Source organism: Haliotis rubra, unplaced genomic scaffold (assembly GCF_003918875.1).
Source record: "Haliotis rubra isolate DU_JTF1 unplaced genomic scaffold, ASM391887v1 Scf218, whole genome shotgun sequence".
Classification (NCBI taxonomy): domain Eukaryota; kingdom Metazoa; phylum Mollusca; class Gastropoda; order Lepetellida; family Haliotidae; genus Haliotis; species Haliotis rubra.
In genome coordinates, this window is record NW_025766203.1 from 626424 (window position 1) to 698512 (window position 72089).

Below are 72089 nucleotides of genomic sequence, written 5' to 3' on the forward strand. Positions count from 1 at the left end.
TAGCATAAATATTTTTTCTGCAACAGCACTTCAGCAAGAGTATCAAAAACTTCCTCAAGAATATTTTATCTCGTTACTTCGAGTGTTTTCTCGTTACTTCAATAAGTTTCTCGTTACTTCGAGTTCTTTTGGGGATCGTTACTTCAAGTTTCTATCAAAACTTGAATCTGATTTCAAATATTCGGGTTCGTTTCTTATGTACGAAAGCCTAATCTGCCACTTTTGTAGCATAAATACTTTTTCTAAATTGCTTCGAATATTTTCTCGTCGAGTATTTCAATAAGTTTCTCGTTACTTCGAGTTCTTTTCTCGTTACTTCAAGTTTCTATCAAAACTTGAAATTTCAAATATTTTCTCGTTACTTCAAGTTTCTCGTCAAAAAGTTTCTTGAAATTTCGAGTATTTTCTCGTTATTTCAATAAGTTTCTCGTTATTTCAATAAGTTTCTTACTTCGAGTTCTTTTCTCGTTACTTCAAGTTTCTATCAAAAACTTGAAATTTCAAATATTTTCTCGTTACTTCAAGTTTCTGTCAAAAACTTGAAATTTCGAGTATTTTCTCGTAATTTCAATAAGTTTCTCGTTACTTCGAGTTCTTTTCTCGTTACTTCAAGTTTCTGAAAGAAAGTTGAAGGAACGAGAAAAATACTCGAAACAACGAGAAGGGGACGTCCTAAAACTCGGGCCGGGCCGAGCCGGGTCAAAGTGGGCCAAGTATATAATTGGCTACAACATTGATTATCGAAAACCATGTCTACAATTAATTAATCCAGCTTACATCCATGGCAATATGGGCAGCAGGAAGCCACACACATGTGTCATGATAACCTTATTACGAGTAAATCGCCTAAAACTCAGGAAGACGAGTGGCCTGTGAAAGTGACCAAGCAAGGTTACGTCTAAAAGAGAAGTCGTTAAATGAAACAGGATTCAAAACGTATAAATACTTCAGTCAATCCCTATATACATTTCTGTCGGCCCGCAAAGGATTTTACAAATACTACCTCAGTTCACTGTTCATCGTATTTAAAGCATGCCCACAGGTAAATGATACGATCTTTTTCCCACACTTTGACAATTGTTCGGTTCTGTTTGGCCCGGGCCGTCAAAAGCTTCATAGATCTCACACACATGTATCTTGAATTTTGTTTAGATCCATAGATCAGTATTATATCTACCTTAATATAATTTTCAATGTTACAAAATGCCACATGTAAAGATAACTGGTCCGTTAAAGTGAAGCCCGTTTCCCCCCTCCATTCCAAACATATCCAGCCTCTATCAAAAGTGTTAAGTCTATGACTTGTCCCGGGCCATAATAAGAAACTTAAACATCACACATGGATCCTGAATTGTAGATATATCTAGTTATAGCTACCTAAACCCTCTTTATGAAGTCTCAGATTGAAGTAATTTGAACGATCACGTTGCTCAAGCGGGGCCCTTAGCCTCATTCTCCACATGTCACAAGTCATCGGACCACTGTCATATGAATCCCTGTTCTCATATTTGTTTGGTCTGTAGCGTTCCATGGCAAATATCAAACCGATACCCATCGAATGTTACCATTTAAAAAGTATGCCAGAAACACAGGCGAACAACCTGCCTAATATAAGGTAGTATTGTTGTGTTGTTGTTTTGTTAACCCCTTTCACGTACGAATCATAATACTATGTATCATTCACACTCCGATATGGTTGTCAACATATATATGTAGTATGGATGCACTCAGTTCGTCCGTTGCGTCAGTTTTTTAAAAGTAAAGAAAGAAAAGACATTGCCCACGCAAACAAACATGAAATAATAGCGACAAAGCGCCTTCCATATCCATAAGAAATCTCTTAGAAAAGCAGAGTCGATAGTAAACGTTCGGACTATATTATGAGTATTTGTAAATATCGAGTCTAGGCCAGACAATCCATTGGTGGACATAATGACAGAGCATATGTTTATGAATCACTAGATACCAGGTGTTCTCGAAAAGGTGTGGGTATCCTGTCCCACTATATGGACATCCTAGGGAATTGTTCACCTAGGAACGATTAGGGAACGTATGGTACAAGTCTAAATAGGGAACTGCAACGTGTACCATTTGTCACTGATGCAACACATTTTGAGAATGTTGCTACCTTCTGTGATGCAAGTATCTTACCTTCACCGACTGCTTAGTGGTGGCAGATAAAGCAGCTGTCAGTTGGGACAGGAAAGAAGAAGATATGGTTTTAAGAACAAATCAACATCTCGCAAGGGGAAATGGGCGTATTTCAGAGACTAGCCATTTTTGATTGACTCTGTTGGGAATGGAGAGGGAATAGGGCTTCATTTTAACGGACCAATCATCTTTACATGTGGTATTTTGTAACAATACAAATTGATATTTAGGCAGATGCAATACCATTCTATAGATATAAATACAATGCTGGATACATGTGTTAGGTTTAAGGTGCTTTTGGGAGCCCGGGCAAGACGGAACCGATATCATATAGCAACTATTTTGAGGATATAGAAAAGAGGGCATCACTTTACGCAACGTGTTTGCTTCAATCACTACGCAGTAACTCTAGAAAATTAACATAGCTGTAAGAGCTTTAACCTGTATTTAAACATGTCACATTTACCCGCTGACATTAGCCAATATCCACTTCGCATTAACATAAACGGCCTGTGCTGATTCTGCATGAGGTAATAAAGGTTAATTAGGGAACCTCAATATTTTAATTAAGTAAAGAAATGAAGTCAAAACACTGTCACTTCCTGCCCAGGGCGTCACACGCTAAGAGAAGTAAGTAACCTTCTCACATAGACATATCAAGGGAAACACATAACAACAAGACGGTGTCTTTTTTACGTGACTCTTAGTATGTAGTCATAGTTTTCTTTTTATTTCATCGTTAAACATACATTTTCAATCAAACTATACATTTGTGATGGCAGGAAGTGTTTCTCCCCAAATGTGTAGATTTCGTTTTAATATTCTGCAATCCATTTTTAGTAGTACCCGGTGACCCGACCGGGCCCGACTTTTCTTGGCCCGAGCTTTAGGTACTCCCAACGAGAAGTTAATCGAAGCAACGAAAAAATAATTGAAGTAACGAGTAAATACTCGAAATTTCAAGTTTTTGATAGAAATTTGAAATAACATGTAAATATTTGAAATTTCAAGTATTTGACAGAAACTTGAAGCAACGAGAAAATATTCGAAGCAACGAGAAACTAATCGAAGCAACAAGAAAATAATTGAAGTAACGAGAAAATACTCGAAGCAACGAGTAAATACTCGAAATTTCAAGTTTTTGAAAGAAACTTGAAGCAACGAGAAAATATTTGAAATTTCAAGTTTTTGAAAGAAATTTGAAGGAACGAGAAATTAATCGAAGCAACGAAAAAATAATTGAAATAACGAGAAAATATTCGAAGCAACGAGTAAATATTCGAAATTTCAAGTTTCTGACTGAAACTTGAAGTAATGAGAAAATATTTGAAATTTCGAGTTTTTGATAGAAACTTGAAGTAACGAGAAAATACTCGAAGTAACGAGTAAATACTTGAAATTTCAAGTTTTGAAAGATACTTGAAGTAACGAGAAAATACTCGAAGCAACGAGAAAAAAAATCGAAGTAACGAGAAAATTATTGAAATAACGAGAAAACTATTGAAAAATCGAGAAAATACTTGAAGTAACGAGCACATAATCGAAGCAACAAGAATTGTAGCAGAAAAAATATTTGTGCTACAAAAGTGGCAGCATTCTAACCCGGACCTTCACGGGTATTAACACATTTGGAATTCGGAACTTCAGCGTCCTTGTAACTATACTCTTTGCACCTTCATCTGTCAAACCTATCTATTTTCGACGTTGCCGTGCAGATAGTCAATGGTCCAGAAGCTCCTCCCTTCTTGCAGGCGTCAACCCTCGATCACGACCGAGCAAAGACGAACAAGGTCAATATTCATTATTTCATCCCCCTTCTAATGTACTAGGTGCTCGTTGTATACGTGGATAACTTAAAAAACATAAACAACCAAACTACAGTTTTCGATATTTAACCTCAAATCTGAGTTTTTTTAACATTCGGGTTTCGGGATTTGAATCCAGAATCTGAATATTTTTTTCAGATTCGGGATTCGAATCCTGAATCTGAATAAAAAAAAATTCATATTCGGGATTCGAATGGCGAATCTCGATATATTTTTCATATTCGGGATCGAATCCCGAATCTGAATATTTTTCATATTCGGGATTTTTCTTTAGCACATTCGGTACTCGGCATTCGGCATTCAGTATTCAGCATAACTCGAATTATGCCTTTCTTTTACATAGTTGGAATTCGGAACTTCAGTGTCCTTGTAACTATGGGGCTGTGGGTAGCCTAGTAGTTAAAACGTTCGCTCGTCGTGAAGCCCATTTCTGGTGTCCCCTGCCGTAGTATTGCTGGATTATTGCTACAAGCGGCGTAAAACCAAACTCACTCACTGACTCCTTGTAACTATACTCTTTGCACCTTCATCTGTCATCGTATCTGTCATCGTATCTGTCCTCGACGAAACCGTGCACCCTCGGAAATAGTGAACGGTCCTGAAGCTCTTCCCTGCTTGCCGGCGTCAACCCTCGATGACGATCGAAGAAAGACGAACAATGTCAATATTCATTATTATCACTTTTATCGGATTCGAATCCCGAATCCGATTTTTTTGTTCACATTCGGGATTCCGGAACCAATGAATGAAAGCACTATTGAATGAACGAAGGGATGAAGGTTGACATTTTTCCGACAAACCATAACTTCTTTAAATGCTGATTTGTGGTTTAATGGATATTCATGAAGCTTTGAAAAACTTGCATTTTATCACTAAAGTTAGGTGGACTCATGTGAAGCGACTGCACCACCAGTGAGGTTGTGTGATGCAATGAAACCTGCAAACTACAAATGGTTCTTGCGAACCAAGATAATGTACACTATCCAAAGAATGGTTAGCTACAACGAAAATGGATACTGAGGAACTATTCAGAACGAGGAACAATGCATCTCTTGTCTTAACCCACCTATGAATACCTTATATTGTAATCATGATGGAAAAAAAACTGTCCGTAAAAACATCTGACGTGTGCACCGTAAGATTTATTGAAATTTCATTTTTAAGAGATGTTTTATTCTAATTATATGAATGTCAAGCTGTGAACAATAACATATCACTGAAATGTGCAATTACATTAATGAAAACAACCGATTTGGGAAAAGTCAGCCATAGTATAAAGGGCGTAAATATGGTCAACATCTCCGCAAAGTCTGTGATTATTCTTAACGGTAGTAATTTTGCCACAACAAAATATTCAGTTTCCAAGCATCAGTCCCAACTAACTGTGAGCTTTGAGTAGTTTAGAAAGTTAAAATAAAAATTCATGAACACAAGGACATACAAATTCTTGAAAATCAACGTGCTGTACCTTGTTCCTAAAAATGAAGACATATCTATGAAAAACATGACTGACATTAAAAGCAATATCAATCTTTCAGTAATTCAAATGATTTCTGCAAATTTGTATAATTTAGTATCTTAAATTTCAGGAATTATGTGTAATTACAGAAAATTTTATTAAATATACATAATTCCTAAGTGAATCAGACATTATACATAATTACTGAAATTATCAGGAATTATACATATTTCCTGTTTATACATATTTCCTGTAACATATATATGTTACAGTGAATGTGTAATAACAGGGATTATGTATAATACCTGAAATGTTCAGTGATTATGTATAATGTTGGACTCACTCAGTGATTATATACTCAGCAGCAAAAAAAGCGTCAGTACGAATTCAAAATTAGATAGGCACTGTAATCAGATCATTACAGAATTGGACATAATAAGCGGATCAAAAACGTTTTTTGGTACAATACCGTGACACAACAATGAATAACTCAGCACAATTTCAAGACATGACGTGAACGTTTGCAGTCCATTCAGACCCTTGACTTGACACCACGAGCGGCAATAACTGCAGCACAGCGTCTATGCATTCACTATGCATGGAGTGCACCAATCGATTGATGAAGGCCATTGGCACCTGGAGCCACATTCTTAGAAAGGCCTGTGTTCGGTCTTGGTATGACATTATTCAGTCTCCTTCTTAATTCCATCCCAAAGATGTTCAGTTGGGTTTAAATCAGGACTAAGGGCTGGCCACTGCATAATGTTGACACCGTTCCGCTGTAAGAAGTCCTGTGTAGCTCTGGCAGTAAGGGTCCGGGCGTTTTCATGCTGGAAAACGTTGTTCCAGTGACGGTGACGTTCCGGCCACACAAGATATACACATGAATACCTATTGAAAGGTGAGGATCATCCGTTTTGTATCCCTTGTGATGAGAGAGCTACAGTCAAGCACTGCTTGACTGCGTTGAATTCTCCATCATAAGGGATAAATATTTCAACATCAAAACAGTAAAGGATCTTTCTAATAAAGTTAATTATCATTTAATCATTGATTTTTTAAAAGAGATAGATTTGTTAAGTGAATTTTGATATATGTTTTGTAAATAGATAAAGTTTTATAATTGGTAGTTCAGATTATCAACTTAGATTGTTAATGGCTGTATCCTCAAAGGGGGTTGAAGTAGCGTAAAATTAGTGTCCTCCTGAGAGGGTACGTAAGTCCCCAAAACTTTCAAAGTAAAGTTTTCACGTACCAAGTTTTTAAACGTACTATTTTTGTTCTTTTGAAGGGATGGTGTAAATCCAGCTAGGCTCCATGCAGGTAGCAAAAGCAATGTAAGTCCCCGTGGTTCCTAGTATGGTGATATAACTTCAGTTGTTGGCGATATATAGCCCGTGTTTTATGTTGTATTGTCTTCTTTAATTGGAATGTTTTAGCTTTGTTCGCTGGTTTTATATTATATCTGTGATTATCTAGTATTTTTATTGTCCATCGTCGACAGGTTTTAATCTTCAAAATATTTTCACATTTTATTGTATAAATTGTTTTCGTCACAATATGGCTGAGATATTGCCGATGTGACGTTAAATATTAACTCACTCCCTCACTCCTCCACCGACACAGGGGCGCAACCCACGGCAAACAGGCTGGTGGACCAAATATGAGGAAACATATTGGAAATATGAAAACAAGCCCCGTGTGGACCCGGTGGCTTCAAAAGCTCTTAGCGTTACCCAGCACCCACCACGAGGAGGTGCCTGTTCACGGGTGCCACCCGGACATGGGGGGCAACTCTTGGACGATCTTGGACGGAATTGGTCACCCAAAGGCGAGATATGGTGCTCTGATGTACGTTGAAATGTCGGGTAACTGCAGACTGCGACTCCCCACCTTCAAGGCGGCCTATGGCGATGTTTCGATTGGCAGTACTCAGTCGTGGCATGATGATTTCCTCTTTTCCAGTCTTCAAAATGTTTTCACTTTTGTATAAATTGTTTTCGTCACGATATGGCTGATATATTGCCGATGTGACGTTAAAATTAACTAATTCTCACTCTCTTTTCCAGGCAAAAACGAATGACAAAATTAAACACAACGTTTGCCTTTTGATAGTGATCGATACCGCATGCTTTTCCGCTTTCTTGATATGCAAGTTTCTTTGCATGTTTTCTTGGTTACATTTTGGCGAATATTTCTTCAAATGCCTCTAAAGCAAGGGGAAAAGTTTGGCGTGGAGACGCTGGTTTTCTGTAAGTCGTGGCATGACGTACACGCAGTTTAGGTTGAAATTAACGTGTTTTCAACCAAATTCAAAGGTCAGACAATAATCACTCGTTCTTCAGTTTTCAATATATTTTACTTTAATTTTCTTCAATTTACTTTAACAGTTACTTTTTTCCGTTAGTATAGATCTGAGCAAGCAGAAGATTTCCTTCGTTTAACACACGCTCTGTTGATAACAGAAGGTGACTTCACAATGTCTGTTCGAACAATGCAGTTTTCGACAGCAGAATTGGTAGTGTTCATCTAGGCGAGGTATGTCAATATTTTAGGACTGACCTTGTATTATCGACGTTCACAACCTTCTGCCTTGCTGACAATGTTGTCATACAATATTGAGAACTGAGTGACAGCTTGGTAGTTTCAGTTTAGTCGAGGTCACCCAATACTATCAATATGAGTATTGACCAGTACCCATATTTATTTCACTCCAATTTTGCACGCAAAGACTTTTAACAAATACAACGTTTAATCACGTTCCCGTTGAATATTATCCTTTGTGCTAATCTGACAAATATGGATGCACAACTTTTGATAGGGAACTAAATTTAATCCAGTTATTGATGTGAGGGGTAAGAATTCTCTTACTGATAACCCGAGTGTACTCACTAAATGTGAGTGAGTGAGTTAATATTTATCGTCATACCGGCATGAGAACAATTAATAATAATATTAAAGATCGGTAAATCCGGAAATTGAAAACTTGTTGACGATGAACAGTAAGACTAATAGTCTATCACACCTCTCACTGTAAAACTAACATGTTATCATAAAACGACATTATTAATACGATCAATTCAATGTAAAAACAAGCTATGAATCGCCAGCAACTAAAGGAAGATCATTATACTAGGATCCATTTGGACTTACAGTGCTTTTGCTACTTGCATGGACCCAAGCTGGATTTACACCATCCCTTCAGCCGTTGGTAATTGTACTCCGAATTGGCCAAAGAATAGAAGAGCGCATGTTCTGCAATTAAAAACACGTAGTACGAAAAATACCTTATATACCCTCACAGGGGACACTAATTTTACACTACTTGAACCCCATCTATTCAAACAAATTAAAATTCATTTACAAATTACAATTCAAAATTTATCAATTAACTCAATTTCTTTTAAAAAACGAATAATTACATGAAGATGAACTGAAAGGTCACATGCAACGTAAAACACAACTTTGCAGATTCTGATACCTTGTACCAACTATTCAACTTATAAAGTTGAAAAATAACGCTATGAAAAAAACCGCGCGAAATCGGAGTTCAAACGTTTCACTAATTTTCCCCCGACTTTTCGGGGGAAAACTGGTTTCAACAGCTGGGCTGCGCTTATAGCACGTGCGCAGTGAAATAGGTTCGCGCAGCTTGGAAGCGGGTTGTCCGGTGAAGGCTTTGGTGTGAGCTATTTTTCTAATGTTTTGTTGATATCTCACAGGCATATGTTTTTTCATAACCAGCAATGTATATTATATGTCATGAATAAGTGATAATTGTGTTTTAATTATGTTTGATTTTTTGGTTGCATGTGACCTTTAATTAAAACGACCACTTACCGTTTTGACACTGAAATATTTATCTCTTGTGAGGGAAACATCAATACAGTCAAGCAGGACACGCTTGACCGTGATTCTGTCATCACAAGGGATGCAAAACGGAGGATAGGCCCCTAAGTACTCATGAATATATCTGCTGGGGCCAATGCGACATCGTCCCACCCAAAATGACCTCTGCAAAACTGGACTGTGGGTGTAACCAATTGTTGGTTTTATTGATGTAATTTATTGATACCTACTTGGGTGTCCTACTTCTTCAGCACCAGATCATGGATATAAGATCTATCCATGGATTTGTAATCGTAGTATGGGATCAGAAGTTGTGTCTCAGATTTGTTGAGTGCTGCCTTAGCAGCAGATCGGCCATTGTGTTACCAGAAATACCAACATGGCTGGGTAACCAACAGAGGACGATGTCGTACTGGCCAGCAGCAGGATCATAATATAATTCAATTATTTAAATTCATATGCCGTTTATATTAAGGCTGTATGTGGCGGCGCGTGTACCTGTGCACAGAGCTCAGGTCACGAATCAGTTGAAGTTAAGTTAAGTTTCTAGGACTTCAGTCCTGCTCCACAACGAAGCACATGTGATACATGTGGTCTCACCTTAGGCAAGTGAATTTGTTCAAAGTTGCCTCTGTTCACCCAGCAGAAAATAGATACCCGGTTGGATAAAGTCATGTGACTATAACCTTCTAGCGCCTAACAGGTACCTTGGGTTATCCGGGGTAATAAGAATCAGATTTTGATTAAGCGCCGCGAGCAAACACTTGGTGTTTCGAGACTGTGCGCTATAGAAGATGACTTATTATTATTCATGAGACCAAGAAAAAAATCGAGTTATCCGAACAACGAGACATCCGACCAGGGCATATCATCACATATCACTATGAAAGAAAACAAAACGCTTCTCAGTATGTTTTGAGTCGAAACTATAAACCGGTATCAGCAATCTTTAGTCGTAACAGTAAGTACTTCATAATTAATTCCTTCTTAAATAATCCTAATTAAATAACAAACAAGTGACACCTTCAACTCAATTAGCCCTAATTAGTTTACACTACTGCATCCCTTTGATTCATGCCGCACCGTGTGTAAACGTGAGGAAACAACCTGAGTTCAGAGGGATACACATGAAAGGTAGGTAAATATCGAGTTTCTTTGCAAATATCGAGTTAAAAGAGCAATTTTGCTTGTTTGGACCATGAAATTATATCCAGATATCTGAAATATCGAGATATCCGTATCGAGTTAAAAGAGCTTGAATAATGATAAATTATGAAGGATTTTGCCGGGACCGAGATGTTATATCGAGACAATCGATATATCGAGTCAGAGTTCGACACAACGGTGCTCGACTGTATATTTACTTATTAATTGATTAACTTCTTGTTTATATTTTGGATTTTTTAATGTTGTCAGTGTTAGGTCAACCTTTGGACTCACAAATTGCCAAGGAGGAGAAGAAAGAAGACGGGAAGGAGATATTTTTTGTTACTCAATGCCAGCAGCAGAAAGGAAAGGTTTGACTCGTAGTCCCAGAGACGGAATAAGAGACGACTTGTTGTACAGATCCCCATAAAGAGGATTAAAAACAGTTCAATGCAGGGTTAGACTCGATAGAATATAGCTTTGTTATATACTCTTAAAAAAAGAAAGAAATTTGACAAAGTTTGTACGTAGAGGCTGACGAGCCTTCCCTAAAACAACGCTGTTTGAAATTGCCCCGTCAGTATATAACTAAATTACATTAAAATCCAGCTTACAATTGTGTCTTCAATCCTCTTTACGAGGACTTGTTTCAAAATAAACCGAAGCTTTACCCCCACTTGGAACAAGTGTTTGCCACTAATATGGCAATGTCCCCCGCCGCTAAAGAAGAATGAAATATTTATATCATATTTACTACGTTTTACTTTTGGGTCACATACAAGAAATGACTGGTGCCTGCAAAATCATCCAATGAAGGCTGTTGACATAACTGAAGACCACTGGGTGCAATATTTTATGAGATGTCGCGTTTACATAAGTTTGAACAGTGTCGTGGTGACTTTGACGATGAGGTCAAGGGCACCAACATGGTCTGGTGGCTGCGGAATCCCCCAAGGTAGGCTGTCACGAAATGTGAAGACAATGGGTACAACAGTTCATGAGATATCGCGTTAGCAAGAATCGGGACGTACGTACGTACGGACGCTGCTGAATACATAGTCCCCCGTTCCGCGTTGCGACAGGGGACAATTAGTATCAAGCCCCAGATTACGGATGCCAAGCCGACTTCTGTCTACTCCCCTTCTGGCAATTAGCCGGGGCTAACGTTGATCTTTCTCTAACTAAATCTATAACAATCCGGCACAAATCAGTTTATTTATGAACAGGAATGTGTACAATTACGTGCTAAATATGACACTCATCGTTTAATAATCACAGGTGGTTCCAAGGATAGTGGCAAGGCTTCATGTGCCACGGTCCCTGGGACTGCAATCATATCATCCAGTATTTCTGATAACAGTTTTATCTTTACAGCTAAAGCCAAAACTATTCACACGGCCTTGGAATATATTCAGCGTCAATGGAAATACAAGCAGTTTATCATCTTCTCTCTCTCCTGTCTTCAAGCACTTAATGACTCATCTTCAAAACATTCTTTCATGCTTGATATTATGGAATTGTTCAACGAACTCTCCACTGGCTAGTCGACATCGTCTTTTGTTGGCTACCAAGTCATGTTGGCATTGCTGGGACCATAAAAACTGAAGCGGCAGCGGAAGCAGCTCTTGAGAAATCTACCAATCCAGTTCAAATTCCGTGAAGTCACGTTAAACCCTCTATTTGACGGTACATTATTTAGCTGAAGCAAACAAAGTGGGACACCCAAGTAGATATAAACAGACTTCATGAAAATTAAAAAGTCTTTAGGTTATACTAGGGTTGTACATCAAGGCACGATGAAGTCGTATTAAGACGATGGTGAATTGGCTACACGCGTTTTACTTAGCGTAAAATTATAGCCCCCTGACAGTAGCACGTAATCCGAACCTAATTGCAGTATATAATATCTACTAGTATTTTAATCGCTAAATTACGGTGAAGTTTTTAAATATTGGTTAGCACTGGACAAAGCCACTAGTGGCCAAAGTGATAACGTAAATCCTTCTGTGAATCATGTAGGGAACAGAAGTACCTGAAGTCCACTTTATCCCTTGGTAAACTAAAACCTGTCTACAAAGGAAAGTACAATAACTAAATGATCGCAGATGTAGATATAAAACTAGTATGTAAGTATTAAATTGTGACTGTTTATAACTACTGAAACTAAATCTGGGTCTTGATCACCAGGAGCCAAAGTTAGGCCACCACACCAAGGACCATGGCGGGTTGGAGTACATATGAAACCTGCACGGTACCCAGCTGGAACTGTATAACTTGATTTAAACTCACTCATAAATAGGTGCTTTTTATATGCTATGTTTGTTGTTGGTTGTTCAACGCCGAAGTGATCAATGTTACATACATTTTACGGGACCTGTGAATAATCAAGAACAAATGAACAAACGTCAAGGATACATATACGCACTAACCAGTGTCGATATAAAAATCATTGCGACATGTGATGGGATGGATATTGATAACCCATGCTGTTGCATATATATGATGTGCTCCACGGAAACTATAAATATGACAACGTTTTCAACTCACAATTTAACTCCACTTTAAACATCAGAAGATGACAACTGGAATAGCAAAGGTAATATTCTTGAATATGGTTTTTTTGGTTCATTCGCATTTAATTTTTGCAATTTAAAAAAGAAAAATGAACTGTTGGATAAATGTTGATGGAATTAATAGTTTGTAAATAGATAAATGATTATAACTGGTAGTTTAAATTAGCAAATGAAATTGTTTGTGGCAGTATCCTCCCAGGGGTTAGAATATTTTAAAGATATTTACCGCCTGTTCGGGTGCTCAATCTCTACGCATTCAAAATAACTTTAAGCTTACCAGATTCTGTAAACGTAGTTTATTTGTGATTTTAGATTGGGACTATATTTTGGCACAATCCCCTCGCCTGAAGGGATGATGTAAATCAAGCTAGGGTCCGTGCAGGTAGCAAAAGTCCCCATAGTCCTCAGTATGGTGGTCAACATGCTTTATATTTTAATGATATTAAATGATATATGTAATCTTTGTGTTAACTAAAAGATTTTAATATGTGTAATGTTTCATTTTTTGGCATAAAATTTGATATCTTTTAGTATTTTACTGTCTTTTATGATCGATTTATTTAACACAGGTCACTATATGGCTAAAATATGCCGAGGTGGCGATAAATTGTAACTCATTCGCTTGAATAACTTTCTTGAACACTCGTTAAATGTAAAAAGTAATGATGATGATAACTAAATATATGTATTTATCAATAAAAAAACTATTACTGGTCTTTACTGGCATGTCAATCGAAGAAGGGCTCTGAAGACATGGATACATGGAATTATATAATCTTGATCTGCATAAAGTCCATTGTTTTGGACACCGAACAAATAATGTTTCCTTTATTTACGGGAAAACAGTGGGACAAATTAAAAGTTTCAGATATTCCGGAATACAAGAGACATCAAGTCATGCGTAGATTATGTGCACAAAGTCTGACTATGAGTGAGTGAGTTAAGATTTTGCTTCACATCGGCAATATTTCAGCCATATAGTAACGAAAACAATTACTGCATTAAATTGACGTATAGATTATGACGTATTAATTTAAAACTAGCACGTTGTCATAAAAGGATATGATTAAAAAGAACAATACAATATAGAAACGGGCTATAAATCGTCAGTAACTACAAGGAGCTCACCATGATAGGGACCGTGGAGACTTATAGTACCTTTGGTACCTGCATGATCCATAGTTGGATTTACATCATACCTTCAGGTAATGGCAATTTTGAAGCATATTTGCCATACTTTAAATTACAAGAACTCTACGATTAAAATTCGGAGAATGGAAAATACTATGAATGAATTTAGAATTACCCTCTCATGGGGACAATTGTATCACACTACTTCAACCACCTTTGAAGGTACAGTCACTAACAATCACAGTTATTTATTCATTTTTCCATATTAAAAAGGTTACTTACAATTCGAAATATTTAATTATGTTTATCAGAATTTATCAAGCAATTCAATATCCTTTAAAAATCTAATTACTGAATGCAAACTGATATTGAAAAGAACCTAAGGTTGGAACCTTGAAATATTTATTCTCTTTGATGGAAAAATCAATACAGTCAAGCAGGACATGCTTGACCGTGATTCTTCCATCACATTGGATACAGAAAATAGTATCGTCACCTCTAAGCAAATATTCATGTGTATATATTGTGAATGGCTAAATCGACAAAGTCGTATAATGGCCTCATAATGATAACTCAAGTAGGTATAACCAATGGTTGGTTCAATTTCACGTAGTTTATTGACACCTACTTTGGTGTCCCTCTTCTTGCATTTGTATGTAACATCTAATGACACGTTTATCATTACTGTATGGGATAAGTGTCACAGATTTGTTGAGTGCTGTTTTAGCTGCAACATCAGCCATCGCGTTAACAACGATTCCAACAGGGCTGGGTAACCAACAAAAGACGATGTCGTTATTGGTCAGTAGCAAGAATATTTAATAATTCAAAACGTTCCATGAAAAGTGGATGGTAAGCTGATGTGAGGTGAAATTGGGCTTAACGTCGTGCTTGAGAATATTTCACTCATATGACGACGTGCATGCGTGTGCATGTGCATGTGCGGCTGCTTGTACTAGCCCAGACTTAGGCTGGTTTTATAGTGCTAGCCCGCTGAGATAACAAGCCGCAGCGAAGCATGAATACCCCACTCAGACACATTATACTGACTCCGAGCCAACAAGTCCTTTTTGTACCCATTAATGCCGAGCACCAGGCAGGGACCAACAAGTACCATATTTTTACGTCGTTTGGTATGACGCGGTCAGGGATTGAACCCGCGACCTTCCGCTCTCCGGGCGGATGCTCTAACCACTACACCACGGAGGCGGTCTGGATGGTAAGGAGACATGTTATTAATAGCATGAAGGCAAATCTGAATATATTACATATTGTTCATATTTTTAAGTTTTGAGCCACTAGAGAGGCAAAATCTCGTGTCCTTGTAAAGGCAGCGAACGGTGGCCAGTTTCATATAGTGAGGCTTCTTCCAATAGTTTTACTCGGCACCTCCACTCTTCACTGGAATGATCATGTCTGACACAGAGCCCACCACCCACGTTCCTCTCTTAATCGTTTACATATGCCAATAAATTCTGGAGCTCAGGGTTTGATTAATGGGAAGGCTCATGCATCATCTGGTGATGTATATCATGTCTCGTGATGAAAGTAAGAAATTCCACAGCTATTTTCAGCGTGCCAAGGGTGATGAACAGAATCTCAATATTGAGGTTGATTTTCTTGATGGCGATGTATTTTGGGGAGTAAACCAGGTGAAGTCATTTGCCAAGTTGACCAGAGTCAGTCATTTGTGGAAAAAGCGTTCGTCATTTGTGGAAAAGCTTCCTGAGAAACTTCGGTATCATGTATATATGTTTTGTGTATAGCAATCCAATCGACCCCTTCACGTAGATGAAGTCGGCTGATCATAAGAGTGAAAAAGTGAGTTTCTTCTTTTGCTGCACAATACCAGTCACTCCCCACTCTCATTCGCTAAAAAAATATTAACATGAAATGTTCACTGTGCAATGAATTCACAGGGATTGTTTACCCTCTTGACAGTTGGAACAAAGAGCATATCTTAAAAGACATGCTGCCATGGCTTGTGGCTTTTATTACCGTCCTCGCCATGCATCTGGATTCGATACCGAGGTCCATCCATGGTACGACCATGAATATGTTCAGACCGTCTTGGAAAATGATGCTTTTAAACTTCTTTGCAATAGGCCAATATGCAACCTAAGACAAAATCCTGCTAGCATTCCTGATCTTGTGCTTTTTATTTATCATTTAAATAATTGAATTCTCTATTCTTTTTGTCAGCAATGAAATATTCAGTAAAAGCATGACAAATATGTGGACCTTGCTTCTAAAATATATCATTTACACTCCAAATACACACTTGGTGCAGATCAGGAGAGTGCCCTGGTTCTCCATCTGGAGCACAGCTCTTCTGACGCTCAGGGTAATGGAGAAGGCTGCCGTGATGGGGAACTATGCAAGGACCACACAGACGCCCTATTGGAAACTGTTTCCTTGTCTCTAAGACCATTATTTCACTTTTGAAATTTTCTCGTGGACACAGGGGATGGTCACCTTGGTTCTGCCAATACTTCTCCCAAAGAAAGTTGATTTGACAGATTCCCAATACTTCCTCCATATCACGTGTTTGAATCAACACTAGATCAATTATTCAGGGGGTGTATTACAAATCTTGTGATATCTGCATCTCTAAGGATATTATTTACACGGAGCAGATAGGTGAGTACATATTTAAAGTCACATCAGCAGTACTTCAGCTATACATCCCAGTAAGAATTTACAAAATCCATCTGGCTATTTGCCATTATCAAAGATGGGCAACCATCATCTTTATCTTTATCTTTATATCCCCTGTCGACACATATGATTTTGATAAGTGGAAAAACGTTTACAACATACCAAGAAAAAAAATGGTAAGGTAAAAATAAAACTTCTTGCAAAACAAGATATCTGATTCAATTTAAATATCACTTAAAGTAAGGCAAAGGGGCGGTGGGGTAGCCTAGTGGTTAAAGCGTTGGCCCAGGCTTCGATTCCCCAGATTGGTACAATGTGTGAAGCCCATTTCTGGTGTACCCCGCCGTGGTATTGCTGGAATATGAAGGCGTTGTCAAACCATACTCACTCACTCAAGTAAGGGGTCCACAAACACTCATGTAGTCTGCCTCACAGTCCCTGAACCACATTATTTACCTTTATGCTCAGCCCTTTATGCAATGCCTAAGCCCTAAATGAAGCAAGTCTAGATTCCTGGCGAATAGGTGCCTGACTCTGAGGGTGTGGGTTCGAATCCCGGATGGGACTCAACCCCCCAAAAAGTACTAGAATCTGTACTTTACAAAGAAAGTGTAATCCCAAATAAAACACGTTACATTTGACCACTTTCGAAACTGGCATTGTGTATTTCATAGCTTTCGGCCGTGGGAGCCGTGCCAATTAACACTTATCAGAGGGGTACACAAAGTCCGTAGTCTAGACTACCAGTTGTCCGACTTCCATTTTTGCGGAAGCCGCGGTGGCTGAGCGGTCTAGGCGTCTGACTTTGTGTGCTGGCGAATAGGTGCCTGACTCTGAGGGTGTGGGTTCGAATCCCGGATGGGACTCAACTCCCCCCAAAAGTACTAGAATCTGTACTTTACAAAGAAAGTGTAATCCCAAATATACATTTGACCACTTTCTAAACTGGCATTGTGTATTTGACAACATTTTTAGTTAAACTCCATGGAGTGAGACCTGACCTTGACAAGAGAGCTAGTGAATAAACCAGTCATTTAACCTTTTATCTCTTGGTTGTAATGTATAATTGATAATAACCCAAGAACAAGTAGCCACAATGCAGCTGTTTCGAGTTTCGAAATCTCCTATCTCACTGGAACTTCTTTTCAATTTAAAAGAAATTACATGTACGTGTATTTGTTTTTGTGAAAATTATACATATATTAAGAGTGAGTGAGTGAGTGAGTTAATATTTAACGTCACATCGGCAATATTTCAGCCATATCGACATATATTAAGAGACATTCATTCGTCCAACATTCATATGGTGTGCATTGTATCTGCTAATAATCAGTTCTCTTTATTAATTGCTCTCAGTCATTACAAATACCTCCAAGTAGATACTGTGTAATGTCTCTTCATCTGTAGTGCTTAAAGTCAGTCTGATATCTAGAATAAAGCGGTCTGTAACTGATGAGAAGACAGATAATAGCTGTAACAGTCTCTTAAGTGGTTGCTCAGAGTATTAATGTTAAATAGTTAAACAAGAGTCATCAGAAGAGACAAATCCCCCCGGCCCCCACAAATATGAAAGAGCAAATTATCTGACAGTTACTTAAAGTTGAACTTGACTAAGTCCAAAACGTGTCCATGGAAACCAATAAAAATAAAAATCACAACAATCTGTAAATAGCGAAAGGCACCACTTTAGGTTCTATTTGATATATCTGCCATGTTTTGTGGAAAGTTAATATACGGTTTCGAGTTGTCCTCCGGAAACAAAGCCCACCCTTCTTTTTTGAAACGTTTCCAAGGAAAAATGACAAAAATCTGCAAATAGCAAACGGCACCACTTCAAGATCTCTCTCATATATCTGTCCGGCCGTCCGTAATCCGGAGCATAACTCAAAAAACCGTTTAATATTTTTCAACCAAACTTGATAGATATATCAAACAGAACCTAAAGTGGTGCCTTTTGCTATTTACAGATTTTGGGCATTTATATCTTTCTTGGTTTCCATGGAAACGATTTGAACTTAGTCTTAAAAGGAGGGGTGACCTCCGTTTCCAGATCACAACTCGAAAACCCGTCAATATCTTTCTTCAAGTCTTGGTACATATATCAAACATAAGCTAAAGTGGTGCCTTTTGCTATTTACATATTTTTGGCATTTTTATTTTTCTGCGTTTCCATGGAAACGTTTCGGACTTAGTCTAAAAAAGGATGGATTGGTTTCATGTCCGAGCACAACTCACAAACCGTTCAATATCTTTCAACAAAACTTTGTAGATATATCCAGCAGAAAGTATACTGGTGCCTTTTGCTATTTATAGATTTTTGTGAGTTATTATTTTCTCGGTTTCCACGGAAACGATTCGGACTTAATCTCAAAATGGAGGGGTGGACTTCGTTTCCGGAGCACAACTCGAAAACTTCTTAATATTTTTGAGCAAAACTTGGCAGATATGTGGGGCAGATCCCAAAGTGGTGCCTTTTGCTATATGCAGATTTTTGGCATTTTTATTTTCCCGGTTTCCATGAAACAATTCGGATTTAGTCTCAAAAGGGACAGATGGCCTTCGTTTCCGGAGCACAACTCGAAAACCGATCAATATCTTTCGTCAAGACTTGGTTGATATATCAGACATAAGCTAAAGTGGTTCCTTTTTGCTATTTACAGATTTTTGGCATTTTATTTTTCTTGGTTTCCATGGAAACGATTCGGACTTAGTCTCAAAATGGAGGGGTGGGCTTCGTTTCCGGAGCACAACTCGAAAACCGTTAAATATCTTTCTGCAAGACTTTGTAGATATATCAAACAGAACCTGAAGTGGTGCCTTTTGCTATTTGCAGATATTTGTCATTTTCATTTTTCCCGGTTTCCATGGAAACGATTCGGACTTAGTAACAAAAGGGATGGGTGGGTTTCGTTCCGGATCACAACTCGAAAACCGTTCAATATCTTTCTACAAGACTTGATATATATAGCAAACAGATCTTGAACTATTGCATTTTGCTATTTGCAGACTTTTGGCTTTTTATCATTCATGATTTCCATGGACTTGAAGTAACTGTCAGTTGCTTCGTCACAATAAGTAACCCAAATCCAAGGGTTGGATCAAAATATCAGGGATCTTTGCGACTTAAGAGTGCGCAGTATTTGATTTTCCCTTAAAATTTATGTTAGGCTAAACTTATTCAAGGGCTTTGTATCGTATTGTTTCTATAACCTTCCCTTTCTTTTTGTTGTTGTACAGAATGTGGCCGCCACGGTCTTTATCGTCATTGCAATACTGCCGAACTTCAGTTTGGGTGAGATATTATCCTCATATACAATGTATTTTTCGCAAACTTGCAGACGTCATACTTTCATTATTAATGACAGTAATACCTAATCAAAACATAATCTGTCCCACATTGACAAAAGGCTGATTGTATATTGCACTTGTAATTGATTTCTTTACATTGTGTGAGACCTTTTTATATTCCACGAATTATACATATACACTTAATATAATGCACACACACACACACACACACACACACACACACACACACACACACTCTCTCTCTCTCTCTCTCACACACACACTGAGGTCTCACTTTCGGGCAATACAAAATTTCGCACTCGTTTCGTATAAGTCGTATGACACACTTGTTCGTGCAACAATCTCTATTATTCATCATTTTTCGTTTGTGTGGAACCTGGGATAAGTGCGAGCCTCCGCAGAGTCCGTCAACTTCGGAACATCGATTTATGGCTATACATGATGTGACGATCTTCATATATTGTTTCTGTGTGGCGTTATCGATATGAAAACAAAACAATGTGTAAAGCGATTTCTCGCAACAAAGTAAGCAATTTCATTTCAAGCAGACCATACAGCTGTGACTTATGATAAGTCGTGCAGCTGTTTGTAGTATACATTGTTAGACGCACAGCAACAGCAGAAGATTGGTATTTAGAGAAACATAGCTGTGCATGATTCCTTGGTTAACCAAATGGAATTTCCTCCTGGAGTTGGAAATTTCTTAATCGCTGTACTTTCTTAAATTAAAGATATCTGTATTTTTAAGAGATGTTTCTTGAAGACACCGCAATGAACTTTTATTTCGTTGAATGCCTTGTTCTTTATGGTTGAGCTATTTCTCAGTCCTGCGCCCAAGGAAGGAAAAAATATAAAGTAGATACAAAATACGTTAATCTGTTGTTTAAACTTTCTGTATCTAATATTTTAGCCTCACAAATATGCCTCAGCACACCATGTCTAAATGGAGGGATCTGTCATCCTTCCGGTGCAACCGGCTTCAGATGTGTATGTACGGTTGGATTTAGTGGAGCAACATGTGATCGTGAGTAAAGAATTCTTTCCGTGTACAGTGATAAAGCAGCTCAGCTGGATAGTATTTGTTGTACAACATTACACCAAAAGCTTTCAAATGGCACCATGAGGCTATTTGTCAAACACAATACCCTGATACCGATACATCAGTATGACAAACTGTAACGCAAATGTAGTAAATATTAGTCTCTGTAGAATCACCTTACAATGACCTGAAAGTGCTGTGAGATAATATTATATCAGAAACAACTTCTCCAAGAAGAACCCCGTCGCCCCTGCCGACTGTAAACATCTACTCACCAAAACACAATAATGTGTGAACATAATATTTCTCACATATGATATAAATGTTCTTATTTTTCTCGTGCATTTACACGGTTTTGCATAACAATATACTCAAAAAGATAAAACATGGGAGTTTGACTAAAGTTTATTCAAGTAACCTCTATTACAATTAATGACGGAAGTTTACTTTGTTAACGTGCAATATACAGTGAACTCCTCCGTATTGATTGGAATAGTACTTATCCAATTTTCCATCTGTCACCACATGGACATGACGTTGTTACATTCCCAATATATATAAATGTTATATTTGGTAGCACACTTTCTCAGTGAACTACATATTTGTAGTAGCGATTTGGCTGAGTTGGTTAGATTGATTTTGAGTGCGGGACTCAACCCAAAACAATATTGGAAATGTGGAAACACTAGTATGTCAATTTAACCGCTTTCTAAATGGCATTGTATATTTTTCACAGTTTACTCCTGTCAATGACGAAGCCTGAATATGTTAAACACGGTCTACTACAACTTAGCACACGGGCAGAATGGCTTTATATCAAACAGCAGTTCAGTGCAGGTGTGACACAAAAATAGTAGTATTTAATCCTTTTCTCACATTTCCAAGCTGCAACTCAGTGCTGATTTCGCTCATGTTCTTTTTTTTCTCACAACATGCTTCCTGTGATTAGATGATGTAAATGAGTGTGAAGAAGATGCAAAATCATGTCATTCCAAAGCTGTGTGTATCAACACCGACGGATCATACACCTGCACTTGTTCTGATGGATTTGAAGGAAATGGAACCACCTGTGCAGGTAAGGTATAGAAGCAGCATGCTGCAACACCTCCTAATGTAGTTCTTGAAAGACATTCAGAAGTTGGACGAACAGGAATACATGCCAGCTTTTTGGATAACAACTTCTTTTTATTCTTTATACGACATTACATCTGACGAAGGGGCAAGAGTTAACTCTGAAACGTGGCATAAATATAACATTACATACATATGTATTTAGTTAATGTCGCACACATTGTTCCGATCACTATACACCAGATGGCAATATCTCACCAGCAGGTGAAAGACCACCACACTGCGGCTCCACTCACTACAAGTTCAGTGGACCTTAATGAAGTTACATCATGATAGGTTACCGATTAAACAAACTGTTCAGTTGATTATTAGAAATCAAACCTAACGATTGAAATATATTATGTTATATGTTTGATGTTGTTAATTCTTCGGTCGAAAGATGGCAAGACAAAATGCGCCACTGTGTCGAGCTTTAGGAACTCTCAGTTGAAGTAAAAAAGTCCCTTACTTTTGCTCTCTTTATTCATCATTTTCGGTCGAAAACTACAGACAAACGCCACTGTGTGGAACCTTAAAACGGCCCTTATTATGAGCTTTGTGGGTGTGTGGCAGGGAGCTCAGTCATCTTTGGCAAATCGTTTTTTTAGCTGTACATGACGTGACGATCTTTATATGTTGTTTCTGTGTGGTGTTATTGATATGTAAACAAAACAATGTGAAAAGCGATTTCACGCAACGAAGTAAGCAATTTCCTTTTAAGCAGTATATCAGCTGGTACTTATGATAAGTCGTGCCACTGTTTGCAATATACAGTGTTAGACGTACGGCAACAGCAGAAGATTCGTATTTTGAGAAACAGGGCTATGCATCATTCCCTGTCGAACCAAATGGACGCTCCTCCTAGAGTTGGAAAATTCTTGATAATTGCTGTACTTTCTTAAATGAAAGATATCTGTATTTTTAAGATAAGAATGAGTGCGATGAAACGAAAAGTCCATGTGATGCCAACGCTGTGTGTACCAACACTGAAGGATCATACACCTGCACTTGTTCTGATGGATTTGAAGGAAATGGAACCACCTGTGCAGGTAAGGTATAGAAGCGGTATGCTGCAACACCTCATAATGTAGTTCTTGAAAGTCATTCAGAAGTTGGACGAACATGAATACATGCCAGGTTTTTTGGATAACAACTTCTTTCAATTCCTTATACGACATTTCACCTGACGAAGGAGCAAGAGTTAGCTCTGACACGTCGTATAAATATTAAAAGAAATTGTTATCCATAAAACGTATCATGTATTTAGTTAATGTCGCACTGGTGAATCATTGTTTCAATCACTATACAGAACGATACAAAATAGGGCATATCTCAGCAGCAGGTGAAGGTAGACCACCAAATCAGGGACCATGAGAACTCACTCACTGAAGGCAAGTTCCGTGGACCTTAGATGAAGTTACATCATTGCTCCAGGTGTTGGCGATTAACAAACAATCTTATGAATTCAGACATAATTACAGCTGATTAGTTTCAGGCGTGGTAAATACCTCAACGTATGAAACTACATCCTGATTTCTCAAGGCATATATTTCCCGTGATATTCAGATGTTGCACACGTTCACTTGATAATAGAAATCAAAGGCATGATTCAAATATATATTGTTAATGTTTATGTTGTTAATTCGGTCGACAAATGCAACCAAACACCATTGTGTCGAACTTTTGGAACTCTCGAAGTAAAAACGTCCCTTACTTATACTCTCTTTACTATCCATATGGTGAAACATAACCAGTGTCATAAATATCATATGTGCACATGTGTACATATTACTTTTGCCTAGCAACCATTGTTTCTGTGTTTCATCGTCTGTGACGTCATAAAACAACATGAACATGAATAAAATGAATGATAAAGAAATTATTACAATTGCAAGTGTGCAACACGACTTATACGAAACTTGTGCCAAATTTTGTATTGCCCTCGCCCTCGCCCCCCCCCTCGGGCAATACAAAATTTCGCACTCGTTTCGTATAAGTCGTATGATACACTTGCTCGTGTAATAATCTCTATTTATTCATCATTTTTCGTTTGTGTGAAACCTGGGATAAGTGCGAGCTTCCGCAGAGTCCGTCAACTTCGGCACATCGATTTTTGGCTATACATGATGTGACGATCTCCAGATATTGTTTCTGTGTGGCGTTATCGATATGAAAACAAAACAATGTGTAAAGCGATTTCTCGCAACAAAGTAAGCAATTTCACTTCAAGCAGACCATACAGCTGTGACTTATGATAAGTCGTGCAGCTGTTTGTAGTATACATTGTTAGACGCACAGCAACAGCAGAAGATTGGTATTTAAAGAAACATAGCTGTGCATGATTCCTTGGTTAACCAAATGGAATTTCCTCCTGGAGTTGGAAATTTCTTAATCGCTGTACTTTCTTAAATTAAAGATATCTGTATTTTTAAGAGATGTTTCTTGAAGACACCGCAATGACTTTTTATTTCGTTGAATGCCTTGTTCTTTATGGTTGAGCTATTTCTCAGTCCTGCGCCCAAGGAAGGAAAAAATATAAAGTAGATACAAAATACGTTAATCTGTTTGTTTAAACTTTCTGTATCTAATATTTTAGCCTCACAAATATGCCTCAGCACACCATGTCTAAATGGAGGGATCTGTCATCCTTCCGGTGCAACCGGCTTCAGATGTGTATGTACGGTTGGATTTAGTGGAGCAACATGTGATCGTGAGTAAAGAATTCTTTCCGTGTACAGTGATAAAGCAGCTCAGCTGGATAGTATTTGTTGTACAACATTACACCAAAAGCTTTCAAATGGCACCATGAGGCTATTTGTCAAACACAATACCCTGATACCGATACATCAGTATGACAAACTGTAACGCAAATGTAGTAAATATTAGTCTCTGTAGAATCACCTTACAATGACCTGAAAGTGCTGTGAGATAATATTATATCAGAAACAACTTCTCCAAGAAGAACCCCGTCGCCCCTGCCGACTGTAAACATCTACTCACCAAAACACAATAATGTGTGAACATCATATTTCTCACATATGATATAAATGTTCTTATTTTTCTCGTGCATTTACACGGTTTTATTCAAGTAACCTCTATTACAATTAATGACTGAAGTTTACTTTGTTAAAGTGTAATATACAGTGAACAGTGTATTGATTGGAATAGTACTTATCCAATTTTCCATCTGTCGCCACATGGACATCACATTGTTACATTCCCAATATATATAAATGTTATATTTGGTAGCACACTTTCTCAGTGAACTACATATTTGTAGTAGCGATTTGGCTGAGTTGGTTAGATTGAATTTGAGTGCGGGACTCAACCCAAAACAATATTGGAAATGTGGAAACACTAGTATGTCAATTTAACCGCTTTCTAAATGGCATTGTATATTTTTCACAGTTTACTCCTGTCAATGACGAAGCCTGAATATGTTAAACACGGTCTACTACAACTTAGCAAACGGGCAGAATGGCTTTATATCAAACAGCAGTTCAGTGCAGGTGTGACACAAAAATAGTAGTATTTAATCCTTTTCTCACATTTCCAAGCTGCAACTCAGTGCTGATTTCGCTCATGTTCTTTTTTTTCTCACAACATGCTTCCTGTGATTAGATGATGTAAATGAGTGTGAAGAAGATGCAAAATCATGTCATTCCAAAGCTGTGTGTATCAACACCGACGGATCATACACCTGCACTTGTTCTGATGGATTTGAAGGAAATGGAACCACCTGTGCAGGTAAGGTATAGAAGCAGCATGCTGCAACACCTCCTAATGTAGTTCTTGAAAGACATTCAGAAGTTGGACGAACAGGAATACATGCCAGCTTTTTGGATAACAACTTCTTTTTATTCTTTATACGACATTTCATCTGACGAAGGAGCAAGAGTTAGCTCTGAAACGTGGTATAAATATTAAAAGATATTGTTATCCATAAAACGAATCATGTATTTAGTTAATGTCGCACTGGTGAATCATTGTTTCAATCACTATACAAAACCATACAAAATAGGGCATATCTCACCAGCAGGTGAAGGTAGACCACCACACTTGGGACCATAGGAACTCACTCACTCACTGAGGGCAAGTTCAGTGGACCTTAGATGAAGTTACATCATTGCTCCAGGTGTTGGCGATTAACAAACAAACTTATGACTTCAGACACATAGCTGATTAGTGTCAGGCGCGGCAAATACCTCAACGTATGAAACTACTTCTGATTTCTCAAGGCATATATTTCCCGTGATATTCATATACTATAACATTACACACATATGACACACAAAGATGGCAAGCTAAAATGCGGCTCCAGCATACACAATTAAATCCTGATATTACCTAACATGTTCAGTTGATATTAGAAATCAAAGGTACGATTGAAATATATTATGTTAATGTTTATGTTGTTCATTATTCGGTCGAAAACTACAGACAAACGCCACTGTGTCGAGCTTTAGGGACTCTCGAAGTAAAAAACGGCCCTTACTTTTGCTCTCCTTTTTCATCATTTGTGGGGTGTGTGTGGAACCTGGGATAATTACGAGCTTCCGCAGGGTCAGTCATCTTTGGCAAATCGTCTTTTTTAGCTGTACATGAGGTGCCGATCTTTATATGTTGTTTCTGTGTGGTGTTATTGATATGTAAACAAAACAATGTGAAAAGCGATTTCACGCAACAAAGTAAGCAATTTCCTTTTAAGCAGTATATCAGCTGGCACTTATGATAAGTCGTGCCACTGTTTGCAATATACAGTGTTAGACGTACGGCAACAGCAGAAGATTCGTATTTAGAGAAACAGGGCTTTGCATCAATCCCTGTCGAACCAAATGGATGCTCCTCCTAGAGTTGGAAAATTCTTGATAATCGCTGTACTTTCTTAAATGAAAGATATCTGTATTTTTAAGATAAGAATGAGTGCGATGAAAAGAAAAGTCCATGTGATGCCAACGCTGTGTGTACCAACACTGAAGGATCATACACCTGCACTTGTTCTGATGGATTTGAAGGAGATGGAACCACCTGTGCAGGTAAGGTATAGAAGCGGCATGCTGCAACACCTCATACTGTAGTTCTTGAAAGTCATTCAGAAGTTGGACGAACATGAATATATGCCAGGGTTTTGGATAACAAATTCTTTATATTCTTTATACGACATTTCACCTGACGAAGGAGCAAGAGTTAGCTCTGAAACGTCGTATAAATATTAAAAGAAATTGTTATCCATAAAACGAATCATGTATTTAGTTAATGTCGCACTGGTGAATCATTGTTTCAATCACTATACAAAACCATACAAAATAGGGCATATCTCACCAGCAGGTGAAGGTAGACCACCACATCCGGGACCATAGGAACTCATTCACTCATTCACTGCTACCTTCGTGGACTCTTCGTGAATTTAAGGACCCGTGAAGATCCGGGGTAGAATAGGTCTTCAGCAACCCATGTGCTTGCCATAAAGAGTGACTTTGCTTGTCGGAAAAGGCGACTAACGGGATTGGGTGGTCAGTTTCGCTGACTTGGTTGACACATGTCATCGGTTCCCAATTGCGCAGATCGATGCTCATGATGTTGATTACTGGATTGTCTGGTCCAGACTCGATTATTTACATACCGCCGCCATATAGCTGGGATATTGCTGAGTGCGGCGTAAAACTAAACTCACTCACTCACTCACTTCGTGAATTTAAGGCAAACGTTAGCTCTGAAACGAGGTATAAACAATAAAACAGAAGTTGTTATGCATAAAAAATGCGTCATGTATTTAGTTACTGTACTGTAGCATCAGTGAATCAGTGTTCCGATCACTATACGGAACCATAGACAAAATGGCCATATCTCACCAGCAGGTGAAGGTAGACTACCACACTTGGGACCATGAGAACTCACTCACTCACTGAGGGCAAGTTCAGTGGACCTTAGATGAAGTTACATCATTGCTCCAGGTGTTGGCGATTAACAAACAAACTTATGACTTCAGACACATAGCTGATTAGTGTCAGGCGCGGCAAATACCTCAACGTATGAAACTACTTCTGATTTCTCAAGGCATATATTTCCCGTGATATTCATATACTATAACATTACACACATATGACACACAAAGATGGCAAGCTAAAATGCGGAAGTAAAAACGGCCCTTACTTTTGCTCTCCTTTTTCATCATTTTTGGGGTGTGTGTGGAACCTGGGATAATTACGAGCTTCCGCAGGGTCAGTCATCTTTGGCAAATCGTCTTTTTTAGCTGTACATGAGGTGACGATCTTTATATGTTGTTTCTGTGTGGTGTTATTGATATGTAAACAAAACAATGTGAAAAGCGATTTCACGCAACAAAGTAAGCAATTTCCTTTTTAGCAGTATATCAGCTGGCACTTATGATAAGTCGTGCCACTGTTTGCAATATACAGTGTTAGACGTACGGCAACAGCAGAAGATTCGTAGTTAGAGAAACAGGGCTTTGCATCAATCCCTGTCGAACCAAATGGACGCTCCTCCTAGAGTTGGAAAATTCTTGATAATCGCTGTACTTTCTTAAATGAAAGATATCTGTATTTTTAAGATAAGAATGAGTGCGATGAAAAGAAAAGTCCATGTGATGCCAACGCTGTGTGTACCAACACTGAAGGATCATACACCTGCACTTGTTCTGATGGATTTGAAGGAGATGGAACCACCTGTGCAGGTAAGGTATAGAAGCGGCATGCTGCAACACCTCATACTGTAGTTCTTGAAAGTCATTCAGAAGTTGGACGAACATGAATATATGCCAGGGTTTTGGATAACAAATTCTTTATATTCTTTATACGACATTTCACCTGACGAAGGAGCAAGAGTTAGCTCTGAAACGTCGTATAAATATTAAAAGAAATTGTTATCCATAAAACGAATCATGTATTTAGTTAATGTCGCACTGGTGAATCATTGTTTCAATCACTATACAAAACCATACAAAATAGGGCATATCTCACCAGCAGGTGAAGGTAGACCACCACATCCGGGACCATAGGAACTCATTCACTCATTCACTGCTACCTTCGTGGACTCTTCGTGAATTTAAGGACCCGTGAAGATCCGGGGTAGAATAGGTCTTCAGCAACCCATGTGCTTGCCATAAAGAGTGACTTTGCTTGTCGGAAAAGGCGACTAACGGGATTGGGTGGTCAGTTTCGCTGACTTGGTTGACACATGTCATCGGTTCCCAATTGCGCAGATCGATGCTCATGATGTTGATTACTGGATTGTCTGGTCCAGACTCGATTATTTACATACCGCCGCCATATAGCTGGGATATTGCTGAGTGCGGCGTAAAACTAAACTCACTCACTCACTCACTTCGTGAATTTAAGGCAAACGTTAGCTCTGAAACGAGGTATAAACAATAAAACAGAAGTTGTTATGCATAAAAAATGCGTCATGTATTTAGTTACTGTACTGTAGCATCAGTGAATCAGTGTTCCGATCACTATACGGAACCATAGACAAAAATGGCCATATCTCACCAGCAGGTGAAGGTAGACTACCACACTTGGGACCATGAGAACTCACTCACTCACTGAGGGCAAGTTCAGTGGACCTTAGATGAAGTTACATCATTGCTCCAGGTGTTGGCGATTAACAAACAAACTTATGACTTCAGACACATAGCTGATTAGTGTCAGGCGCGGCAAATACCTCAACGTATGAAACTACTTCTGATTTCTCAAGGCATATATTTCCCGTGATATTCATATACTATAACATTACACACATATGACACACAAAGATGGCAAGCTAAAATGCGGAAGTAAAAATACACAATTAAATCTTACTTTTGCTCTCCTTTTCATCATTTTTGGGGTGTGTGTGGAACCTGGGATAATTACGAGCTTCCGCAGGGTCAGTCATCTTTGGCAAATCGTCTTTTTTAGCTGTACATGAGGTGACGATCTTTATATGTTGTTTCTGTGTGGTGTTATTGATATGTAAACAAAACAATGTGAAAAGCGATTTCACGCAACAAAGTAAGCAATTTCCTTTTTTAGCAGTATATCAGCTGGCACTTATGATAAGTCGTGCCACTGTTTGCAATATACAGTGTTAGACGTACGGCAACAGCAGAAGATTCGTAGTTAGAGAAACAGGGCTTTGCATCAATCCCTGTCGAACCAAATGGACGCTCCTCCTAGAGTTGGAAAATTCTTGATAATCGCTGTACTTTCTTAAATGAAAGATATCTGTATTTTTAAGATAAGAATGAGTGCGATGAAAAGAAAAGTCCATGTGATGCCAACGCTGTGTGTACCAACACTGAAGGATCATACACCTGCACTTGTTCTGATGGATTTGAAGGAGATGGAACCACCTGTGCAGGTAAGGTATAGAAGCGGCATGCTGCAACACCTCATACTGTAGTTCTTGAAAGTCATTCAGAAGTTGGACGAACATGAATATATGCCAGGGTTTTTGGATAACAAATTCTTTATATTCTTTATACGACATTTCACCTGACGAAGGAGCAAGAGTTAGCTCTGAAACGTCGTATAAATATTAAAAGAAATTGTTATCCATAAAACGAATCATGTATTTAGTTAATGTCGCACTGGTGAATCATTGTTTCAATCACTATACAAAACCATACAAAATAGGGCATATCTCACCAGCAGGTGAAGGTAGACCACCACATCCGGGACCATAGGAACTCATTCACTCATTCACTGCTACCTTCGTGGACTCTTCGTGAATTTAAGGACCCGTGAAGATCCGGGGTAGAATAGGTCTTCAGCAACCCATGTGCTTGCCATAAAGAGTGACTTTGCTTGTCGGAAAAGGCGACTAACGGGATTGGGTGGTCAGTTTCGCTGACTTGGTTGACACATGTCATCGGTTCCCAATTGCGCAGATCGATGCTCATGATGTTGATTACTGGATTGTCTGGTCCAGACTCGATTATTTACATACCGCCGCCATATAGCTGGGATATTGCTGAGTGCGGCGTAAAACTAAACTCACTCACTCACTCACTTCGTGAATTTAAGGCAAACGTTAGCTCTGAAACGAGGTATAAACAATAAAACAGAAGTTGTTATGCATAAAAAATGCGTCATGTATTTAGTTACTGTACTGTAGCATCAGTGAATCAGTGTTCCGATCACTATACGGAACCATAGACAAAATGGCCATATCTCACCAGCAGGTGAAGGTAGACTACCACACTTGGGACCATGAGAACTCACTCACTCACTGAGGGCAAGTTCAGTGGACCTTAGATGAAGTTACATCATTGCTCCAGGTGTTGGCGATTAACAAACAAACTTATGACTTCAGACACATAGCTGATTAGTGTCAGGCGCGGCAAATACCTCAACGTATGAAACTACTTCTGATTTCTCAAGGCATATATTTCCCGTGATATTCATATACTATAACATTACACACATATGACACACAAAGATGGCAAGCTAAAATGCGGAAGTAAAAACGGCCCTTACTTTTGCTCTCCTTTTTCATCATTTTTGGGGTGTGTGTGGAACCTGGGATAATTACGAGCTTCCGCAGGGTCAGTCATCTTTGGCAAATCGTCTTTTTTAGCTGTACATGAGGTGACGATCTTTATATGTTGTTTCTGTGTGGTGTTATTGATATGTAAACAAAACAATGTGAAAAGCGATTTCACGCAACAAAGTAAGCAATTTCCTTTTTAGCAGTATATCAGCTGGCACTTATGATAAGTCGTGCCACTGTTTGCAATATACAGTGTTAGACGTACGGCAACAGCAGAAGATTCGTAGTTAGAGAAACAGGGCTTTGCATCAATCCCTGTCGAACCAAATGGACGCTCCTCCTAGAGTTGGAAAATTCTTGATAATCGCTGTACTTTCTTAAATGAAAGATATCTGTATTTTTAAGATAAGAATGAGTGCGATGAAAAGAAAAGTCCATGTGATGCCAACGCTGTGTGTACCAACACTGAAGGATCATACACCTGCACTTGTTCTGATGGATTTGAAGGAGATGGAACCACCTGTGCAGGTAAGGTATAGAAGCGGCATGCTGCAACACCTCATACTGTAGTTCTTGAAAGTCATTCAGAAGTTGGACGAACATGAATATATGCCAGGGTTTTGGATAACAAATTCTTTATATTCTTTATACGACATTTCACCTGACGAAGGAGCAAGAGTTAGCTCTGAAACGTCGTATAAATATTAAAAGAAATTGTTATCCATAAAACGAATCATGTATTTAGTTAATGTCGCACTGGTGAATCATTGTTTCAATCACTATACAAAACCATACAAAATAGGGCATATCTCACCAGCAGGTGAAGGTAGACCACCACATCCGGGACCATAGGAACTCATTCACTCATTCACTGCTACCTTCGTGGACTCTTCGTGAATTTAAGGACCCGTGAAGATCCGGGGTAGAATAGGTCTTCAGCAACCCATGTGCTTGCCATAAAGAGTGACTTTGCTTGTCGGAAAAGGCGACTAACGGGATTGGGTGGTCAGTTTCGCTGACTTGGTTGACACATGTCATCGGTTCCCAATTGCGCAGATCGATGCTCATGATGTTGATTACTGGATTGTCTGGTCCAGACTCGATTATTTACATACCGCCGCCATATAGCTGGGATATTGCTGAGTGCGGCGTAAAACTAAACTCACTCACTCACTCACTTCGTGAATTTAAGGCAAACGTTAGCTCTGAAACGAGGTATAAACAATAAAACAGAAGTTGTTATGCATAAAAAATGCGTCATGTATTTAGTTACTGTACTGTAGCATCAGTGAATCAGTGTTCCGATCACTATACGGAACCATAGACAAAATGGCCATATCTCACCAGCAGGTGAAGGTAGACTACCACACTTGGGACCATGAGAACTCACTCACTCACTGAGGGCAAGTTCAGTGGACCTTAGATGAAGTTACATCATTGCTCCAGGTGTTGGCGATTAACAAACAAACTTATGACTTCAGACACATAGCTGATTAGTGTCAGGCGCGGCAAATACCTCAACGTATGAAACTACTTCTGATTTCTCAAGGCATATATTTCCCGTGATATTCATATACTATAACATTACACACATATGACACACAAAGATGGCAAGCTAAAATGCGGAAGTAAAAACGGCCCTTACTTTTGCTCTCCTTTTCATCATTTTTGGGGTGTGTGTGGAACCTGGGATAATTACGAGCTTCCGCAGGGTCAGTCATCTTTGGCAAATCGTCTTTTTTAGCTGTACATGAGGTGACGATCTTTATATGTTGTTTCTGTGTGGTGTTATTGATATGTAAACAAAACAATGTGAAAAGCGATTTCACGCAACAAAGTAAGCAATTTCCTTTTTAGCAGTATATCAGCTGGCACTTATGATAAGTCGTGCCACTGTTTGCAATATACAGTGTTAGACGTACGGCAACAGCAGAAGATTCGTATTTAGAGAAACAGGGCTTTGCATCAATCCCTGTCGAACCAAATGGACGCTCCTCCTAGAGTTGGAAAATTCTTGATAATCGCTGTACTTTCTTAAATGAAAGATATCTGTATTTTTAAGATAAGAATGAGTGCGATGAAAAGAAAAGTCCATGTGATGCCAACGCTGTGTGTACCAACACTGAAGGATCATACACCTGCACTTGTTCTGATGGATTTGAAGGAGATGGAACCACCTGTGCAGGTAAGGTATAGAAGCGGCATGCTGCAACACCTCATACTGTAGTTCTTGAAAGTCATTCAGAAGTTGGACGAACATGAATATATGCCAGGGTTTTGGATAACAAATTCTTTATATTCTTTATACGACATTTCACCTGACGAAGGAGCAAGAGTTAGCTCTGAAACGTCGTATAAATATTAAAAGAAATTGTTATCCATAAAACGAATCATGTATTTAGTTAATGTCGCACTGGTGAATCATTGTTTCAATCACTATACAAAACCATACAAAATAGGGCATATCTCACCAGCAGGTGAAGGTAGACCACCACATCCGGGACCATAGGAACTCATTCACTCATTCACTGCTACCTTCGTGGACTCTTCGTGAATTTAAGGACCCGTGAAGATCCGGGGTAGAATAGGTCTTCAGCAACCCATGTGCTTGCCATAAAAGTGACTTTGCTTGTCGGAAAAGGCGACTAACGGGATTGGGTGGTCAGTTTCGCTGACTTGGTTGACACATGTCATCGGTTCCCAATTGCGCAGATCGATGCTCATGATGTTGATTACTGGATTGTCTGGTCCAGACTCGATTATTTACATACCGCCGCCATATAGCTGGGATATTGCTGAGTGCGGCGTAAAACTAAACTCACTCACTCACTCACTTCGTGAATTTAAGGCAAACGTTAGCTCTGAAACGAGGTATAAACAATAAAACAGAAGTTGTTATGCATAAAAAATGCGTCATGTATTTAGTTACTGTACTGTAGCATCAGTGAATCAGTGTTCCGATCACTATACGGAACCATAGACAAAAATGGCCATATCTCACCAGCAGGTGAAGGTAGACTACCACACTTGGGACCATGAGAACTCACTCACTCACTGAGGGCAAGTTCAGTGGACCTTAGATGAAGTTACATCATTGCTCCAGGTGTTGGCGATTAACAAACAAACTTATGACTTCAGACACATAGCTGATTAGTGTCAGGCGCGGCAAATACCTCAAACGTATGAAACTACTTCTGATTTCTCAAGGCATATATTTCCCGTGATATTCATATACTATAACATTACACACATATGACACACAAAGATGGCAAGCTAAAATGCGGCTCCAGCATACACAATTAAATCCTGATATTACCTAACATGTTCAGTTGATATTAGAAATCAAAGGTACGATTGAAATATATTATGTTAATGTTTATGTTGTTCATTATTCGGTCGAAAACTACAGACAAACGCCACTGTGTCGAGCTTTAGGGACTCTCGAAGTAAAAACGGCCCTTACTTTTGCTCTCCTTTTTCATCATTTTTGGGGTGTGTGGGAACCTGGGATAATTACGAGCTTCCGCAGGGTCAGTCATCTTTGGCAAATCGTCTTTTTAGCTGTACATGAGGTGACGATCTTTATATGTTGTTTCTGTGTGGTGTTATTGATATGTAAACAAAACAATGTGAAAAGCGATTTCACGCAACAAAGTAAGCAATTTCCTTTTAAGCAGTATATCAGCTGGCACTTATGATAAGTCGTGCCACTGTTTGCAATATACAGTGTTAGACGTACGGCAACAGCAGAAGATTCGTATTTAGAGAAACAGGGCTTTGCATCAATCCCTGTCGAACCAAATGGACGCTCCTCCTAGAGTTGGAAAATTCTTGATAATCGCTGTACTTTCTTAAATGAAAGATATCTGTATTTTTAAGATAAGAATGAGTGCGATGAAAAGAAAAGTCCATGTGATGCCAACGCTGTGTGTACCAACACTGAAGGATCATACACCTGCACTTGTTCTGATGGATTTGAAGGAGATGGAACCACCTGTGCAGGTAAGGTATAGAAGCGGCATGCTGCAACACCTCATACTGTAGTTCTTGAAAGTCATTCAGAAGTTGGACGAACATGAATATATGCCAGGGTTTTTGGATAACAAATTCTTTATATTCTTTATACGACATTTCACCTGACGAAGGAGCAAGAGTTAGCTCTGAAACGTCGTATAAATATTAAAAGAAATTGTTATCCATAAAACGAATCATGTATTTAGTTAATGTCGCACTGGTGAATCATTGTTTCAATCACTATACAAAACCATACAAAATAGGGCATATCTCACCAGCAGGTGAAGGTAGACCACCACATCCGGGACCATAGGAACTCATTCACTGCTACCTTCGTGGACTCTTCGTGAATTTAAGGACCCGTGAAGATCCGGGGTAGAATAGGTCTTCAGCAACCCATGTGCTTGCCATAAAGAGTGACTTTGCTTGTCGGAAAAGGCGACTAACGGGATTGGGTGGTCAGTTTCGCTGACTTGGTTGACACATGTCATCGGTTCCCAATTGCGCAGATCGATGCTCATGATGTTGATTACTGGATTGTCTGGTCCAGACTCGATTATTTACATACCGCCGCCATATAGCTGGGATATTGCTGAGTGCGGCGTAAAACTAAACTCACTCACTCACTCACTTCGTGAATTTAAGGCAAACGTTAGCTCTGAAACGAGGTATAAACAATAAAACAGAAGTTGTTATGCATAAAAAAATGCGTCATGTATTTAGTTACTGTACTGTAGCATCAGTGAATCAGTGTTCCGATCACTATACGGAACCATAGACAAAAATGGCCATATCTCACCAGCAGGTGAAGGTAGACTACCACACTTGGGACCATGAGAACTCACTCACTCACTGAGGGCAAGTTCAGTGGACCTTAGATGAAGTTACATCATTGCTCCAGGTGTTGGCGATTAACAAACAAACTTATGACTTCAGACACATAGCTGATTAGTGTCAGGCGCGGCAAATACCTCAACGTATGAAACTACTTCTGATTTCTCAAGGCATATATTTCCCGTGATATTCATATACTATAACATTACACACATATGACACACAAAGATGGCAAGCTAAAATGCGGAAGTAAAAACGGCCCTTACTTTTGCTCTCCTTTTTCATCATTTTTGGGGTGTGTGTGGAACCTGGGATAATTACGAGCTTCCGCAGGGTCAGTCATCTTTGGCAAATCGTCTTTTTTAGCTGTACATGAGGTGACGATCTTTATATGTTGTTTCTGTGTGGTGTTATTGATATGTAAACAAAACAATGTGAAAAGCGATTTCACGCAACAAAGTAAGCAATTTCCTTTTAGCAGTATATCAGCTGGCACTTATGATAAGTCGTGCCACTGTTTGCAATATACAGTGTTAGACGTACGGCAACAGCAGAAGATTCGTATTTAGAGAAACAGGGCTTTGCATCAATCCCTGTTGAACCAAATGGACGCTCCTCCTAGAGTTGGAAAATTCTTGATAATCGCTGTACTTTCTTAAATGAAAGATATCTGTATTTTTAAGATAAGAATGAGTGCGATGAAAAGAAAAGTCCATGTGATGCCAACGCTGTGTGTACCAACACTGAAGGATCATACACCTGCACTTGTTCTGATGGATTTGAAGGAGATGGAACCACCTGTGCAGGTAAGGTATAGAAGCGGCATGCTGCAACACCTCATACTGTAGTTCTTGAAAGTCATTCAGAAGTTGGACGAACATGAATATATGCCAGGGTTTTGGATAACAAATTCTTTATATTCTTTATACGACATTTCACCTGACGAAGGAGCAAGAGTTAGCTCTGAAACGTCGTATAAATATTAAAAGAAATTGTTATCCATAAAACGAATCATGTATTTAGTTAATGTCGCACTGGTGAATCATTGTTTCAATCACTATACAAAACCATACAAAATAGGGCATATCTCACCAGCAGGTGAAGGTAGACCACCACATCCGGGACCATAGGAACTCATTCACTCATTCACTGCTACCTTCGTGGACTCTTCGTGAATTTAAGGACCCGTGAAGATCCGGGGTAGAATAGGTCTTCAGCAACCCATGTGCTTGCCATAAAAAGTGACTTTGCTTGTCGGAAAAGGCGACTAACGGGATTGGGTGGTCAGTTTCGCTGACTTGGTTGACACATGTCATCGGTTCCCAATTGCGCAGATCGATGCTCATGATGTTGATTACTGGATTGTCTGGTCCAGACTCGATTATTTACATACCGCCGCCATATAGCTGGGATATTGCTGAGTGCGGCGTAAAACTAAACTCACTCACTCACTCACTTCGTGAATTTAAGGCAAACGTTAGCTCTGAAGCGAGGTATAAACAATAAAACAGAAGTTGTTATGCATAAAAAATGCGTCATGTATTTAGTTACTGTACTGTAGCATCAGTGAATCAGTGTTCCGATCACTATACGGAACCATAGACAAAAATGGCCATATCTCACCAGCAGGTGAAGGTAGACTACCACACTTGGGACCATGAGAACTCACTCACTCACTGAGGGCAAGTTCAGTGGACCTTAGATGAAGTTACATCATTGCTCCAGGTGTTGGCGATTAACAAACAAACTTATGACTTCAGACACATAGCTGATTAGTGTCAGGCGCGGCAAATACCTCAACGTATGAAACTACTTCTGATTTCTCAAGGCATATATTTCCCGTGATATTCATATACTATAACATTACACACATATGACACACAAAGATGGCAAGCTATAATGCGGCTCCAGCATACACAATTAAATCCTGATATTACCTAACATGTTCAGTTGATATTAGAAATCAAAGGTACGATTGAAATATATTATGTTAATATGTATGTTGTTCATTATTCGGTCGAAAACTACAGACAAACGCCACTGTGTCGAGCTTTCGGGACTCTCGAAGTAAAAACGGCCCTTACTTTTGCTCTCCTTTTTCATCATTTTTGGGGTGTGTGTGGAACCTGGGATAATTACGAGCTTCCGCAGGGTCAGTCATCTTTGGCAAATCGTCTTTTTTAGCTGTACATGAGATGATAATTATATGTTGTTTCTGTGTGGTGTTATTGATATGTAAACAAAACAATGTGAAAAGCGATTTCACGCAACAAAGTAAGCAATTTCCTTTTAAGCAGTATATCAGCTGGCACTTATGATAAGTCGTGCCACTGTTTGCAATATACAGTGTTAGACGTACGGCAACAGCAGAAGATTCGTATTTAGAGAAACAGGGCTTTGCATCAATCCCTGTCGAACCAAATGGACGCTCCTCCTAGAGTTGGAAAATTCTTGATAATCGCTGTACTTTCTTAAATGAAAGATATCTGTATTTTTAAGATAAGAATGAGTGCGATGAAAAGAAAAGTCCATGTGATGCCAACGCTGTGTGTACCAACACTGAAGGATCATACACCTGCACTTGTTCTGATGGATTTGAAGGAGATGGAACCACCTGTGCAGGTAAGGTATAGAAGCGGCATGCTGCAACACCTCATACTGTAGTTCTTGAAAGTCATTCAGAAGTTGGACGAACATGAATATATGCCAGGGTTTTTGGATAACAAATTCTTTATATTCTTTATACGACATTTCACCTGACGAAGGAGCAAGAGTTAGCTCTGAAACGTCGTATAAATATTAAAAGAAATTGTTATCCATAAAACGAATCATGTATTTAGTTAATGTCGCACTGGTGAATCATTGTTTCAATCACTATACAAAACCATACAAAATAGGGCATATCTCACCAGCAGGTGAAGGTAGACCACCACATCCGGGACCATAGGAACTCATTCACTCATTCACTGCTACCTTCGTGGACTCTTCGTGAATTTAAGGACCCGTGAAGATCCGGGGTAGAATAGGTCTTCAGCAACCCATGTGCTTGCCATAAAAAGTGACTTTGCTTGTCGGAAAAGGCGACTAACGGGATTGGGTGGTCAGTTTCGCTGACTTGGTTGACACATGTCATCGGTTCCCAATTGCGCAGATCGATGCTCATGATGTTGATTACTGGATTGTCTGGTCCAGACTCGATTATTTACATACCGCCGCCATATAGCTGGGATATTGCTGAGTGCGGCGTAAAACTAAACTCACTCACTCACTTACTTCGTGAATTTAAGGCAAACGTTAGCTCTGAAACGAGGTATAAACAATAAAACAGAAGTTGTTATGCATACAAAATGCGTCATGTATTTAGTTACTGTACTGTAGCATCAGTGAATCAGTGTTCCGATCACTATACGGAACCATAGACAAAAATGGCCATATCTCACCAGCAGGTGAAGGTAGACTACCACACTTGGGACCATGAGAACTCACTCACTCACTGAGGGCAAGTTCAGTGGACCTTAGATGAAGTTACATCATTGCTCCAGGTGTTGGCGATTAACAAACAAACTTATGACTTCAGACACATAGCTGATTAGTGTCAGGCGCGGCAAATACCTCAATGTATGAAACTACTTCTGATTTCTCAAGGCATATATTTCCCGTGATATTCATATACTATAACATTACACACATATGACACACAAAGATGGCAAGCTAAAATGCGGCTCCAGCATACACAATTAAATCCTGATATTACCTAACATGTTCAGTTGATATTAGAAATCAAAGGTACGATTGAAATATATTATGTTAATGTTTATGTTGTTCATTATTCGGTCGAAAACTACAGACAAACGCCACTGTGTCGAGCTTTAGGGACTCTCGAAGTAAAAACGGCCCTTACTTTTGCTCTCCTTTTTCATCATTTTTGGGGTGTGTGTGGAACCTGGGATAATTACGAGCTTCTGCAGGGTCAGTCATCTTTGGCAAATCGTCCTTTTTAGCTGTACATGAGGTGACGATCTTTATATGTTGTTTCTGTGTGGTGTTATTGATATGTAAACAAAACAATGTGAAAAGCGATTTCACGCAACAAAGTAAGCAATTTCCTTTTAAGCAGTATATCAGCTGGCACTTATGATAAGTCGTGCCACTGTTTGCAATATACAGTGTTAGACGTACGGCAACAGCAGAAGATTCGTATTTAGAGAAACAGGGCTTTGCATCAATCCCTGTCGAACCAAATGGACGCTCCTCCTAGAGTTGGAAAATTCTTGATAATCGCTGTACTTTCTTAAATGAAAGATATCTGTATTTTTAAGATAAGAATGAGTGCGATGAAAAGAAAAGTCCATGTGATGCCAACGCTGTGTGTACCAACACTGAAGGATCATACACCTGCACTTGTTCTGATGGATTTGAAGGAGATGGAACCACCTGTGCAGGTAAGGTATAGAAGCGGCATGCTGCAACACCTCATACTGTAGTTCTTGAAAGTCATTCAGAAGTTGGACGAACATGAATATTTGCCAGGGTTTTTGGATAACAAATTCTTTATATTCTTTATACGACATTTCACCTGACGAAGGAGCAAGAGTTAGCTCTGAAACGTCGTATAAATATTAAAAGAAATTGTTATCCATAAAACGTATCATGTATTTAGCTAATGTCGCACTGGTGAATCATTGTTTCAATCACTAAACAGAACGATACAAACTAGGGCATATCTCACCAGCAGGTGAAGGTAGACCACCACATCTGGGACCATAGGAACTCATTCACTGCTACCTTCGTGAATTTAAAGCAAAAGTTAGCTCTGAAACGTGGTATAAATAATAAAAAATGAAGCTGTTATGTATAAAAAATGTGTCATGTATTTAGTTACTGTACTGAAGCATCAGTGAATCAGTGTTCCAATCACTATACGGAACCATAGAAAAAATGGCCATATCTCACCAGCAGGTGAAGGTAGACTACCACACTTGGGACCATGAGAACTCACTCAATAACTGAAGGCAAGTTCCGTGGACCTTAGATGAAGTTACATTATTGCTCCAGGTGTTGGCGATTCACAAACAAACGTATGACTTCAGACACATAGGTGATTAGTTTCAGGCGCGGCAAATACCTCAACGTATGAAACTACTTCTGATTTCTCAAGGCATATATTTCCCGTGATAGTCATATACTATAACATTACACACATATGACACACAAAGATGGCAAGCTAAAATGCGGCTCCAGCATACACAATTAAATCCTGATATTACCTAATGTCAGAGATGAATGTTACACATGTTCATTTGATATCAGAAATCAAAGGTACGATTGAAATATATTATCTTAATGTTTATGTTGTTAATTCTTCGGTCGAAAACTGCAGACAAACGCCACTGTGTCGAGCTCTAGGAACTCTCGAAGTACAAACGTCCCTTACTTATGCTCTCTTTATTCATCATTTTTGGGGTGTGTGGAACCTGGGATAATTACGAGCTTCTGCAGGGTCAGTCAACTTTGGCAAAACGTTTTTTTAGCTATACATGATGTGACGATCTTTATCTGTTGTTTCTGTGTGGTGTTATTGATATTTAAACAAAACAATATGAAAAGCGATTTCACACAACAAAGTAAGCAATTTCCTTTTAAGCAGTATATCAGCTGGTACTTATGATAAGTCGTGCCACTGTTTGCAATATACAGTGTTAGACGTACGGCAACAGCTGAAGATTCCCTGTTGAACCAAATGGAAGCTCCTCCTAGAGTTGGAAAATTCTTGATAATCGCTGTACATTCTTAAATGAAAGATATCTGTATTTTTAAGATAAGAATGAGTGCGATGAAAAGAAAAGTCCATGTGATGCCAACGCTGTGTGTACCAACACTGCAGGATCATACACCTGCACTTGTTCTGATGGATTTGAAGGAGATGGAAGCACATGTGCAGGTAAGGTATAGAAGCATCATGCTGCAACACCTTAGTTAGTGTAATTCTTGAAAGGCATTCCGAACACATGCCAGGTTTTTTGGGTAACAACTTCTTTTTATGATTTATACGACGTTTCACCTGACGAAGGAGCAAGAGTTAGCGCTGAAACGTCATATAAACATAAAAAAGAAGTTGTTATCCATAAAACGTATCATGTATTTGGTTAATGTCGCACTGGTGAATATTGTTTCATTCACTATACAGAACGATACAAAATAGGACCAAAGTAGGTATAACCGATAGTTGGCTTTTTTATGTAACATATTTGTATCCACTCAAGCGTCCCCGACTGCATTAAATCCCTGATGCAGCTGCTAGTTGTAAATTTATATTCTGTAAGGGGTGAGAAATGGTGTCACAGATCTGTTAAGTCCTGCCTTCGCATCAGTATCAGCCATTGTGTTCACCTAAATTCCAACATGGCTAGTTAAACAACCAAAGACGATGTCGTAATGGTGTGTCGCAAGATCATTATATAAGACAGACAGACATTTTAATTCAATAAATGCAGGCCATTGGCCCATAATACAAACCAAATGCGAATATAAATAATATATGCATGCTGAGTGTAGGGTGAACATTGAAATTCAAGATTAATATTTTATAATGGTGGATTTACTTCTAAATGTTAATACAGTGGTGAGGAATGTGTTTAATGTTCTGTTTTCCATTCAATGTGAATTTAAACCTACTTCTATTTTTAATCGTGGCATATGTGTTATTTTAACTTATGGCTAGTTTATCTAAAATTGCTAACAGCTGAAGGGATGGTGTAAATCTGGGTAGGGTCCATGCAGGAAGCAAATGTACTGTAAGTCCCCATGGTTCCAAGTACGGTGATCTACGTTCAGTTTTTGGCAATCTATAGCCTGCTTTCATATTGTATAATTAAAATGTTTCAAAATTAATTACTAGTTTTTAATTTACATCTGTGATAAACAAGGTGTTTTACTGTCCTTCATTGACAGGTTTTTATAATTTACTATAATTATTATAAATATATAATTTGATATAGTCACAATATGGCTGAAATACTGCCGATGTGACTTAAATTTTAACTCACTCACTCACTAATGTTTTATTTTCATTAATTTTGCTACAGATAATTAAACGCAAAAAGTTTTCAATTGTTGGAGACCCAGTCTGATGGGTTGTGAAACAGTTTCTTATGTATACATATTTGCCACAGTTAAGTAGAGCTCTTCAACATAGTTTAGGCCAACAGAGTGGCAGTGATGTCAGAGACGTTGATCATAGGGTGTGTTGTGTGCCGACCGGTTTCCACTGCTAGCTTAAAGTTGTTACACGGGGCACCGTTATAACTTTCCGTTGATAGAGTAGGAAGTAAGGACAAGTCGTCGCCTGAAAACCAGAGTGTACTAAGTCACAAAAACCTATTTTCGAGAAATTCAATCTTGAAGTTTAGGACAATATCTTCTTCACTTTTCAATCGGATTCTTTCAAATTTTGCACATGCATGTGACATGTTAAACAGGATCAGAAGATATAAAATTATATGCTCAATCTATTGAAATGATTGGAGATAGAACACTAGACCAAAGAAAATCGTGCTTTTTCTCAAAACCAAAGTGTTCTAAGTGTCAAAAAACACAGCTAAAACTCAGCTTTATTATTATTATATCGATATTTGATTGTTATTTCCTTTTTACCAGGTTGTATTAAACCTGTTTTTCTTTCATAAAGACTATATTTAATTAGATTAAGCAGAAATAAGAACAGAGTTAAAATGTTCCATTTGCATGATGACAATCACTTCAAAATTGGTAAAGCTCAATGCCACGTGATCAAATTGTGCTTGCCCATTGGTCAATTGACAACTTAGAACACTCGAAAATTAACAACATGTGATTTTCATGGAGATAGAACAAAGTTTCTGTTTGACAAACCACTTTCAAAGCTGGATAGCACTGTAAAAAGTTGCTAGAGTAATAGATTATGCTCTAAAACCTACCCTGAGCATACTAACTCTAATTTTGTCAAAAGTGGACTTAGAACACTCTGGTTTTCAGGCGGCGAAGTAGTGTTCAACATGAAGTAAACATTTAAATGTGAATAATACCTTTATAACGAACTCCAAGGGACCACTGAAATTAGTCTGTTATATCCGTAGTTCGCTATTCACGACATTCCATTGAAAGAACGATAAAGACAGTACGATACATTCCTACTCAGTTTATTCATTCATTCATACGGCAGTTACATTCATTTCACTACAAAGTCTGTGATGTTACTTTGTCCACGCTTGGCCGACTGCATACGTGCTACAGCCTCATTCAATTCGGCAAGTAAATCAAATGAAGACGTATAAGTTGTCTTCTGTGAAACTAGAAAGTTCTTCAATGTTTGAAGCGCCATATTGGCATCAGCAAACGAAAGAGGGGCCTGGTCTTTTTCATCACTGTTCATGTCGTCATCTTCTCATTCGGAATCAGTTCGGGACATCATCGCGCTGATCGGAAACGGCCTTCACAATGTCGTCATCAGAGGGGCGTTCTGTAATGACAATGTCATTGTCTGCTGAGATGAAGTCGTCAAGGGTGACATCGCTGGAAATGTCAGACACTTTTTTTCAGTTCACTCCACAGATTTCTCAAGTCAGACAATGGCAATTCATCCTTCTCATCATCAGTGTCGTCAGCTACATGTATATCGGCATTGAGAAAGCCACCTTTCCGAAAACAGTTTACGATACACGATGCTGTCACTTGACGTAAGGCTCTGTGTATCATTTCGATCGCTGTCAGGATGGTGATCTCATGCTGTTGCTTGTTGTCGAATGCTGTCAGCATTCCTTTCATGACTTGGCGTCTGTACAGCTGTTTAGGTTCGCGATGATACCCTGGTCCATAGGTTGAATCTTTGATGTTGTGTTCGGTGGAAGAAACACAAGTTCAACGTTCGTTAGCTTCGACACGGGTGGGTACGCAGGACAGTTGTCAATGAATAAGGCAATCTTTCTTTTCTGTTTGGCCATAGACTTGTCGAAGGCTCGGACCCATTCGGTGAAAATCTCACTGGTCATCCATGCCTTTTTGTTAGCACTGTACGTTACAGGCATACTCCGAACATTCTTAAAACAGCGTGGTTTTACTGATTTGTCAATCACAAGCAATTGCAGTTTTTTCAGTTCCTGTCATATTGGCTGCAACTAACACAGTTATCCGCTCTTTGGACTTCTTACCACCACTGCATTTCTCAGATTTTAAATGAAGAGTTCTTTGTGGCGTTAACTTAAAGACAAGTCCTGTTTCATCAGCATTAAAGATGTCACTTGGTTCGTACTTTTCGAGGTAACCAGGCAGTTGTGAAGTTAACCAATCACTGACGAGGTCAGGGTTGACTGATGAACTTTCCCCGTGTGATGATTTAGCAATGATACCTCGCCGCTGCTTAAATCTCTTTATCCATGCCGTGTTGCACGAGAAATCTGAATGAACTAACTTTGCACCAAGTTCTTCAGCTTTTGCCTGATGACCTGACACCGGCTGGATGACAGAGCGAAGCACGCACGCAGAAGAGCTGAACGTCAGTGGCGGTGACCCGGACTGGAAGTCCACAGACACATGATATTTCAGGCATCCAGGAATAAGGTCAATATTCTTACCCAGAACGCTAAAATAGCAAAGTTGAAACGAACCATTATGGACAACAAAGGCAATACCAGACATATAATACAGATCACTAATCGGCTTACCAAACCAAAGACTGTTCAAAACCTCAACACTCCTGTTCAGTCGAAAGAACAAGCTGATTCACTGGCCGACTTCTTCACTGACAAGGTTAGCAGATTGCGATATGAGGCTCTGGCATTCGCTGTTCCTGGATCTCCTCAGTGAGGATAAAACTTTTGTGGGCACCGGAATGTCCACGTCAAACGGATAATATAATACTCACCTGGGAAGTCCTGTCCACTGGATCCAGTACCAACGTGGCTACTACACGTTGTCTTAGATTTTGTTAATGATTTGTAAATAGATGAATATTTTATGATTGGAAGATTAGTAACTCAGATTGTAAGTGGCTGTATCCTCAAAGGGGGTAAAAGTATTGTAATATTATTGTGCTATTAAGAGGGTACGTAAGTCCTACAACTTTCAAAGTTAAATTTAAGATTTTAAACGTCGTATATTTGTTTTTTTTAAATTCGGCTAAACGTTTCCTACAATCGGCAGCGGCTGAGGGGATGGTGTAAATCCAGCTTGGATCCATGCAGGTAGCAAAGGTACTGTAAGTCCCCATGGTCCCTAGTATGGTGATCTACCTTAGGTTGTTGGCGATCTATAGCCCATTTTTATACTGTCTTGTGTTTATGCGACGTCCAATTTTAGAGAGATATGCTATTTTATTCTTAATACTATGATATTCTGTGTTTTATAATTTAGATGGTTACTTTGAAACTTGTTTTAGTTACGATATGGCTGAAATATTGCCGATGTGACTGTAATGTTTAGCTCACTCACTCACTAACACGTTGTCTGGACACCATCACGCCTCAACATGTCATTGACTTAGGTTGTGGTGCCTACAGACTTCTAAGCAGCTCTGGTCAGACCACTTTAAAGAAACCTGGCCTTGACTCAAAGATTCTGACAATATACCGCCCGGTGTCTAATCTACAGTTCCTATCCAAAATCTTGGAAAAACTTGTCATAAAACGATTAAATGAACATCTCGTCAGTCCTGATGGAGGTGTATCAGTCAGCCTACAGGACCAGGCATAGTACAGATACATTACTCACCAGAGTCCTCAGGGGCATGGATCGACAAGAGGTGGTACTACTCGTGCTTCTCGACCTGTCAGCGGCCTTTGATACAGTCGACCACCAGATACTCCTCAGTAGACTGGAAAACTCAATGGGAATCAGTGGATTTGCTTTAGACTGGATTAGATCATACCGTCGGAGAGAGTGATGAGGGTGTTAGTAGATAGTTCAACATCCGAGAAACATCACTTAGAATCTGGCGTGCCTCAAGGATCAGTACTAGGCCCAATGTTGTTCTCACTGTACATTTCGCCAATTGGTGGCATCATCAGACGGCATGACCACTTTGTAATTGTCTCTCAATAGTTCGCATGTTTTTACCACGGCAAGAAATATTAGAATCATCCACGAAAAGGGATCCATCGATTGAATCACTTAAAACCTTTGAAAGACTACCAGAGCTATGGTCGGACACATCCATGTCCTCACTCACTCCAAACTTATTATAGATCTGGATCTCATCATTTGAACCCTTAGCGAGTCTATCGCTTTGGTTGAGTCTATTTATTTTGGGGTTTCCTTTCACAATTTGTTTAACCTGAGGTTCTTGTACAGTTTTCAATGGACATGAATCTTGTCTTGGTTTGGGACTGTAGGACCTTCTTGTGTCTGGTTGTGTCTTTGGACATGCGGGACCCTTTTGGGAAGAAGAGATATATTGAGATGAGGTCACTGTAGCTGGTAACACGTCAGCAGTCTGTGTAGCAGATTCTCCTCGCACTAACAGTTCTTGATTTGGGACAAGTACAGGAGTTGTAGAATTAGTCCATGTCAGCTCTGTCTGACAATCGACTGAAACTGTGGTCGTGGATGGTCTTTTGGTAATAGAAGCATAAGATTCACCTGGGTGGACAGTTGGTACAAGTTTCTTAGCTTCAGCATAACGGATGTTATGACTGTGCTTTACCTTATTCACCTCCATTTCCCTCTTCCAAACTTTGCAATCTTTTGACGACGAGGAATGCTTACCCGAACAGTTGACGCATTGTTTAAAGTTGTTTGTACAGTCTTCTGTGACTTGTGAATGCTCCCAAAAACGAGCGCAAGTTATTGGGTTTGTCCATGAACTTATCCCATGACCAAATTTTTGGCATTTAAAACACCTCAACGGATTATGAATAAACAGTTCAACTTGAAGATAACAATATCCTGCTTTTATTGATCTTGGTGCTGATGGAGACACAAATGAGAACAAGTACGTGTTGGTTGGTACCACTTCTGAGCCCTGACGCCTTGTAAATCGTTTCACGTACGTGACACCTTGATCCTTGAGTTCTAGCATGATATCAAGTTCTGTCATGTCCTCTAAAAGATTATCACTATCTCTGACAATGCCTTTACTAGAATTGAGGATACGAGGCACTGAAACAGGGAATCCAGCCAATGTATCAACTGACAGTAGGTTAGACGCTTGTTGTCGTTTGCTACATTCTATGAGTAACGATCCAGATCTCATTCGTTTGATATTTTTGACGTCACCTGCTATACAGTACACTGCTTAAGAAACAGCACACGGGATGAGTTTAATTGGTTTCATATCTGGAGATTCTATCACTAGACATCTTGGCCAGTATTCTATTTGCTTAGATGGTCTACAACTATCAGGTGTACTTTCATCAGTATCAAGCTGACGTTTCTTTTTCAAGGGGGTTTCAGGATTCATGTTAATGTATATATATTCATCATCCCAGCTCCCCACCCACCACGGGGTATCACAAGGACAATGCTAAAAATAAGTGGACCTCCTACTTGCAGCACCAAGGATACCCGGTTGATATACTCCAGCAGAATAATATGAAGTAATTATTCTACCAGATTAGTCGTATGCCAAGAAGGCGGTGGCTGATGGGCCATAGTCAAAAACATACATGAAATTGTGTAGTTGAAATTCTGAGTTCCAAAACATCGCCAAGACATTGTATAATTCTCAAAGTTTGGTGCAATAGTACATAGACGTAGCACTGGGCTTGGCGTGACCAGCTGATTGATAGAACCGGGCCAGTTCTACCACCCGTCTAGGTGAAGTAAGGGGCGAAGTGGTGTGTTGGGCAGAGGAACACTGTTCCTGGAACCAGTGCCCTCAACCACCAGACTCCCGTCCTCCACCGACACAGGGGCGCAACCCACGGCAAACGGGTTGATGGACCAAATATACCCCCGGGTCCACAAGAGCGCTTAGCGTTGCCCAGCACCAACCACGAGGAGGTGGCTCTTCAAGGGTGCCTATTCGCAAATGGATGGCTGTGAACGTTTTGAGATTGAATGACGACAAGACGGAGTATATGGTTATAGGCCCCAGGGAGCAATTAAACAAGGTGACAACATCTCCACTCACTATTGGTGACTCGAACATACACCCTGCCAACAAGGTGAAGAATCTCGGAGTCATGTTTACTGAGACTACATGTCACCAGACCAGCAAGCTCTGAACACATGCAGGACAGTGAACATCCATCTGCGGAACATCGGGAAGATCCGACGGTACCTTGACACCGATGCGACAAAACTACTAGTCCACTGCTACGTATCATCAAGGCAGGACTACTGCAACTATACTATTTATAATTATATGGACACTACTTCCGATACATGCAATTCAGTTATTTGTTTCCAGATACCGATCCCAGTATGATCCCAGCCAGGCTTTGGTATAGCACTACAATGGCATTATGCCACAAACGTGGATAATTCTCTGAAGTCCATATTTCTAGAAATATGTTTCCAGACATGATTCAGGTAAATACTTTGAACAAGAGCTTTGAAGTGTATTTTATTAGCCCCCGTTGCTGTTTCACGAGTTTGCTCTAAGGCGCTATTGAGCTCATGTAGTAAACATATTTGGTTGTAGTTCGAGGTTGAAAGGTTTGAGAATTGTGGGGAATTGATCTTTCCCGTATTGGTAGCCATGGTCCATCTATTCAAATTCATTATACTAGGTGGATCGGCGTGTGCCAGATCTAGTGTAAAATATTTGTTCCAGTAGCTGGGTGTAAATAACTGGATGAGTTATCAATTAAACTATTGTCTAAAAATAAGTTCCGCAAGGTTTGTCTTTAATATTGACACTTTCCCAAAGTGGGATGTGTCCCCTGAGATCGCCTATGATGATACACGAGTTGGAAAGTTGATAAAACAGATTCGACTCTCGAAGTAGGGATATACAACAACTGCAAAATGCAATAGCAGAAGATTCGTATTTAGAGACACAAGGCTATGTAAGCATCCCTACAAAACCAAATGGAAGGTTCTCGAGGAGGTGGAAAAGTATTGATAATAGCTGTATTGTCTTAAAGTAAAGTATCGGTATTTTTATGAGATGTTTCTTGAAGAAATGATGCATCCCTACAAAACCAAATGGAAGGTTCTCCAGGAGGTGGAAAAGTATTGATAATCGCTGTATTGTCTTAAAGTAGAGTATCGGTATTTTTATGAGATGTTTCTTGAAGAAATGATGCAGACGGTGGAAATCAATAATATTATTTCGATGAATGCCTCGTTCTTTATAGTTGAAATATTTCTCCGTGCAGCGCTCGCAGGACACAAAATATGTCATAGATTAAAAATGCGTTAATATGTATGTTTACATTTTCTATACCTTCTGTTTTAGCGACAGATCCATGCCTTGGCTCACCATGTACAAATGAAGGGATCTGTGAGAAGGCTTCTGGTAAAGTCAGCTTCGGTTGTATATGTAAGGTCGGATTCACTGGACAAACATGTGAAAGAGGTAAGTGACACCCGGTGCTTTTTTCTATCAGCATTAATATCAGTAGATTGTTAAAAACCTTTATGACCCATCCAGTCTCGAATAGTAGTTTCGTAAGTGACAGTCAGCGATAGACTGTCATGTTATCATGTATGATATGAGGGAGTTCAAGGTGGAACAGTGAACCATCTAGCACTTCGTCAACGTCCACCCGAAGGAGGACAGATAAACAGTCCAAAACTTTGGGAAAATACGGTGGCATGAACTTTTCCTAGGTACCTTATATTACAGCATCTTGAATAATTCTTCGGTATAATAAAACATCCAGTAATATTTCAGTGTTTTTGAGTTATGAACACATATAGTAAATATATGTATTTACCAAAGGAAGTTTTTTGGATTCTGAAATCTCATCTATTTACAGGGAAAGGTTATATTTCTTGTTTTCATCTTGACTCTCCAGTGAACGTTCTTCGAAATGGTTTGAGACAAAGAAGTAGTGTTCATTTGCAATATCCGCAGTAACATCTTTCCCAAAATGTTACCCACCACAACACCCCAAACGCATGCGAATTAGAGTAAGTTGTTCATTGCAACATTGCTTCTGACATCATTTTAGCCACTGGTGCATCAAATAACGTATCGACAACACAGTACTGAAACCTTAACGTTGAAACTGACGGGGGTTGAAGTACTGTATGATGTAAGTCCAGGTCTCTCAAAGTATGCTTGCATGTACCAGGTTTTTTTAAATGGAAGTATATTTGTTCTGTTAATTAACGGCTAAATTAGAGTACTATCACCAATGGCTGAAGGGATAGTGTAAAAGCAGCTAGGGTCCATGCAGGTAGCAAAGGTACTGTAAGTTCACATGGTCCCTAGTATGGTGATCTACCTTCAGTTTTTGGCGATCTATAGCTCATAATGTCTATGATGGCGACCCTTCATGATTTACTCCAGAATTGGGCACAATGTGTGAAGCCCATTGTTAGTGTCCCCCGTTGTGATATTGCTGGAATATTGCTATAACTAAACTCACACACTCACTACTTCCAAACTAGGGTGGCATTACTGTAATATTATCAATTTACTGGACATCATTTGAGACTCACTTCTAAGGTTCAGGTAGTTCAAAATTGGGACTAGGCTTATAGATTGTAATGCTAGCTGAGGGACGAAGATCATTAGTCTGCTATCAAAAACATTATTGCCCATTTACCTTCTGTGGCATAAAATAGAATCCACTCACTCACATAAGGTGATATTCCACCACTGTTGGTTGTACAAGTGACAATCATGCCCACGCCACATGCTTTGAACACCTACCCAGATAACACGCTTTCTATTTTTCAGAATGTGAACAAGAAAAAATGGACATTCTTCTCATAGATGATGTTTCTACATCCATTTCGGAAGAAAATTACAAGAAAATGAAGAACTTTGAAGTTGCATTGGTCAGTTCTTCTGATATCGAGTCCAACGTGGTAAATGTGGCACTGGTGACTTTTGCAGGAGAGGCAAAGTTGGTGTTTCCACTGAAGTCATACAGAGACAACAAAACAGCTGCTGTTCAAGCTGCTAAAGTTCCCCACTACGAAGGCGGTTCGACGTTCCTTGGTGATGCTATCAAAATGGCTGTATCTGATGTGTTTGTCGGGAGCAACGGCGACCGCTCTGATGCTGAAAATGTAGCTATCATATTTACGGATGGTAAAAGTAGTCAGGTGTCTGTCATTGCCAGCAACATAGGCGGTCTTCATGCAGAGGCAACTGTCTTTGTTGTTCCCGTGACAGCAGACATAAACAATTCTACCATAATCATGGCTGCGTCACCTCCCTATCAAGACCATGTTTTCCCTATAAGCAATCCTTTGGCCCTTGATACAATCAAGAAGAGAACCATCTATGAGAGGTGCAACCCGTAATCTGTCAGTGTAGTGACAGTTTCAACACTAAATCTCATGCAAGCCACAAGTGTTAGTTTTGTTATAACTTAAATATCAGTTTTGTAACAGAAGAAAAGTCATTAATGCCATTTCAAATGCATTGTTGTAAACATGTATTTTTATCGAGGCGCCAAAACGGACATCTAGATAAGTAACAGGAGACTAATGGGATAGGGTATTCAGGCTTACAGGCTTGGTTGACATGTCATCGTATCACCAAATTTGTAGATGGTTGTTCATGCTGTTAATCACTGGATTTTCTGGTCAAGACTCGATTATTTACAGACCATTATAATGCTGCACTCGGCAATATTCCAGCTATATGGCGGCGGTCTGTAAAATAATCGAGTCTGGAACCAGACAATCCAGTGATCAATAGCATGAACATCAATCTACGCAACTGGGATACCATGATATGTGTCAACCAAGTCAGCAAGCCAGATCACTTTAGTCGTCACTTACGACAAGCATGGGTTACTGAAGGTCAATTCTAACCCGGATCTGGTCGGGTCAGCAGAGCCACGAGTAAGTGAGTAAGTTAAGTTTTACGCCTCCCAGCAATATTCCAGCTATATGGCGGCCGTCTGTAAATAATCGAGTATGGACCAGACAATCCAGTGATCAACAGCATGAGCATCGATCTGCGCAATTGGGAACCGATGACATGTGCCAACCAAGTCAGCAAGCCTGACCGTCCGATCCCGTTAGTCGCCTCTTACGACAAGCATGGGTTACTGAAGATCAATATTTTAACCCGGACCTTCACGAGTGGTAAGACATAAAAAAGCGCAACACAACAACATCAATCTGAAATGTAGATCAATATCTCCAAGGTCATGGCCGTGATCTCAACCCAATAGAACATATCTGGGGTATCATAAAATCTTATGTGGATCTCAACAATACCACATTCAAACTTTTCTTACGTCCGAAACGATGTACACATCGCAATAAGTAAAATAACACCAGTAATGTGGCATGACTGCGAACAGAAAGTTGGAAATGAAAGAGAGAATCAGTACTGGATAAAAGGTGAATTAAATAACGCCACCATTCAACCAGTCATCATATGTGTACAATCTGAGAGAAGTGAGTGAGTTATTATTGAACGTCACATCGGCAATATTTCAGCCATATCGTGACGAGAACATTTGACATTGAAATAGAATATATATAGATATATTAAAACCTGCCGACGAAGGACAGTAAAACAACTAGAATATCACAATTTGAATTAATACTGGCTTAGAAAGTTAAAACTAATAGCACTATTTGGACAATACAATATTGAAAGATGGCTAGAGATCGCCAACAACTAAAGGTAGATCACCATACTAGTGAACATTGGGACCTTAGTACCTTAGCTACCTGCATGGACCCTAGTTGGATTCACACCATCCCTTCAGCCGTTGGCTATTGTAAGCAAAATATGCCACAAATTAAAATGACAAGAATACTACGATTAAAAAAGTGGAAGATTAGAAGTTTACTTCAAATGTTTTGGTCCTCTAAGGAGGACAATAATTTTACAGTACTTTAACCCCCCTTGAGGATACAGCCACTAACAATCTGAGTTACTAATTCAAACTTCCAATGGTAAAATATTTATCTGTTTACAAATCGTTTAACAAATCTAATTCTTTAAAAATGCAATAATTAAATGAGAGCTTACATTAGTAAATCCTTCATAGTTCGTGATGTGAAATATACACACTTCACACTCATACATTTCTAAATATTTTCTTGAAACTGAATACAAGAGTTATTATTATTATTATTAGGGGTAAATGCGTTGTCAAAGACATCATGACACACATCAACTCCGACGTGCACAGTCATGCAGCACGTGCGAGTGTACATCACGTTAAAAACATGTTTTCTCGTGTTCCTAGTCACGTGATCTTATGAGACACGTGCAATTGAGACCAAGTTAGCACGGTAGAGCGACATCTCGGAAAAAACAAGTTCTTGCAGTCAATTATCCGTTGATTTGCAATGCCACGACAGTCAAACATTCAACGTGAACGTGCCATTGGCATGCTGAATACGGGAACGTCGGTCACTGACGTTGCCAGGGTTATGGGATGCAGCCGACGGACTATCCATGATCTTCGGACACGTCTCCAACAAACTGGCACCACAGCAGACCGACCTCGTCCGGGTAGACCACGTGTCACGACACAAGCGGAAGACCGACAAATCGTCTTACGTCATTTGCTTAATCGATTTCTCACTGCAACGTCCACTAGGAATGAATTGTTTAGAGGTCGTGTGACTGCCCAAACAATACGTAATCGCCTGCGCACTGCTCGTCTCCATGCACGTCGGCCATATCGTGGACCAATTTTAACCCAGTTACACCGACGTCAACGGCTATCTGGGCACAGCGACATCTCAGATGGACTCAGCGTGATTGGAATAGGGTCGTTTTTAGTGACGAATCCAGATTCAATTTGCACTTAGCTGATGGGAGAGTTAGAGTTTGGAGGAGACGCGGTGAACGCAACGCCCAGTGTTGTGTGCAGGAAGTGGACCGTTTTGGGGGCGGTAGTGTTATGGCTTTTGGTGCCTTTAATGGTCCTGCCCGTTCCAGACTGATTGTCGTTCAAGGAAACCTAACTGCTGCAGGATACAGGGATCAAGTGTTTATTCCAGAGCTTTTGCCATTCATGGCAGCTCTTGGCCCAGGTCTGACATTCCAACACGATAATGCCAGACCTCATACGGCCAATTTAACGCGGAATTTTCTTAGGAATGCTGGCATCAATGTCATGGAGTGGCCCTCAATCCCATAGAACATGTATGGGATGCGTTGGGCAGAAGACTCCGTCAAGTAAGGAACCCTCCACAGAATTTGCAGGAACTTGGGGCCATGTTGGTACAATTATGGCGACGCATCATTCAATCCATGAGGAGACGTTGCGTCGCAGTTGTGAACGCTCATGGAGGGCATACGCGCTATTGACATGCTTTCATCAAGTTGTAACTTACCATTTTTTAACTCTCTTACATTTCCGTAGCATTTCCGGTGGAACTGGTTACATTATGAACATGATTCTTATGGTACACCGTCCTTAATGGGTACAGAACGAAATAAAATCATTATTTAAAACCTCTTTTCATGTATGTTCAACTTATCGACCTCCAAACGAGTGTGAAGTTTCTTTTTCGACAGAGTGTAGATATCCCTTGTGATGGAATATTCAACACAGTCAAGCAAGACATGCTTGACCGTGATTCTTTCATCACAAGGGATACAAAACGGAGGATCCTCGCCCTTCAATAGGTACTCATGAGTATATCTTGTGTGGCCAATACGACATCGTCGTATGATGACCTCTTCATATCTGGACTGACAACCCAAGTAGGTGTAACCGATAGAAGGTTTTATTGCATGTAATTTATTGATACCTACTTGGGTGTCCCACTTCATTTGCATGAGATCACGGATATAAGATCTAATAGCAGCTTTGTAATCAGAGTATGGGATAAAAAGTGGTGTCACAGATTTGTTTAGTGCTGCCTTAGCAGCAAGATCAGCTATTGTGTTCCCAGAAATGCCAACATGACAGGGTAACCAACAAAAGACGATGTCGCATTGGCCAGTAGCAAGCTCATTATACAATTCAATAATTTCTATTAAAAGTGGATGTTTACAAGAAAGGTTTCTAATGGCCTGAAGGCACGAAAGAGAATCGGAAAAGATTATGTATTGTTTATATTTGCGGTGTTTATTGATATATCTAAGAGCTGTTAATATAGTGTGAGCTTGTGCTGTGAAGATAGAACTGTTATTTGGTAATCGAGAAGATATTGTTCTGGATCCAATGACAGTGGCACAAGCAACCGCGCCACCATCCTTTGACCCATCTGTAAATAAGGATTTATATGTAATATATTTATTTCTTAATTGACTAAATTCTTGTTTATATTGTAATTCATTTGTTTCTTATTTTTGAAATGTGGTGAACGTTAGGTCAACTTATGGCCTCACCAATTGCCAAGGCAGAGAAGAAAGAAGACGGGAAGGAGATATAGTTTCAAGATCAATGCCGGCAGCAGAAAGAAAAGGTTTAATTCTGTGCCCAAGAGGCGGAACAAAAGAAGATTTCTTGTTGTATAAATCCTGATAAAGAGGATGAAAGACACGGTTATATGCAGGGTTTGATTCGCTGGAATATAGTTTTGTAATATACTGTAAAGATAGTTTTATACGGCGTTGTTCAAGAGATGGCTCATCTGCCTCAACGTAAAGACTGTCAACAGGAGAAGTTCAAAAAGACCCAAGACAAAGTCTTAGCTGCACGTTCTTCCCGCCCTTTGGGCCGTTACTGACACAGTACGTACTACTATTACTTTATCCTCGTAAAACGTCACACGGAAATTCAAAACAAGATGATTATTGTTTGTGAAGTAACTCTTTAATTTTGAAGACAAACATTATAAAACTTTTCCCCAGAGTTGTCTGATGTTTTCATTGTGATTTATCGGTATCATTCTTACTCAAACAAACTAATGTCAACACAATTAAACAATAATTCGTAGGATTTGTATTATCATTGCCTGGTTTAGGAATTGAAATTATAATTGCTGTTAGCCAGGAATCTGGGAATGAGCCATATTACTATATGCTGTTGAGTGTATCAAGACGCACGAATAATGATCCATAAAAGAAATGCACCAGCAACTGAGTATGGATCCTTTAATGCATAAGCATTGATCTGCACAAATGGGAACCGATGACATGTGTCAACTAAGTCAGCAAGCCTGACCACCCGATCCCGTTAGTCGCCTCTTACGACCAGCATTGGTTACTGAAGATCAATATTCTGACCCGGATCTTCACGAGTAAGCAGAGCCACGAGTAAGTTGGTGAGTGAGTATAGTTTAACGCCGCTTTTGCAATTTTCCAGCAATATCACGACGGGGGACACCAGAAATGGGCTTCACACATTGTACCCATGTGGGGAATCGAACCCGGGTCTTCGGCGTAACGAGCGCACGCTTTATCCAGTAGGGTACCCCACCGCCCCAGCAGAGCCACGAAGCGATATAGAAGGGTATGAATGAACTACGTCTTCACTATACACAGTTATTTAAATCTTTTAGAATATAGTGTTTGAAACATGTCAGGCATATTTAGCACATTTTGCTTGAACATGCTGACAAATGGTAGACCACTGCAGAGTGCAGCAATTCAGTCTGTCGTTACAGTCAGTCGTCTCTAAAGTCGCAGAAAAGGGATATAAGGAGAAATATTTGGTGAGAAAGAAATTAAGAATAAACATGAACGTGTATGAAGGAGTGAGCTAAAATGTATCAGCTATATCATGACGAGATGAAATTATGCGTATATAACGAATATATGAAATATATTTAATTGGTAGAAAATCCTACCGTCAAAGGACAGTACAACAACTACATTATCACATTTTACTTAAGATTAGTTTGGGAGCATATACAATATTGAATTGTTAATTAACAAAACAATATGAAAACAAATACTGTAGTCTATAGATCGGCAGCATCTGAAGGTAGATCACCATACCAGGTGTAGAGGTAGGCGCTTTATGTGCTCTTGTCGGGATTTCCTCCCTTTGTTGTTGGTTCTAGAAGTTCTAAATAAAGAAGTGACATGTCGATCACCTCTTGTCTATTGCCTCTCATCACACTTCTGCATACAACTGAGGACGCAACACCAGGGATAAAGGGGATATACAGTACTTATGCTACCTGCATGGACATTAGCTGAATTTACATCATGCCTTCAGGTGTTAGCGATTGTGCTCACATTTAGCCATCACTTAAAAACACAGATTCCCCACGATTAAAAACCTAGTAGATTTACGTATGGGGGAAAACACTTCCCCTCGGTTTTGGTAGAGAATGTCGCCCCTCGGGATGTCCCTCCTCCTCGGTTTTACATGCAGGTAGCCAAAGTAATGTAAGTCCCAACGGTCCCTGGTATGGTGATCTACCTTCAGTTGTTGGCGATCTATATCCCGTTTTTAATTGTATTGGCCTAATTAGAAATCCAGTTTTAGAGATAGATACTAGTTTTAATTTTTGTGTCTGTGATAGTCCAGTTGTTTTACTGTCCTTTGACGACAGATTTTATAATATACTGAAAGTCATTAACAATGCAATTTGACATTCATACTATCTTTACTCACACTAATTTCAACATATATAACCCTAACTGGCAGATATGTTTTCAGTGAACATCTGTGAATAATTACATCTGAAAATGTCTAGTCAACAACAACATCAGTGACGCAACAACGACATCAAACAAAGGAGGGGCCACTTGCAGTCAATATCGTGTGTGTCCACCGTGCGCTGCAAGACATGCTCGCAGTCTTTGGGGCATTGAAAGACACACATTTCTCAGGAACAGCTGTTGGATGATCTGCAGCCTCGGATGGTCTGTTGTCTGATCATGACACCACCCCCTCCAAAACGTCATGTTCAAGGACACAGTTTGGCGCAAGTCTTTCTCCTTTACGTCGATAAATCTGTTAACGTCCATCTGCAAAGGATAAGTTAAACCTGGATTCATCTGAAAAAATGACATCTGGCCATGTCCTGTTGCCAAGATTGGCCCCATTTGCTGCCCATCGCTGTCTGGCAAGTCTGTGGCGATGCAATAAGGTTGGACCACGGTACGGGTGACGACACCGGATGTTGAAGGCAGCAAGGCGTCCTTGCACTTTTGGACGCTGAAATGACGTTGACGTGTCCCAATTGTCCTCCTTGCCTAATCATCAGCTGTTTGGAACCGATTTCGCAAGTGTGAAACTCGGATATTGCGTTTTTGTTGAGCTGTTATCACAGGGGGTGCACCAGGTCGCGGACGATCAGCAACACTTCCGGTAGCCCGAAAACGTTGTCTGAAGCATTTTCTCAACGTGATTGAGTTCCACAATTCCTTGTGCTTTTACAGGGCCTGGGTGCAGGTAATGAATGTGCACAACGTGTTTCATGAATGTGGTTGTGTTTACGAGAAATGTCAAAGGTTCAGTATTAAGTATCAAAGTTCATGTGAGAGGAATGCTCCGGGACTCGAACTTGAAATGGGCCAGAATAACAGCCTTTTATCCCTACATCCTCTGTATCGCAGGAAAAAATCTTCAATGGAACTTTTGTAAGTATCAGGACAACAAATACCAATTGCGTTTTTAATGGCTTTCAGTATATATACATGTTGTTTATAAATGTCCAATTTATTCTCGTCACGATATGTCTGAAAAATTGCCGATAAGACGTTAAAACCCACTCACTCACTCACTCACTTAGATATAGAGTTATTATTATATATCACAGACTAAGTGTTAGTCCAGCATTGATGAAACATGCCAAAGGTATCGCAAAACTTATTTTAACCGCCATGCTGGCTATTTATACATAATAATGAATGTTTCCTGTGGAAAGTTTATCGGGAGGAAAGGATTAAGTTTTGTAAGGATCTAATCAGACTGATATTATTTTATGTGCGCTTCCTTGATTCCCCCAAAGCGAGAGGATGGCACTCTATTTGACATACAGGCAAGAATTTCTATGGATGTCAACTTCTTTATTGTGAAGGGTCACGACGTTTCGAAGTATATTCTTACTCCATCAGGTGAATTAAACAATTAGGGACAAACAGCTATGTAACAAAGTCAGCCCAGCGGACCATGTGGTCATTGATAGCAGCGGTCAGGGACAGGAAAGCAAACAAGTTGTTTACCCACCGAGTGACCACAGCATGACCGGGGAAGGGCTCTTGAAAGGGTTCTTGAGTATCCTCTTAAAACGCAGAACAAGCAGAAGACCCTCTTAAATGCAGCGATAACAGCGGCCAGAGATATGACGACAAACACGTTGTTTACCCACCGAGTGACCACTAGATAACTGGGGAGAAACGATGACTTATGCCTGACCCTTGTTGACCAGTCAAGGGCACATGAAGCATATATAAACCCAGGACTCCGAACTTTAAGCACACCTCCGCCAGCTTGGACGCGGAGACATTCTTCGCCAGTAGAGCAGACCTGGTCCTGATAGCCACTCTGGGACTATGATGCGACAGAGGTCCTCCTTGGAATAAAACATCCATCTCCTTGTACTTCTGGTGTTGTCTCTTACTTTGTTACAAGTAAAAGGCGGAAGAATGGTTATTGCATCATACTTTGTTACAGCTATATATGTACATGTTAAAACAACAACAGTTATGAGACAACAAGGGAAACCAGTAGTTAATTGGTAGATGGACAAGTGGAAGCCAGGGATTAGTTGACATCCATAAACAAATCTTGCCTTTATATGTATCTATTGTCCTCCTGAGAGGGTACGTAAGTCCCAAAGAATTTCAAGTAAATTTAAATCTGCCAGGTTTTTCATCGTAGTATTTTTGTCATTTTAATGTATGGTTAAATCTCGGAATAAACGCCAATGGCTGAAGGGATGGTGTAAATCCATCTAGGGTCCATGCAGGTTGAAAAGGCACTGTAAGTCCCCATGGTCCCTAGTATGGTGATCTCCCTTCAGTTGTTGGCGATTACTAGCCCATTTTTACATTGTATTGTCTAAAAATAGTTTTCTACTTTTAAAGGTATATGCTAGCTAGTTTTAACTCATTTTGTGATAATCTAGTAATTGTACTATCCTTCGTTAACAGGGTTTTATATATTATATGTATGTATTATGAATTTAGAACTAGTTTTAGTCACGATATGGCTGAGATATTGCAGATGTGACTTTACATTTTAACTTACTCACTTTATGTGTATCGCTTCTAAATGCCCTTCAAAGACTCCACTCTATTTGACAGTCAGCGACACATCGTGTTTTCAAGAAGTATACAGAATGTATAATCAGCAAATACAGAATGAAGAGCCACGAAGCGATATATACAAGGCGTCATTAATAAAGGGTCAAATAATATGTATCACATGTAAAGACAAACAATAAAGCGGAGAATGTCCTCATAATGTTTAATGTGTTCACAGGCGTGACATATCGTGAAATACAGAAAAACGTTCAATAGTTTTATGTTCATGCACAAGAGGAATGTTCATGAGTGAGTGAGTTTAGTTTAGTTTTACGCAATATTCCAGCTATTTGGTGGCGGTCTGTAAATAATCGAGTCTGGGGCAGACAACCCAGTGATCAACAACATGAACATTGATGTACAGAACTGGGATACGATGAGGTGAAGTGAAATTGGGTTTAACGTCGTGCTTGAGAATATTTCGCTCATATGACGACGTGCATGCGTGGTGTATGTGTATGTGCAGCTGCTTGTACTAGCCCAGACTGAAGCTGGTTTTATAGTGATAGCCCACTGAGATACCACGCCGCAGTGAAGCATGAATACCCCACTCAGACACATTATACTGAGTCCGAGCCCACCAGTCCTTGCTGTACCCATTATTGCCGAGCGCCAAGCAGGGGCAATCAAGTACCATATTTTAATGTCTTTTGGTATGACGCGGTCGGTGATCGAACCCGCGACCTTCCGCTCTCCGGGCGGACGCTCTAACCACTACACCACGGAGGCGGTCGGGATACCATGACATGTGTCAACCAAGTTAACGAGCTTGACCACCCGATCCCGTCAGTCGCCTTTTACGACAAGCATGGGTTGCTGAATACCAATTCTAACCAAGATCTTCACGGGTATATTTGGAAACACATTGGTGATAACATATCGTAATACCTACACTTTCAAAACTATCATACACCATCACCCGGAAAGTACTAAACAAACACATGCACTGAATACAAACTGTTTAGAATATGAAGATAGATTTTATTACCAACATTGCCACAGATGTAAATAAATGACAACTTGAAAATAGGTAGCTCACAGGAATTGGTCACTTTATTCTGAATCCCTGCCAGAATATGCTGTGCAACTAATTATTGGAAACTGGAGTTACATGTCCAGTAATGTTGCAAGGGACATATCACCGGGCGTTTAGACATATTCAGCATTTTTCAAAGTACATTCTTATTTATTATTGTAAAAATGACAGCTTGGATGTCAATCCGTCAGTTCCAAGGAAAATGAGCAAATCCGAAAAGCCGTTTCACGCAGTAATATACAATTTCAGGAAGTGTAATCTCTTTGGCAATATTACAGCTGAATAACAGTGGTCTGTAAACAATCCCCACAAGGGATAAATATTTCAATGTCAAAACTGCGAAGGATGTTTTAAGTAGTTTATTAACATTTAATCATTGAGTTAACCGAAAAAAAACCTTCTTGTTTTGTGAATAGATAAATGATAATTTTTAAACGGTAGAATAAATTAGCAACTGAGATAGTTCTGATACCCTGTATCCTCGAAGAGGGTTAAAGGACTGTACAATTATTGTCCTCCTGAGCGGGTACGCAAGTCCCAAAACTTTCAAGTCTATTTACCTCTACACACTTTATTAATCGTAGAACAGTTGCTGTTTAATTATGGCCTAATATCAGTAAAGTCGCCAATGGCTGAAAGTATGTTATAAATCCAGCTAGGGTCCATGCAGGTAGCCAAAAGCCATGGTCCCCAGAGTGGTGATCTACCTTCTGTTGTTGGCGATGCTCAGCCTTTTTATCTTGTATTGTCCTAACCTGAAATCCTATTTTAGAGGCTATTTAATTTCATTTGATATCTAGTTGGTTTTATTAACCTTCGTCGACAGGGCTTTAAAATGTGTGCATTTATCATGAATTTACAACTATTTGAAGTCACGGTATGGCTGAAATACTGCCGCTGTGGCTAAAACATTTAACTCACTGTAAACACTTGAGTCTTGTCAAGAGGAGTGAGTGACTGTCATGTATTTATGAATCATTATCAAATACTGTTGACATATACTGATGGGAATATTCGGCGTGACTCAAGAAGGAACTTCGCCAAGGCTGATTGGCCATAATATGTGACATTTGAAGCATGAATGAAGATCCTATTCAGTATTTTTCTGCCTGGTTTAATAGAGAATGCAGCAAACGGGCGAGAACGTGTAGGAAAAAAGCATATACGTATTTTCGCCGCAATCCTACAGTACCTAATTTACATAAAGTTAAAATTTTAGTCAGTCTTGGATAAATGATATAATTTCAATCTGGCTCGTTAACAAACTCATTTTCCTTTTCTGTTGGGGCTTGAATCTGAACGTGAGTTCTGTGGATCACCCCTACAACTCCGGAAAAGTCCGATAGAAGTTGTTCTGGTGACGCCTGACGTCGATGGAAGCGAACGAACGGTTTGATAATACTGCCAGATGACAAACTCTTATATGCAGTCATTCACAGCTCTGCAAATGGTGGATTGGCTGACACCTTGATCGCCCCCATTGCACAAATGAAATTTTTCTGGTGGCAAAGTAACTCAATATGATGAGCGTCTTTTGTGTGGCATCCAGTGCGTGGTTAGGGATGGTGTTGGGTTCTACGTCTGGCGTTAATAGACTGGCGATGAATTTAATATCATTCCCATCTAGACGGTATCACCGGATTAATTCGTCATCGTTGTATTCAACGAGTCTTTGCCTTCTTTGGTGAAATGAACGACGTCTCAGCCTTAAGGCAGCCATGTTGTTTACTGACTTCAGTCAAAAGATCAAGTCAGAAATTGGCAAAAAACCTAAACCTAAACATGCATTATGAATATGACTCAATAACAATCTCAAAATGCAAATCAGAAAAAGTGAAAAAAATATCCAAAACTTCAGTTTTATTTCAGACTTCGTCCTTTTCTGGATACCGCCCCAGGACATGGTGAATGCGTACCACCTGCTAGAGGTGACAGTGTACTGTGACCAGTTAGTCATAAATGAAGAAGCACAGCCTCCTAAACGAAATCTTGTTCATATTCCAGATGAATGTGATAAAAAAAACCTAAAATCTAATTAACCCAAATTGACTTACAATAAAATCTAATTAGCTCAAATTGACTTACATTTAATGACTCAATTTCTTTACAATGAGAAAAATTAACCTACAAAACCATTACAATTTGCATCAACCACAATCAACAACTATCGTAAAGATATTTTGGGCTCTCCAAAAGTTAAGATTTCACGACATGTGACCTTATGACTTAGCACGAAAATGTACTCAATTACTAACAATTATGTATCTAAATTGAATATACATCCTATATATAACAAAATCATAAAACTTTAGGAAAAACATAGTGTGAGAAACAATCTCCTTTTCTATCCTCTATGACTGAAGATTTCCAAGGGGAGGTAATACTCTATTGAAGTGTCGTAAACTCCCTTCGTGGTAGCAGAACAGACAGCCTGTCAGTGTCAGCATCAGCCTTCTGTGGAGGCATTACAGAAAAAAACCTTGAATTAGAGATTAAAACTTTGAAATTAAAAGGAGGGCATCTTGCATTTTTAAAATAAACACGAAGAACAGATTGTCCAGGCAATATTGACAGTAGAGGGCGATCTCACCTGAATTAACATCTAAATTATTAGACGTCTTAGGAAACTGTAATTAATATTCAATGCATTTTTTTTACTACCATGTTAGACTTTGGTAATGAAAAGAAGTTGATTACAAACTGTTCCCTGTATCTGGCCCCTGTTGCTGTATTTGCGATAGCTGGCAGACCTTGTCCAGGTTGAATGTTGATTCCACTTGGAGCTGGCATTGGTACATTCCTTATGTTGTTGATGTCATGCAGCAGTAAACAGGCATTTATTACCTAGGTAAATTTTGAAAATACATAATTTATCCCAAGGGCACAACGAACTGTCCAGTATTTTTATCAATTTCCGTAAAATGTAGGCTGTAGATGTCTTATCGTATCATGTATTTCACGTACAAAAATATATGTAGTTTTGATAATCTAGTTTAACTCATGTTCATTTCTCATCAAATAACATGATTTCTTTATTGTTAGTGAGACATATTACTATTCATTAGTTAATGTGGCCTTCATCTGAGCATTATGAGTATTTTTTCTGGCATCATTATCTTTCCACGACAGTGGTTTACATCTGATAATTTGTTGGTAAAATCCCAACCTATAATAATCTGACTCTAAGAGTATTTCATCCTGGCAATCTTTATACTTTAATTTGGCAGCGGTATAGAAAAGGCCACTTTTTTATTTGACTTCAGATTAATATGTCCTCTCTAAGGTTTATGAACTCAGGGTCACAGTACAAGCACACTCATTCGTCTCATATTTGCTTGTCTAAACTTGTTAAATCTTATTCTTGAGATAACAATGTTGTATTATAGATGAACTTTAGATAACAATGATTAGTTCCCAAAATTGAGTGAGGTCCTATTGATGTCATATTTCTGAATAATTGTCCCCAATTACAAATGCCAACATTTCGTTCATGCAGTTTCTGTTGGACTGACATAAAAAAGTAATTTTGACATTCACGTTTCTGAAATGTTAATGTCTTCAGTCTTTAAATAAAATATTGTTTATCCTTTTAATTGTTTTGGTTTCATTATCCACCTGCAGTATATTAACTCATAAAGTATTATTGGGAAAATCCGTGTGCATTTTAATTCTATAAAAAATATATTTTTCGCTCTCAAATAGGGTCCATAGAAAAACATTTTTTTGTTTTTAATTATTAACCTTGAAAACCTTCTTTAGGGAAAGTTTGTATTGTCCAATTCCTCTTTCCAACACTTCTTCTTTCCACACAGTTACATGTTCCTTGCAATAATAAATATAACTGGAATTAGGAGACGGTCGTATAATATTTATGGGAGGTATAAATAAAAAAACCAGATACGATACACAAAATTTGCTCACACGTATTGTTTCTATTGTTAGACACATGTCACTGCGTAGTTCTATGCTCATGCTGTTTATCACTGGGTTGTCTGGTCCAGGGTCGATTATTTACAGACCACCGCCATATAGCTGTAATAATGCTGAGTGTGGCGTAAAACTGAACAGGTTTTGTAACTTCTGAGTGGATGCGGATGTCCCCAATTACAAATGCCAACATTTCGTTCATGCAGTCCTGTCGACAGGAGACAAACCACCTGCTGCTCTTAACCTTCAGAGAGTACAACACGCATATGGACCTCTAGATACGGAAGTTACTTTGTCCTCACAGGACAGGCGGAAGAATAGTTCATCTTCACTTTCCCGTGAGCGATCGCTAATTCAGTCACCGTGACTAATTGTCCACTATAATACAATGGAATTGCAGTCCACTGCAGAATAGCTTGAGTGGGGTACAATTGCTGGATACAGCATTGTAAGCCATCAGACACACGTCTCAAAAATGCATTCAATTTACGACAGTACGTGATTATCATCCCTTCTCTCCTCCAAGAGATAGAGCAACTGGAGGTGCTTCTATTTTGGTCTCCGAACTTGAGCTGTCCGTGTGACTCTGCACATTGCGTTGACGCTGTGCAGCTTGTGTATGCCCCTTTCTTCTGATTTCCGACTGTCGGATCTGCAAACTCTGCATGATCAGCTTCCAGAGCCATGTATTATCATGGGCGATCTGAACGGACACAACCCGCTTTAGGGAAGTGTACATACAATTAATAAAGGTAAATCCTCGAGGACATTACCTGGGTGTATTTCAGTTAATAACCTATATATATTTATCAATTGATTCTACCACTTTGAGTGGTGTACATCCAGCCCAAAATTTGTAGTCATACACTATAGACTTGTCTTTCCTATCTCCTATAGAAGACCTTTAAAAGTATTATTTGCTTTAATGACATTTATCTTTGTTTACTATCAGCCAAACAATTTAATATTAAACCTTTATAAAAATCATTTGGTGACTGTCAATAAAATCATAAATACTATTAGTTTTGTGTCAAGTAGTATCAGAACGGCCATTTTGGTTGAAGCAGACGCTTTTTCAAAGGCATAATTTTCTTACAAATTGTCTGGATTTTCCACTTGAAAGGTATGTAAATCTTTGTTTTTATTTTGTCCCATCTCATAGAATAACTATACACCATCAATCTTCAAAACATCTCTGATTTTCTTGAATATATGCATTTAATTCATACTTCCCCATTCAAACTTCTTTGACAAAGATGCTATTTCCTAACAACTAACCTTATTTCCCCTTATAACTGTGGATACCTCAAACGAACCATGAGTTAAAACATTATCAATTGCTTATTTCAAGGCACTAGAATAGAAAAGTTTATTCTTTTTGTTTTCAGGTTGAAGTGTCATGAATTGTGGCATCTGCAAAGGAGTTGTCGACTTTGAGCAGCATGGGGACTTTGTTAAATTGACAGAGAAAGGCTGTTTAGGCATTAACAGGGCAAACAAAGAGAGAGGCTTGGACATTCCCGACTTGGCTTTTGATAGTAGCAAACATGCTTTTGCTCACAAATCATGCAGGAGCAAGCACACAAACCCTAAATTAATTAAATGTGCCAAAAAACGTGACTCATCTCACATACTCAAAGCACATCTGAGATCGACGAACAAAGATATATTTAATTTCAAAAAGTCACTGCTTGTTTTGTGTTTTTTGTTGATGTAAGTGTTGCCCAGAAAAAGCCAACCAAAGCATGTTACAGATACAGTCATGTCCTTACTTTGGGTTTCCAAGAGAATGCTATTACTCAGTGCCACACCAGGAATGATGAATGGGCTTTAGAGGTTCAATCTCGTCTGTCCACAGTGAATGATCTTCCAGCCGAGGAAGCTCTCTATCACCACACTTGCAAGGAACTGTTCATGGCAGGCAAGTTCCTCCAAAATATATACTTTAGATGACAAGCATTCTTCCAACAAGAGAAGAAAGGTTGGTCGACCACAAAGCATATCCAAAGCTAATAGCCTGAAATATGCGATTGACTATCTGAGGAAAACGATGATGAGACTATCACACTTCAAGACCTTCACCAAATTATGCTGAGAGAGAGTGGTCTGTCAGAGGAAGACGTTTACACACCAAAGCAACTTAAGCGAGAGCTTGAAAAGCACTATGGTGCAAAAGTTTCAATAACCACCATACGGCAACTTCCTAACATTGTAACTCTGACATCCAATTTGAAATCTATAGTACAAGAAGCAGAAGTCAGAGCCTCGAAAATAAATGATGTCTCAGACATGGACAAACTTATTGAAAGTGTTGGGAAGTTCATAAGAGCAGATATCAAATCCATGCGTCATGATGATGAATACCTACATCAGAAGACATGTCTTCTGTTGAAAGAAATTTGGCTTATCTTCCACATTCTCTTCAATTGTTATTTTGAGTAGCATTATTAAGAGCAAAATGCAAAACTTCGTGTGGCTTCAATAGGTCAATCAATTATGCAATCAACATGCCCAAGATCGTTTCTTCCACCCATTCAAGTAGGGACTTAGTGTTACCTTGGAGCACAAATATGGTCATCGTGATCTAGTAGACATGATCAGCAAACTTGGTTTCTGCGCTTCATACTCTGGAGGCAAACAAGTACAGAACAAATGCTGCTGTTGTGCAAGGTGTAGATGTACCTGAAGACGATTCAACTTCATTTCTACAGTACCAGGCAGATAATGTAGACCATGCATCAAGAACTCTTTGATGGATATGGGTCCATTCATGTGATGGGGCAAATGGCAACATTCGCTCCAGCTATCAAGAGTTCTCGCAAAGTCCCACGGCTAGATGTGCGCCTTGAAGATATAAGACATTTGATAAAAAGTAAACTTGGTAAACCAAGTTGACCCCTAGAGAAATCTTGTCCAAAAATCTCATCAAAGGTGGATGTTCATCATCATTTTATTCATAATGATTGCCTTGATATCATGTGGACAGTAGCATTTCATCAGCCTCAATCTCAGCCAATGTGGTCTGGATACATGCAGATGCTTCACAAGGACCTATCACACATCCTGGAAAAAGCTCGGATATCTGTCTCCTATGATAGACCTGACACCATCACACCCAACCTGTAATCCGCTCAACGTTGGAGTATGTTGCTGAACATTCGGGCAGATATTGTGCTACACCAGTCATAACCTTTGACCAGCAGCTTTGGTGGATAGCATACATGGTTATCGAAGTCACAACCGACACACAGAGTTCTCTTCACCAAATTGTCCTCATGTTAGGGGTTTCCATACTCAAATGAGTTTCCTAGGATCAATTGGCAGTCTAATGGCTGGATCTGGATTGAAAGAGGCCATAGTTTCAAGTTTATGCAGAGGGCAGTGCTGAACAAATGCTGTCTGGAAAGGCAGTCACACGAGCTGTCAGGGCTCACCTACTTGTGGATGCTGCTCTGAACACACTGTTGCAACAGCACAAATGCTTCATGTTCCTGTACCACATGTGTCTTCAGGACGATGCTGACAATGGCAATCAGATTGAAGGTACATTTTCCTATTTGTTTTGTTCCCATATAATGTTCTGATTCATCTGTGTTTGAATTTGAGCAAAACTTTGTTTCAATGTGGACATGCTAACTAAACAAGTTGTATGATTTTCAGATTCTCTTGACCCTACTGATGGAGAGGATATAGCAGTGAATGAAGAACCCCAAGATATGCTGGATGAGCATGATGTTGAACCTTTGCCAGATGAGAGAGGTATGTAGTTTTATATACAATGTATTTGATTTTTCGAGTAATGGAATAATATATACACAAGACCTTTTCAGTATAGGTATATATGGCAATTCTTTCTTTTCAGCTTACTCAGAATGGTGCAGACATTCTTACGGCAATACACAATGTCAGCAAACAAGTTTCAGATGGCAATCTACCCCTTGATGAAGCTGTAGAACTACTCCTTTCACAAAGCTACAAGAAGCTTCCACAAGATGGCGTGAATCTCTCAATGATCATCGTACAGCCAAGCTCATGGATCATGTATATGACATTAGTCGCTATCCTTCGTGCATTTTATCAGGGCTGGTCGTACTGGAAATTGAAGCTGTATCTTCAGACACTACATGAGATGTTACCATACCTTGCCGCATCAGGACATCATAACTACACAAAGTCTCTTGTCCTGTACTTGAACAAGATGCAGAATCTTGAGGAAAAGTCATCCTCATGTTTACCACATGTTTGTTGATGGATTCTTTGTCTTGGAGCAGAAGTGACAGGTACTGGGCAGGGATTTACAGTGACCTCTTTATAGAACAAGTTCTCATGAGAAATGTTAAGGCAGTAGGTGGTCTTACAAAGAGGTCGGGGCTTTGAGCAGTCAACAAGCTTGTTGTGGCTGCTTTCCACTCGTAATGCAGCAGAGATCAACAAAGCCATGGGAGTAGTTACAGGTGTTCATGACAACTGTGATGCAGAGTTTCACAAAGACAGATCAGAAAGCTCGAATGACAAGAGACATCAAAGATCTGAAGACCATAATGAACTATTTCATGGAAAGAGAACCATTCTCAAAGAATTCAAGAAAGGAATTGGCGAAGTCTCTCATCTGGACTCATAGGTGACAGTTCTGTAAATGTTGACAGAGCATTCACAGTTGGAGAGGCCATAGTAGATTCAATTGTACAGAAGCCAAAACTGTAGCAGAATACAAGTTCTGCAAAAGGATCAGGTCAGCACATTAGCCTCTTTCACCTACATTTCCCGTCGACGGGGATCGTCTGGAGATTGACTCAAAGCAGTTGTTTCAGCGACTTGTAGTAGCTGGCACAGGAATCATTGATGTACAAACCTTGTTCTCATACGAACTATCATCATATCAACAGCCCTCTTCGATACAAGTCTGCTAATGCGCCTGCCAGACAAGTCAAGTCTTCAGAAGGGCTTGCACGAAGAAGGTTCCAGCTTGTCTTGACAACGAATCACCCGGAGATGCTGTCTATGTCCTTGATGGTGGAGCTCTCTTGCAGCAATTACCATGGCCAAGTCATTCAACCTATGCTGACATTTCAAGCATATATGTCCGAAGTTTGTAACTCGTCACTATGGTGATGCTGTTTTGGTATTTGATGGCTACGAGAGTGGCCCTCTACCAAGGACGAAACCATCAAAGACGAGAAGGTACGCACAGCTTTGGCCCAGAAGTCAATTTCAAGCCCAATATGAAAAATGCGACTATGAAAAGAAGGCATTCCTTGCAAACCAAAGAACAAACAGAAACTTCTGTATTTCCTGGGCACTGAG

At 39.4% G+C, this 72089-nt stretch overlaps 1 protein-coding gene across 1 annotated transcript; it reads left to right on the top strand.

Moving 5' to 3' along the window:
• The first annotated feature begins 11291 nt into the window (after positions 1–11291).
• On the top strand, positions 11292–52989 carry LOC124277113 (latent-transforming growth factor beta-binding protein 4-like). The gene is made up of 17 exons (XM_046712772.1): positions 11292–11386; positions 21013–21089; positions 22091–22216; positions 23178–23300; positions 25873–25998; positions 27165–27287; positions 28823–28945; positions 30490–30612; positions 32149–32271; positions 33806–33928; positions 35623–35745; positions 37275–37397; positions 39091–39213; positions 40911–41033; positions 42410–42532; positions 50966–51085; positions 52418–52989. The coding sequence occupies exons 1-17, from the start codon at positions 11292–11294 to the stop codon at positions 52987–52989; spliced, it is 2469 nt and encodes an 822-aa protein (XP_046568728.1).
• The last annotated feature ends 19100 nt before the right edge of the window (positions 52990–72089 follow it).

Coding starts and splice junctions, on each gene's coding strand:
- LOC124277113 (XM_046712772.1), top strand. CDS start 11,292: ATGTCGCGTTTACATAAGTTTGAACAGTGTCGTGGTGACTTTGACGAT. Junction 21,090..22,090: donor GTGCAACCGGCTTCAGATGT/GTATGTACGGTT, acceptor TCCTGTGATTAG/ATGATGTAAATGAGTGTGAA. Junction 23,301..25,872: donor AAATGGAACCACCTGTGCAG/GTAAGGTATAGA, acceptor TCCTGTGATTAG/ATGATGTAAATGAGTGTGAA.